General features: G+C 47.9%; 3 protein-coding genes and 2 long non-coding RNA genes across 6 annotated transcripts; 1 reads left to right on the top strand and 4 right to left on the bottom strand.

Moving 5' to 3' along the window:
- Window positions 1-21774: 21774 nt before the first annotated feature.
- Window positions 21775-23865, bottom strand: HOXD1 (homeobox D1). The gene is made up of 2 exons (XM_047723042.1): window positions 23190-23865; window positions 21775-22860 (listed from the first exon to the last, which is right to left on the bottom strand). Exons 1-2 carry the CDS (start codon window positions 23836-23838, stop codon window positions 22526-22528), a joined length of 984 nt encoding a protein of 327 aa, XP_047578998.1. The 5' UTR covers window positions 23839-23865; the 3' UTR covers window positions 21775-22525.
- Window positions 23866-24109: 244 nt separating this feature from the next.
- LOC125096254 (uncharacterized) lies at window positions 24110-36743 on the top strand. Its single transcript, XR_007126116.1, has 4 exons — window positions 24110-24218; window positions 34714-34810; window positions 34971-35154; window positions 35699-36743. It is a non-coding gene; the product is annotated as an uncharacterized LOC125096254 (long non-coding RNA).
- On the bottom strand, window positions 32812-33862 carry LOC125096253 (uncharacterized). The gene is made up of 2 exons (XR_007126115.1): window positions 33368-33862; window positions 32812-33188 (listed from the first exon to the last, which is right to left on the bottom strand). It is a non-coding gene; the product is annotated as an uncharacterized LOC125096253 (long non-coding RNA).
- Window positions 36744-37303: 560 nt separating the features above from the next.
- On the bottom strand, window positions 37304-50093 carry HOXD3 (homeobox D3). 2 transcript variants are annotated; one of them, XM_047722907.1, is made up of 4 exons: window positions 50030-50093; window positions 43424-43531; window positions 42148-42759; window positions 37304-40302 (listed from the first exon to the last, which is right to left on the bottom strand). In XM_047722907.1, the coding sequence occupies exons 3-4, from the start codon at window positions 42680-42682 to the stop codon at window positions 39545-39547; spliced, it is 1293 nt and encodes a 430-aa protein (XP_047578863.1). In that variant the 5' UTR covers window positions 42683-42759; window positions 43424-43531; window positions 50030-50093; the 3' UTR covers window positions 37304-39544. The 2 variants fall into 2 exon arrangements, with proteins under 2 accessions (XP_047578863.1, XP_047578862.1); XM_047722906.1 differs by lacking the exon at window positions 50030-50093 and adding an exon at window positions 46943-47122.
- A 6541-nt stretch (window positions 50094-56634) lies between these two features.
- HOXD4 (homeobox D4) lies at window positions 56635-60735 on the bottom strand. Its single transcript, XM_047722388.1, has 2 exons — window positions 59139-60735; window positions 56635-58562 (listed from the first exon to the last, which is right to left on the bottom strand). The coding sequence occupies exons 1-2, from the start codon at window positions 59572-59574 to the stop codon at window positions 58222-58224; spliced, it is 777 nt and encodes a 258-aa protein (XP_047578344.1). The 5' UTR covers window positions 59575-60735; the 3' UTR covers window positions 56635-58221.
- Between the last annotated feature and the right edge of the window lie 9129 nt (window positions 60736-69864).

The raw sequence follows: 69864 nt of genomic DNA, 5'->3' as shown, positions 1-69864 counted from the left end.
ATTTTTAAAACTGTTCAATGTGCTCTCTCTGTCTCTCTCTCGAATGAATAAAAAAAAAAAAAATCTTTAAAAAAGGGGAGGCGGGGCGCCTGGGTGGCTCAGTGGGTTAAAGCCTCTGCCTTCTGCTCAGGTCATGATCTCAGGCTCCTGGGATCGAGCCCCGCATTGGGTTCTCTGCTCAGCAGGGAGTCTGCTTCCTTCCTCTCTCTCTGCCTGCCTCTCTGCCTACTTGTGATCTCTGTCTGTCAAATAAATAAATCTAAAAATCTTTTAAAAGGGGGGGGCACAAGGGTGGCTCAGGTTATGATCTCTGGGTCCTGGGACAAGACTACGTCTGGCTCCCAGCTCAGTGGGGAGCCTGCTTCACCTTCTCCCTTTGCCTCTCCCCCGCTTGTGCTCTCTCTGTCTCTGTCTTTCTCTCTTTCAAATGAATAATAATTTTTAAAAAACGTTAAAACTGTTAGAGATTTCAATATCACATTAGCAAATACAACACAACTAAGTTATTTCACACGATGTTGGCAACAATGCTAAGATGACTGGTAGACATGAGATATTCCCAAATCTTGGACTTCTCACTCTTTACCAAGGAAAAGATTTCACAAAACTACAAATTTTAACCAGTGTAGTGCTACCCCGAGAGAGATGCAAAACCTAGGACCATATCATGGGAGGTTAAAATTTCCCCCACTACATCCCTACCCCAGAATTTTTGCACAGTGGATTCAAGTTAAAATATATAGCATGGACAGACTTGAAAGCAAAAAGAAGTCAAAACAATTTAATACAAGGCCTGAATTGCATGTACGGGAAGGAGGAGAGGCAGAACCATTGCCATTTAACCTTGTTAAGGTCAGGCTTCTTACCTGAACACTCCTCCCACACAAAAGATGTACAGACCGTCCTTGCCCATCTTGATCACACTAGCAACCAAGGGCTTTCCAAAACGGTACTCCAAGTCATGCTACCCTCATAGACTGTTCTGAAACTTACCTGCTGATGCTTATAATGGATGACAAAATTTGGGGGGGACCACACCAGTGTGAAATAAATTTTGAGTCCTTTTAGGTATGAACAGCCTCATCTTTTTAACTTAATGGCATTATTTATCAGTAGGCTCTGAAAAGTACAGTATACTGTGGGTAGAGACAAAGACTGACCTAATAACCAAATCACCATAAGATTCAACTTCTCCCTAGTACTTCATCCCCAGGGCCTACACGACCCCCACATAGCTTGAAGACCATGGAAGAAACTCAAAAACATCTCACCTGTCCTATTCAATGGGGGAAATCCATGTTTTCAAGTCCCTGGGGAAAATGCATGGATTCCCGGAAATAACTAACATTTCCCAGGTGACTACCAGTTCCACGAATTGAGTAATACTAGGTTTTCGCCAACATTACTTTTACAAGATTCTCTGCAGATGGATATATTACTTGCCATCAAAGATTGTCAAGATTCCAAAGCTTCTTATGATCTATATGGGGCGTGACTATAGGATCCTCTGCCACAGAAACAGACTTGAGTCTGGAGAGCCAACCACCTTTGAAAAGCTGCAGGATTACTTAAAAACAAAGAGTCCTACAGTACCAGCTGGTTCTGGTCTACAGAAAGGTGGTTACATCCATTCTTCTATCTGATTTTGAGGCTGGGTTGCATCCTAATCAAATCCTTCAAGTGCTTTCATAGTCGCATCCTTGTCATCTCTGAATCCTAAATGTTAAGCTAAAAATGGTGACCCAGAGCTCCCAGAAGACACCTTGTCCACCAGTGTGGCTTTTATCATTAGCTTCTGTATTGCTTTTGACTACTTCTTAAGAAGTCCATGTAAATATTCCCAAATACCGCCTCCTCTTTCTCTTGTCCCCTACTTGTTAAAGCTTACAATAGGCACACTATTTAATAGTCAAGTCCTCAGTAACAGAAATTTTGTTAAGAATAAAGAAGTGTTCCTGGGGTGCCTGGGTGGCTCAGTGGGTTAAGCCGCTGCCTTCGGCTCAGGTCATGATCTCAGAGTCCTGGGATCGAGCCCCGCTTCGGGCTCTCTGCTCAGCAGGGAGCCTGCTTCCTCCTCTCTCTCTACCTGCCTCTCTGCCTGCTTGTGATCTCTCTCTGTCAAATAAATAAATAAAATCTTAAAAAAAAAAACAATTAAAAAAAAAAAAGAATAAAGAAGTGTTCCTGAACCTTCCATTACCTAAGTGTGTGATACTGGGAAAATTATTTAACCTCTCTCAGCCTGTTTTATCCATCTGTAAAATGGAGCTAATAATACCACCCTCCCCGGGGATATTGTAAGGATTAAATGAGATATAAAATAACTAGAATGTCATAGGCGCATAAGAGATGTTAGGGTCTTTTTAACAGAAGTCCAAATTTATTTACATAGAAACTTGCAAAGGGATGTTTTTCTTGTGCCAGCAATGTCTTTAGGGTTAAATTAACTCTTCACCATTTCTTAATCAAGCTTATTTACAATCTGGGATATTAAGGATGGATTTAAAGTGTTTTGTATATTAAGGGCTGATTTAAAATATTTATATACATGCAATATTACATTCTGTTGCTACTGTCCAGTTAGCTTTATATTTTTACAAATTTTATATAATTATATTGTCTTTATAATATTTATTTTGTGCATTCTCTAGAGTAGTGTACCATAATTACTTATTTCTATCTTGGGACTTCTGGTTTGTTTGCATATTTCTTCAGTAATATCATCAAATAGGGTTGGAAGGGAAGAAAAACTTTGTGCACAAGAGCTTTTTCTAATTTGTTAGGGTTAATGTTTTAGGATACAGTTCTAGAAATGGTATTACTGGATTGAAGTTTTGATGGTTTTGATTTGCTTTTGTTGATTTTAAGTGCAGGGAAAGAAGCTACTGTGAGGTAGGATTATCAGAGGTCTGAATATGGAGATTTGAAAGGTGGGAAAAGAAATATTTCAGGAAGAAAAAAAATGAAACATAAACAAGTAAGAACCTAATATGGGGGGGCAAGGAAATTAACCTGATTGAAGTAGAAAGTTTTTTTGGCAATAGTGGGAAATCAGGCCTCATGAGTAGATTCTTACTAGAGGGAGCCCTTGACCTTGAGAGTGAGATAAAATAGTTAAAGCTTGCAGTTGACTCCCAGAGCCCAGGACAGCAGCACAACGGAGAGGGAGAGGGTTCCTGAAGAATCACTGGGCAGGACTGAGGCTGAGCTAGACAGGAAGAACACCAGAAAACAGCTAGAATCAAAGCTTCACATGTGATGTCAAAGGAGAGGAATGTGGAAAGCGAATCCAAGTGCTTGAAGAGAAAAATGAATAAAGGGACTTAGAAAGAGGTTAGTGTAAGAGAATGCACAAAATTGTACTTCCCCAAAATTCTCAGATACCTGAGTGACTGGAAATGAGAAGATGATGTCACGAAACTGGCAGCAGTCAGGTAACCGGGAGGGAGAACCAGTTTGCTGGAGGAGTGGACTGGGCAGAGGATATTGATTTTGAGTTGACAGGAGGATATGGAAATGTCGCATAGAAGCAGTTGGAAGCCCTTACATTCTTTAGGACTTTAGTGGCTGAAGTTGGATACTTACAAAACAAGGAGTTTGTGTTGCAGGGTAAGACATTTTACCAGAAGATGGAAAAGGTACTGAGGAGCTTCTGAGATGGTCAGATTAGCCATGACCTTGGACCAAGGCAGCAGGTCATCCTGAGATGTGCCCCTGGCCTCCCAGGACCCCAATGTGAGAATCAAAATTTCATCAGAAACCATGTTCCCTTCTCTAGTTCCCTGATCAAATATGTGGTAAAAACACATTTGTGGTGAAACATCAGAGCAAAAAGGAATGAAATTTAGAATTATTTCATTTAAGGTACTGTAGGCACAAAACCAGCAATGCTATTATAGTGCTCACCCCATTTTATTTGGAGGCCAATAGCATAGCTTTCTTAATTTTTTACTTCACAAGATACCTGTGTGAAAAGACTCCTCTAAAATATATGGCAGAGACCCTGAAACTCAGAAAATCTCTGAAGAGCAGTATGAATACCTTTCAAGAAACTACATGATATTGAAAATTTGACAGGCCTCACACCTGCAAAATCTTACAGATGAGCTCCAAGGTCCGCACCAAACATTCAGAATTCCGGATTCATCTTTCAACTGTAGAAAATTCCACAAGAAGAACCTAATAATCCCCTGGGTCATCCAGAACCACTGAACATATACCCTGTATTCTAAATATAATCCTTTGCATTTTTCCTTAGAGGAATACTAATCACATGTGTGGGCCATATGTTGCAGTTTAATATCTCCCCAATCAGCAAGAAATTTCCTCAGATTTTTCACAGGATCCCTGAGGAACCCGAACTAGACAGCAGGAGAATCCAGTTTGAAGTAATCATCTTAGATTGAATTAAATATAATCATGTATGTAATGGTACCAGGATCTTCTGGAAGAATTTGGGTGTACTAAGTTTTCCTGAACTTGAGTGTTTTATCGATTTTTAATTATCGCTTTTAAATTTCTGAAGAAATTTTTCCATCGAAACAGTTTATAATTCAAGAATCATAAATAAGACTGTTGGTGTAAGGCCATAGTTAATCACCTCAAAAAATGCTCATGCTGTCTGCAAGGTAAGTAGAGAAGGCACCAGAATAGCTCATAGACAGTGGGACTGGCTGTGGCCCAAGAGTCCCCCAACACAATCTGTCTGCCGAGCATTCTCAGCCGAGATTCTCAGGAAGGCTCTGGAAATCACTGGTGGTGAGCCACCCTAAAGCCCTGTATCAGAATCAAACCTGGAGCGTGTTCGATACGTCCGTCTCCCTAGAGTCCTGAGCCATGGGCCTCCAGGGCCTTCTGAGGGTAGATGCCCTGGATTTCCTGCTTTCTGAACTGTCTGTGAAGTCAGAGTGAATGAGGATGGAAGGGGGTGGTAGAGGACAGTGAGAACAATGGTTTTGATTCTTTTGAACTGACAGACATTCACAGAATTACATATTTTTTCTTTTTGGTAACTTCGCTAAATTTGTTCGTTGCAATCGAATAAGATTTTGCAGTCCATTACCCTGTAATGGATGTAGCCTTTGGGTATTTTTGAAAACTAAAATTAGAAGAAAAATGAGCAAGTAAATGTGTTGATTAATGCATCTATAAGGATCTTTATGCTCTCTTTTAAACAAACTAATGAATATGTTAAAGCAAAATTATAACATGAAAATAAATATACTTCGTATTTGTAATGACAAACCTGGTTTTCAGAACAACCACCAATGAATTAGTATCGTCAAACCCATTTCAGAGATGGGAGACAGTAAGACCTGAAGAGATGGACTTGTGTCCCACACGCTCGGTACGTTGGCTAGAGCAGTAGTGGCTGTCTAAAACCCTAGCCTGGGTGCCTGGGGGGCTCAGTCAGTTAAGCATCTGCCTTGGGCTCAGGTCATGATCTCAGGTTCCTGAGATCGAGCCCCAAGTTGTCGGGCTTACTGCTTGGCAGGAAGTCTGCTTCTCCCTCTGCCTGCCTCTCCCCCTGCTTGTGCTTGCTCTCTCTCTCTGTGTCAGATAAATACAGAAAATCCTAAAAATAAATAAATAAAACCAGTGGCCCAGCCAAGGGTTAGGGATAGGACACTTGTCAAAAGTTTCAAAGTTGTACCCGATTTGCTTGAAAGAGGAATCATTTTATCAGTATTTTCCAGGCACGAGCATGTTCCTGAGGTCTGTGGCTCCCTTCAGGGGCTGCACCTTCTGGACTCAAGCTGCCTCCCGGACCCTCTGTTGGGGCAGGCAAAGGTGGATGAGGCTTGCTTCCATGTCTGCCTGCCTCCCCACTCAGGGCCAATTTCAGGCCTCCCTCCAGACCTCACCCCACCCCCATGCTTCTCCTATTCCTGAGGTAATTCATAACTAGAATTGGAGCTGAGGATGGGCATGGTGGCCAGCCTCCAAGGTCCTCCCTTACTTCTTGTCAAATCTTTGTGGAGTCTCCTCCCACACTGGATCAGGGCAGGCCTGTTTGCCTAGTAGAACATTCCACAGTGGGGTGCCTGGGTGGCTCAGTGGGTTAAAGCCTCTGCCTTCGGCTCAGGTCATGATCCCAGGGTCCTGTGGGATCTCTGATCCGTGGAGAGCCTGCTTCCTCCTCTCTCTCTGCCTGCCTCTCTGCCTATTTGTGATCTCTCTCTGTCAAATAAATGAATAAAATATTAAAAAAAAAAAAAAGAACATTCCACAGTGTAGTGTGTCATTTCAGGTGTGTTAGGGTGTTGGGGTTTTACCTTGCTGTCTTGAATTGCTTGTTTTGGAGGGGGCCAGTAGCCATGTCATGAAGACACTCAAGCTGGCCCACAGAGAGGCCCGCATGGAGAGCCCTGACCAGCCAAAACTGAGAGGCAGCCATGGTAGGAGTGAATCCTTCAGGCCCAGCCAAGCCATCAGACAGCTACAGTGCAGCTGACATCTGGCTGTACCCTTGGGAGAACTCCAGAGCCAGAACGACCCAGCTAAACCACTGCAGAATTCCTGACCCACAGAAATGGTAATGTTATGGATGATGACGTCGCTCTAAGCTACTAAGTTTATAAATACAGAAATGCTTTTTACGTATTGTTTTATTTAATCCTTACCATGATCTTATGAGGTAGATACCATTTTGTTCATTCCCCCAAAAGGAAAGTGAAGCACAGAGGAGGTCAAATGGCTTGCCCAAGGTCAAATAGTAAAGAGTGAAGTCCGAACTTGAACCCAGGTCCTCTGATTTCCAAGCCCATGTTTTGGGACTGGAGTGGAAAATCGCTAAGGCTCTTTCCAGCCCAAACAGAGAGGATTCTATGCTGTAAAAAGCTCCTCCTCTCCTCCTTGCTTAATGCCACCTAAAGCACCATTCACCTTTAGTGGCCTTTACTGGGACCATACAGCCATCCTATCTGCACGAGAGATTTGGGAGGGTCCCAAGCCTGCCCTGGCCAAAGTCTCACATCCTCTCTCTTAAAGTTTCCATTTCTGCATTGTCTCTAGGACTCACTAGGGTCCAGTAAAAAAAAAAAAAAAAAAAAAAAAAAAATCCCTGATTAAAACCTAAATATTAGCAAAGAATAGAGCCTGAAGGAAATAGGAGACCTGGCAGATATATTGGCGCTTAGGGAGAATTTGAGAAATATCTGAAACTGCCGCATTTCCAGGCGTTGGAAGGCCTCTGAGAAGCTGAATACCTAGAAGGTGAAGCAAGAGTAGCTCCTACACACACATCCCACTCACGCCCCAGATGTAGAAAGAGAGAAAAGTTCAGCTTCAATTATCCAAAATTTGCAATCAGAAAACCCAGTGATAGGCTTTCTTAAATATAAGCATATGTATAATTTGGTGTCATTTTGAAAAACACAATTTTATCTTAAATGACTCGTAATGGAGGTGAGGCACAGTGAAATCATTTCTGTTTTGAAAACATTATGCTAATTTAAATAAGCCAGACACAAAAAGATAAATATGATATGATTCCACTTATGCAACGTATCAAGAATAGGCAAATTCATAGAGACAGAAATGAGAATGGTGGTTTACCAAGGGCCCGGGGGAGGAGGGACTGGGGAGTTAGTGTTGAATGGGTACAGAGTTTCAGTTTGGAGAAATGAAAAAGTTCTGACGATGGACAGTAGTGATATTTGCCCAACAATGTGAATGCACTTCATGCCTCAGAATTGTACATTTAAAAGTGGGTAAAATGATGAATTTTATTTTTTTTAAGATTTTATCTATTTATTTATTTGACAGACAGAGATCACAAGCAGACGGGGGGGGGGAAGCAGGCTCCCCGATGAGCAGAGAGCCCGATGCAGGGCTCGATCCCAGGACCCTGAGATCATGACCTGAGCTGAAGGCAGAGGCTTTAACACACTGAGCCACCCAGGCGCCCCGATGAATTCTAATTTATATATTTTTTTATCGTATTAAAAAAAATTTTTCCCCTATCTTTTCTATTGCTAGAGCTCCAAGGTCTGTATCTGGTCTTACTAACTCCTTCTCATTTTTTCCTCCAAAATGTCTGCCTGACGTTTTTCCTCTTCTTCCTTGCCTCAAGCTTTCATGATCTCTTGCAAAGCCTATTGAAACAAGCTCTTAAATGGCCTTGCTGATTCCGCCTCTTCCTATCCAATGCTTCTCGGTCATCCCAGAGTTAAAAGTCTCTCAGGGCCTCTTGCCTTTAGAGGAAGTTTCACACATATTAAAAATCAGTTTTCTCTCTTATTCAGTGGAAAACCCAGGCTGGACGCCTGTTTCCAATGATCATTGTTCCACTTATTTTTTGAAATCACATTTTAAGTAAACTCCATGCCACACACACGGGGCTAGAACTCACCACCCTGAGATTAACAGTCGCACACTCTACCAACTGAGCCAGCCAGGCAGCCCTCACTTATCTTGATGGTGAAATTCCGCCTATGTGCAGAAGGGGTACATTAAACTTTCGTGTAGGGTTTCAACTGCTCATGTAACCAGGTTTAGAGAGGACATTGACAGTTGGTGCTTAGAGCTGACCGGACAGTATGAGTAGATGGAGGAGTAGCAAAACATGCTTCAAAAAGAAGATATAGAGACAAATTTCTCTGTTTTTTATCATCTTAAACCCAAGCATGCAAGGCATCACCTTCCAGCAGGATCAGAGTGGGGTCCATGGACAATTCCTTTAAAAAAAAAATCTGTTCGGGGCACCTGGGTGGCTCAGTTGGTTAAAGCCTCTGCCTTCGGCTCAGGTCATGATCTCGGAGTCCTGGGATCGAGCCCTGAATTGGGCTCTCTGCTCAGCAGGGAGCCTGCTTCCTCCTCTCTCTGCCTGCCTCTCTGCCTACTTGTGCTCTCTGTCTGTCAAATAAATAAAAATAAAATATTTTTTTAAAAAATCTGTTCAGGGGCCCCTGGGGGGCTCAGTTGGTTGGACAGCTGCCTTCAGCTCAGGTGGTGATCCTGGAGTCCTGGGATTGAGTCCCACATCAGGCTCCCGGCTCCATGGGGAGTCTGCTTCTCCCTCTGACCTCCCCTCTCATGCTCTCTCGCTCTGTCTCTCTTTCAAATAAATAAATAAATAAATAAATAAAATTTAAAAATCTGTTCAGGGGTGCCTGAGAGGCTCAGTGGGTTAAAGCTTCTGCCTTCGGCTCGGGTCATGGTCCCAGGGTCCTGTGATCGAGTCCCACATCGGGCTTTCTGCTGGGCAGGGAGCCTGCTTCCCCCTCTCTCTGCCTGCCTCTCTGCCTACTTGTGGTCTCTGTCTGTCAAATAAATAAAAATCTTAAAAAAATAAAAATAAAAAAAAAAAATAAAAAAATCTGTTCAGTAATGATGGTGTAGAAAACCAGTGTAACACTAAACAGCTCTGATTAGGGAGTCCCGAATTAGGAAGGTGAATAGTACAGCTCCTTTCCTGGAGGGGACAGACATGGATGCTGTCAATAGCAGTTGTTTTATAATAAAGGTGTGTACAAAATGCAAAGTGGAGTGAAGAAGGGTTCAGAAGCAGAAAGAATTAAAATAAACCAAGCTACGAAACAAAGCAAGAAGCAATTGGTAGTGGAATCTTTGTCATCATTTCATTCCCAACTCCTACTAGGAGCTGAGAAAGTTCTGGAAACCCAAAGAGACGGAAGGAGAAAACCTATTCCATGTCCCTGATGCCAGTCTAGGAAGCAACTCACGGTGCATTTCCCGTGGAAGCTGTGGAAGCCCTTCTCCGGAGATCTTCTGCTGGACTTAGAAGTCTCACGTATCCGCCAGGCTGCCAAGTTTGTTAAAGCAAGCGGGATGCATGCCAGATTGCCACTTCCTTTTGTGCTGTGTAGACACAGTCCGAAGCAGGTGAAGCTCCCCTAAAGCACTTAAAGTTATTTTTGGACTTGTCTGATCTCCCTTACTGGTGAGTTTTTAAGTTCCTTGAGGGCAGTGCGTCCCACAGGGTTCTGAGAGGCAAACATGGGCCCCACGCAAGCTCGCTGAAACAGGGGGCGGAAATGACTGGGTTTGGGTAATCCCAGGAGGACCACGGATCTACACTCAGACAAGGCGCTACCTCCAGACAGGAACACCTCCCTCGGGGTAAGCCGGCACAGGTCCCGGAGCCGGCCTCCCTGCCCTGGGCAGGAGAAACAGCCATTCCTTTACCCCCAGAAAAGGTGGGAAGCTGTTAGAGGAAGAAGGATTAGGCACTAGGCCGGCAGAAACAACCAAACCGAGGCCGGAAGCAAAGTAGATGCTCACAGAATTTTACTAATTCAGCCACGTGGAAGTACCTAGTACATACAGTTAGAGAGAATACATCTCTATTTTAAATTTTCTCACACATACTTTAGAGCTATCAAGCTGCTCTTCCAATAAGCCAACTTTGAAATACAGCCGACGAAAGAACTAGCATTTTCTCATGGTGGTTATCTAACCTTTCACTATCCTCCTAGAGGCTTAACAGGACCTGTTGTTTTTGGTGTATTTCTCTCATAGACCACCATGGAATTTCCTAGCTCTTTCTACAGCATAAATGAATGATAGATATCAAAGGATATTTTGGTGCTCTTCAGAAAAAAATGCAAAAGATATTAAGAATATTCATTCTTGGGGTGCCTGAGAGGATCAGTCAGTTAAGCGGCCAACTCTTGATTTGGGCTCAGGGCATGATTTTGAGGTCCCGGGATGAGGCCCTGCGTTGGACTGTATCCTCAGCAGGTAGTCGGCTTAAGGATTCTCTCCCTCTCCCTCTGTTCACCCCGGCCCCGCATGCTCTCTCTCCCTCTAAAATAAATACATCTTCAAAAAAAAAAGAATACTCATTCTTATAAAAAGTTTCTTGTATCTTTAGAAACTTGCTTTTAATATAAAAAGCAGCATATCTTGACTTTTGCTTTGTAAGTATGGAAAAATGAAAAGTATAGTTTAAGAGAGGTGGGGGATGGGCAAAATGTGTACAGGGGGTGGGAGATACAAATTTCCAGTTTTAGAATGCGTAAGTCATGGGAATAAAAGATGTAACATAGGGAATATAGTCAATGGGATTGTAATAGTGTCCTGTGGTGACAGATGGCATAATGTAGACTTGTCTGTTACTGTTGTACACCTGAAACTAATGTAACATTGTGTCTCAACCATACTCCAATTTAAAAAAATAAGTTCCATAAAAAGTATCATTTTCCATATTTCTTGGTTCTCCATTTTCCTTAAGCTAAAGATATTCTTTTTTTTCTTCTGCTCTTCATGAATTCTGCTTTTATCAGCACAATTCAGAGCTTGTTTCCAACTGGTAGGATTAAAATTGAACATATGTGACACGCAAGCGCTGAATTCCCTGATGAAGAAATGAACGATAGACCTTATCTATCATTTATTCGACTCAATGTGTACACCCATGTATATTATAGACATTTTTATTTAATTATTCAGGAATTGGCACATGAGATGCATTATCTAATTCCTCTGGGGTCTTCCACTGGCAAAAAATAAATGCAAAGACTGTGACTATCAAATGCAATTTTCCCTTTTTCATATTTTTAGGGTAATGACTTTATTATCTCTACATTTAATGATTCATTACTTGAAGATTTTAAGCAATATAGAAAAGTACTACAAGTGAAAAAATCAACAAAAGCCCACCATGTAGAAAAAAGTCATCATGGGGCACCTGGGTGGCTCAGTGGGTTAAAGCCTCTGCCTTCGGCTCAGGTCATGATCCCAGGGTCCTGGGATCGAGCCCCGCATCAGACTCTCTGTTCAGCAGGGAGCCTGCTTCCTCCTCTCTCTCTCTGCCTGCCTCTCTGCCTACTTGTGATCTCTGTCTGTCAAATAAAATAAATAAAATCTTTAAAAAAAAAAAGAAAGAAAAAAGTCATCATTAACATTAGGTGAACATCTATTTTGACATCTCTCTATGTAGACATGCAGATAGGAGGAATGGTAGATGAATACATGGAGAGATAGCTCGGTACACAGAAATAATTGTATAAAACTGGGTACCTACCATGCACGTTATTTTTTAAATTAAAAAATAATTAAGTTTAACAAACAAGAGAAATAGATGAAACTAACAGATAACTATTTCTTCTTCACTGGAAGAGTAGCCTCTAGAAGAGACTTCTGACAATAAGGGGGGGAAATATTTAAAAGTTTGGACTTTTTAGCGACCCAAATGTGTTCTTCAATTTTGTTAAAGTGTCCCTGGAGCACCTGGCTGGCTCGTCGGGGGAACGTTCGACTCCTGATCTTGGGTTTGTGGGTTCGAGCCCCATGTCAGATGTAGAGAGTACTTAAAGACAGAAAACTTAAACAAACAAAACTAGGGCACCTGGGTGGCTCAGTCAGTTGAGCATCTGCCTTGGGCTGAGGTCATCCATGGGCCTGGGGATTGAGTCCCTCATCACACTCCCTGCTCAGCAGGGAATCTGCTTCTCCTCTCCCTCTGCCCCTCCCCACTGCTCGTGCTCTCCCTCCCTCTCTCAAATAAATAAATAAATAAGACTAAAGTGTCCCTGATACTACATAATTTTAATTGAGAAAGCTTTAAGTTAACTCTATTTGTCCTGAGTTCAAAATGGCAATTATGTTTTACAACTACAATTGGAGGGGAACAGAATTGGAAAATCTGAAACTTTTATTTACAAATAATCTGGGGCTAGCTTGCTTTGTCTTTGTGATGCTTATGAAGTTAGGGACAGGTATTAAGTAATACCTTTATTCATCTTTGATCGATTAGACTGAAATTCAGTCCATTGGTATCATAAAATACATCACTTATAATAGTTTTTTATATGAGATCAGTTAAGAAATCCTTAGCACTTCCTTGTAAACTATATAATTTTCAGAATTCAGGGCCATCTCAAAATCACAAACTTCCAAAAGTAAATTTGGACTTTTCTTAGGTAGTATCACCATGGAACAAATTCCAAAGCTTCTTCAGAGACACAAACACAGCTGTTTTTGAAGTTTCCAAAGGAACCATATGCTGCTAGAAAAATAGACTATTCTGGTTACATGTGGGCTTTTATTTGTAGTCAAAAGAGAAGAATAAAGTGGGCTTCTTGACAGGTTCACCTAACGAAGTTTTTTCTTTTAAGATTTTATTTATTTATTTATTTATTTATTTATTTATTTAAGAGAGAGAGAGAGAGAGAGAAAGAGTGCAAGTGGGGAGAGAGACAGAGGGAGAGAGAATACCAAGCAGATTCCTCTTTGAGCCTAATGCCCAGTGCAACGCTCAATTCAGGGCTCGATCTCATGACCCTGAGATCATGATTCTGAGATTCTGACCTGAGCTGAAACCAAGAGTCAGAGACTTAACAGACTGAGCCACCCAGGTGCCCCAACCCAAGGTAGTTTAAATTGTTTTTAAAGTCAATTAAAGATTTTTTTAGAGACAAATAGTATGCTGTCCTTGTCTGAATAAGAAATATTATACTTTTAACTTGTCCTTTGTAGCTCATTATATTTTTTACTGGGAACTTATCTTTTCTACAATTCCTTTATAAGTTAGTAATTTCTTTTCTTGCCCCCTATAGTAAAGCCAAAACACTTCACAAATTTGAAACGTAGCCCAGGTTTCAAATGTAAGAGGAGATATAAACATATATATGTGATAGAGTAATTATTCATACAAGCAATTGAATACTAACACTATTTTGACTATTAGGTCACAGGCATTTAGGAAATATAAAATACTTTCTATTTACATAGGACTGTCTTAGCATTAATTAAACCTCAAAATGTCCCTCTGCAGCAAGCCTTTTTTTTTTTTCCCCAGCTTAAGGGCAGGCTTTCATAAACCTACAATGGAAATAGTTACAGGTTTATGCACAGTTAAGAAAATTCATGATTCCTCACTGCCAGAGTAGGTAGAGGGAGGAATTACTTCTTTCTGCAGCAACAGAGTCAAGAATGTGGTTGATTGTACTTTAACTTTGATGTCAACAGAACATAATAACCAGGATCTCTATTTTTAAGGATGATAAATTCAAGCCGGGGGAAGTGCCACAATGTAGGAAACTCATGTAACTCATCACTGCAATCTAATTTATGACACCGTCAAAATGTCATGCATGTGAATTCACGTGTCCTTTCAGATCGGGAAAAATTGGGCAGATGTGTAGTGGATTTAAGTTTTCTGCATTGCCTGGTCAGTAAATTGGAAGCAATGTCAGTGGTCCAATGCCCCTCTCATCCTTATTTCTTCCAGGTTGGATCTTCTAATGTCTTGGGCTCTTAATTCAGTGCCTGCTTAGCCATTGCTCTCAAAAAGTATTCATTAACTACAATTTTACTTTTATCATGTACCACCTATATTTTGCTAATTTTATCAATAACCCTAGAGCTTTACTTATTCTCTCCAACTTGATTCCCCATGATTCTTGTTTCCTTCTCAATATCACTCCGATTCTAGTGGTTAATAGTCTTTCTGGTACCTAATAGCTTAATAAATATTTGTTTTTTGTCTATATATGAATATTTCTCTCCCTTAGCCTGTGTCTTTCTGCCCTAGCTACCCATTAGAACTCTCATACCGTATTCATAATTTGTGAATGATTATTAAGCATCAGGCGTTGTGCTAAGCAATCTGCATGTATTACTTCTGTTCGTCTGCACAAGTCAATGAAATAAGGATGTTATTATTCCCATTTTTAAGGAAGGAATGTAGAGCTAAGTGACATTGCATTGTCCATTTTAGGATTTGCTCCCAAGTCTGTCTGCCTCCAAGATGCACTCTTGTAACCACTACATTCATTGTCTCCAGACCCTTCTTGAGAAACCCCAACACTAGACCTCATTTGGTTTCAAAAACCCTCTTCCAGTGGCTCTGCTCCCATAAGGTACTCAAGTTCCCATAAGGTACTCAAATGATTATGGTAAGTAATGAATGCAATACAATATATTACAAAGCCTCGAACAACAACCAAAGTGCATTGTACGTTATATTCTATAAAGATATAAGGGACGGGTTCACATAACATTCCCACTCTCCATTGGTTTACAAGTAAAGAAGGGAAGTCTGTAGTTCCTCCATTGCCTCTCAGCCTCCTGTTTGTATTTTACTGTGTGGTCAAGAATAGCTCATGTTCTACTATAAATAATGAAATATAAAGAATACCTAGCAAAAGGAGCCTGGCTGATTCGGTGGGTAGAGCTCGTGACTCTTAATTCTGGGATTGTGAGTTCCAGCCCCCACTGGGCGTAGAGATTACTATTAAAACAAAACAAAACAAAACAAACAAACAAAAAAACTTAGCAAATAAATTGTTACAATGTTCTTCACCTGGTAGAAGAGGTGCTTAATGAGTAGGCCTGAATGTGATGATCTAATAACACTGCATTCAACATGGAGCAACTGGTATAGAATCGCTATTAGGGGGACGCCTGGGTGGCTCAGTTGGTTGGACGACTGCCTTCGGCTCAGGTCGTGATCCCGGAGTCCTGGGATCGAGTCCCGCATCGGGCTCCCGGCTCCGCGGGGAGTCTGCTTCTCTCTCTGACCTTCTCCTCGCTCATGATCTCTCTCACTGTCTCGCTCTCAAATAAATAAATAGAATCTTAAAAAAAAAAAAAGAATCGCTATTAGGTATAAGGCACTCAGTGAGAGATGAAATACACGCCAATGGCGAGAAAACTAACGGAGAACAGGGACAAGGGAGACAGTGGCTGGGAAGGAGAGCAGAGGCCAGATCAGCAGGGTCCCTCCATCACATAGCTGAATGGGAGATGGTTAAGCCTGAGCCAATGGAGAAAGGAAAAAAGGCATGAGACATCCTGAAGAAAAATAAGCAGGGCTTGGAAACTAATGGAAAGCAGGAGCAAGTTGGATATTTGTATCTCTTTTCTGTAAAAGAACAGAGTATTTACTTTGGAATCCCACATATCTTCAAGGAAAAGAAATTCCAAATTATTTCTCTATTCTGAAACCTGTCAACTTAGAAGAATTAAGAACAAAGAGATTGAGAATCAGAACTTGAAGCACTGACACCTATTTAGAAAGTTTCTTATTCGACCCTAATTTATCTGTTCAGAGGGAAGCGGTAACTTTGGGGGAGATTATCACCATTGTTAGCTCTTTTGTTCAAGTCAAGACCAATGAGAAACATCACCTAGTTCATACTTACACACACACACACACACACACACACACACACATTCTTTTTTTTTTTTTTTTATTTTATTTAGGGTGCCTAGGTGACTCAGTTGGTTAAGTGTCTGCTTCTGCTCAGGTCTTGATCCCAGGGTCCTGGGATTGAGCCCTACATCAGGCTCCCTGTTTAGTCGGAGAGGGTCTGGTTCTCCTTTGCCCTCTGCCACTCCCCCTGCTTGTGCTCTCTTTCTCAAATAAATAATTTTATTTAAGATTTTATTTATTTAAGAGAGAGAGAGCCTAAGAGAGAGCACAAGCCAAGGGGAAAGGCAGAGGGAGAAACAGACTCCCTGTTGAGCAGGAACTCCCTCCCTCCACCCCCAGCCATGTGGGGCTTGATTCCAGGACCCTGGGATCATGACCTGAGCAAAAAGCAGACACTTAGTGGACTGAGCCACCCAGGTGCCCCTAAATAAATAATACCTTAAAAAAAAAAGTGAGAGAGAAAGGGGGAGCATGAGGAGCAGAGGCAGAAGGAGAAGCAGACTCCCTGTTGAGCAGGGAGCCTGATGCAGGACTGGACCTCTGGACTCCAGGATCATGACCTGAGTCCAAGGCAGAAGTTTAATAGACTGAGCCACTCAGGTGCCCCTATACACACACAATCTAAGGACAGATAGCTTAAAATGTAAAGACCTCTTGTTGATGCTGATCTTACACAGCTACATTATTATTAAGTAAATTTTGCAGTAATAACCAGCAAAGTAAGGGATTGTGGCAGAATACTAGGTGAAAAGGAAACTTAATGATCATCCAGACCAAACCCCTCTGTTTTATAGAAGAGACTGAGACCAGGGAAGTTATGTTCCCTTTTCATTAGAAATCACAACTGGGGGACATCTGGGTGGCTCAGTGGGTTAAGCATCTGCCTTCTGCTCAGGTAATGATCCCAGGCTCCTGAGATCAAGCCCCACATCGAGTCCCACATCGGGCTCCTTGCTTGGCAGGGAGCCTGCTTCTCTCTCCGCCTCTTCCTGCCACTCTGCCTGCTTGTGCGTTTGTTCTCTCTCTCTCCCTCTCTGACAAATAAATAAATAAATAAAAATCTTTTTTAAAAAATCACAACTGATGCTAAAATCCACGTCTCCTTCCTTAAGGATAATGTTCTCCAACCGCCCCCCCCCCCAGCCCTTTCCTCAGCCTCAGTGATTCCATCCTTCTGGGAAAAGCTTAGAAGTCAGCAGGGTAGCTGTCATCTCTGATTCTAGATTTGTATCCCTGAGAAGGAAATACAACAGAAAAGAACCGCTGGGATGAAATAGAGCCCCATTACCAGAAAGTGAAATAGTTCAGCCAGCCAGTAGCCCAGAAAAGCAGAGTGGGATTGAGAGGCTCAGAGTGTAGACCAGAGCCCCAACCTGCCTTTGTCCACATTATCTAATATCTGATGCCTTTAAGGGGTGCAAACAGTCATTCTGGTTCCAAGATCCTGGGAAAAAGCAGTCACTGCTATCATCTTACAAACAATGACTAGGTATTGGGAATGGAGCACCGGTTTCAGAAGGGGCAGATAGGGTTTTATGATGAACCCAAAGACACTTGGGGTCAGTAAAGCATGAAACTCTTGATCTCCGGTTGTGAGTTTAAGCCCCACATCGGGTGTAGAGACTGTTTAAAACCTTAAAAAAAAAAAGAAAGAAAGAAAGAAAAAAACTTAATCTCCACTCACTTGGGCTCTTCCAGATCCTGGAAGATACTCTAGCAATTTTGTATTCACGATTTTTTCTCTTAAAGACGTCCCTCAAACTGTAGTTTAGTTTCAAAAAACCCCTAAGAATGGGATGCACTAAATAGTCTAGCGCCCTTTGAAATCCCTCGAAGGTGTCAGTGACTTGCTCTATTAGCTACTTACGAGTCCAAATGACTACTCTGTGGCCATTCATTATATTTATTAAATGATATCAGTAGGGGGCACCTGGGTGGCTCAGTTGTTATGTTTCTGCCTTGGCTCAGGTCATGATCCCAGGGTCCTGGGATCGAGCCCCACTTTGGGCTGCCTGCTCAGTAGGAAGCCTGCTTCTCCCTCTCCCACTCCCCCTCTTTGTGTTCCCTTCTCTCTCTATGTCTCTCTCTATCAAATAAATAAATAAAATTTTTTAAAAAATTATATCAGTAAGACTAGCAGAAGTGGAACAGATAATGTTTAGGGCTTTTTTTAAAGATTTTATTTTTTTTAAGACTTTTGTTTATTTACTTGTCAGAAAGAGAGCAGAAGCATGGAGAGCTACAGGAAGAACAGGCAGAGCAGGCAGAAGGAGAAGCAGGCTCCCTGCTGAATAAGGAGCCCAATGTGGGGCTCCATCCCAGGACCCTGGAATCATGACCTGAGCCAAAGGCAGACGCTTAACTAACTGAGCCATGCAGGCATCCCATGCTTAAGTCTTTACAATCTAAGTAATAGACCTTCCTTTCATGCCAATATTTAGGAATTCTTTCCTCTTTGTTCACTATTGAATTTAAACAGTTTCTATTTAATTTATAGTTGCATAACAACTAGAACTTCAGAAGCAGTTATAAGTAAGATGTTAAATAGAACCCTTTTCATATCTGTTGCATGTTCATGCTCTGGAAATATGCTTTAAAGGACAAAAACGTGAAAATCTTTATTTCTATTCAGGTGGAGATTTATCATTATTTGTGAGATATGTTCAGTATGGTTTCACTTTAAAACCACAAATAAGGTTTTAACAATCGGCATTTTTCTTGTCAAGAGGTCTGTGGTCAGACTCAACATTTCTCTGAACTTGATTAGGTCCTGAGGTTTTTCAATTCAATATTCACCAAATATAGAGCATGTGTTTGGCCATAAGAAATAATTAAAAAGTCCAGAGCCAATACAACTCTCCTGAGTCTGTCCGTCTTTTCTGATGACATGGTAATCAGACTCAACCTCTCCTGTCTCGGTCCTCACCATATAGGAGACTGGGGCAGAATGCGTACAATTGGTCTTTTGAGGATTTAGGTGACATTGCTTTAGGTTTTTACATTAGCAACTCTTTTGTTTGCTAGGACTCAAGTAATGGAAATTTAAATATTATTAAATGCTTTATTTCTTTTTCCTCACTCCCAACTATCCTGAATCCAGAAAAATAGACACATGGTCATTCTGTGAAGACAAAGGAACATTGAGCAGTAAATTATACAACAGCCAGAACTGTCCACTGTGTATTCATTCTTGAAACAGACCGCTGGAGGGGAAATTAGCATATTTAGTTTGAATTCTTATAGAATAGACAAGGGTTGTTTTAGCAGTTTCACAGTTTTCATAGTAACCATCATACTTCATGGATGATCTCACTCAAAATAACACAAGGCTCTGAACAATGGGAAGGGGAATGTTCTATAAACAGTCCAGATGGGTTAGGTACCTCCACGGACAAGATGTATTTAATGAAGTCTAAAATCCACTTTTCCTGTACAAACACAGAGTCACTGTCATCCCATGGACTGCATTTACTTTCTTGGGGCTGAACTCTCTTTTTTTCCAATGATAGGCCGAAAATAAAACATGCAGAAGTCATTGAATCATTTCTGTAGCCTCTTCATTGCTGAAAGGGACCTCCAGAGGTCACCTCGTTCATCCCCGTCTCCAGTTAGGACTCTCCCTAATACTGAATATAGCTGTATAGAGATCTACATTAAGAAAGCTTTTAAAGATCCCTGGGGTTGGTCAAAAAATAGCTAATATTGGCCTGATTCATAGAACAACATTATACATATGTCAAAATAGCCACCTTCATCAAGGAAGACATCCATCAGGGTTAAGTGCTCGCAGTAGCTTCAAAAGGAAAAGCTTTATTTTCTCAGAGCAAAGGATGGTAGATTAAGGAAATGACCCAGCGTGTTGGCATTTTGTTTGTTTGTTTGTTTGTTTGTTTAGGTATACACTTAATGCTTATCAAAAAGGAAACATTGTCTTGTCAAAGGCCACTGCAGGGGAAGGAAGCAAGCAGATGACAACTCCTGCAACAAGTCCTTTCAAATAGCTACCAGGATGCAGTGGGGGTGGGTGGGGGAGGGTATTGTTGTTTCAAACCAGATCTGATTAGCTTCAAGTCCATGAAGGGCAGATGGTGAAACGTAAGCATAATATTGACAACCTGAACCGACTACTACACTGTATGTTAACACACTGGAATTTAAATAAAAACCTTAAAGGAAAAAGAGAGTGAAACTGTGAAAAACAAACAAACAAACAAAAAAGAATAATATTGACAGACCTGCATTTTAAGTGATATCTTTCCCCCCTAATTGGCTGAGTTTGTTAGAGCTTATAATTTTATTTCTCCAACTCCATTAAACTGTGAGTGTGAAGGACAGGAATTTAAGTGTAATTTCAGTCTTCTAAGACAATTAATCACATCGTGGATAGTAAGCCTCCACAACTGTTAGACTTCCAAATAATTGGATTTAAAGCACTACACTAGAATCTAAAAGTCTAGTTAAAAGGAGAGCTGAGGTTTATATCTGGATTATTTGAGCCTTGAAACCCTTTGGTTGAACTACAGAGAGATTTTAAAGATGAAGATCTAGCTATTCATAAAGTGAGGGAAATGAACTGCCCCGATAATTGTCCCAAGTATCTACTTGGCTTTGCGTATTAATGTCTCATTTTTTCACATAGTATTTCTGTAAGGTTGTCTAAAAGCCTGGCCAAACACGCGTGTTTCCAGGGTTAGGAGCTGGGGGGCTGGGTAGAAACAAGCTTAGAGGCTTTTTACCACATACCCTCTTGCCATCCTTCAAATTTTGTGCTTTGAAACTTCTTTCAAAGAAGTCACTTGAGGGCGCCTGGGTGGCTCAGTGGGTTAAGCCGCTGCCTTCGGCTCAGGTCATGATCTCAGGGTCCTGGGATCGAGTCCCGCATCGGGTTCTCTGCTCGGCAGAGATCCTGCTTCCCTCTCTCTCTCTCTGCCTGCCTCTCCATCTACTTGTGATCTCTCTCTGTCAAATAAATAAATAAAAAATCTTTAAAAAAAAAAAAAAGAAGTCACTTGAAAGTATTTTGTTTTTAAAAATAGAAAGTTACCTCTGTGCTCTCTTATTAGGCCAGATGTCAGTCTGGGTTACAGGAAGTGGAAAGCTTTGACGACTGGCCTCACCAGCCTCCTCTGTAATTCTTGACTTTGGGAAAAGGAGGTCCACCATTGAGAACTTTTGGATGTGCAGCTGCCTTTCTCAGAGAACACTAACCAACTAACAAAACCTTCAGGTTGCCTTTTCTTGTCGTGAGAGCAAGAGACAAAAGATTAAGGAGATCTCTCTACAGTGTCTTCTTGGCTTTACAACATTACACAGTGGACACCTAACCTTTGAGTTAATGGGAAGTCTACAGTCACCCAAAAACTTGCGGGCTTAAAGTAAGTACAGCAACTCCTTAGTTAACTTGAGTATTTGGCAGAGTAGTTCTTCTTCTCCCTTAAACTGCTCAGATTATTGTCCATGACCTATAGTTGGTGTATACAACCTATAAAATGTGTTATTTTTTTAGAGTTATTAATCTAAACAAATTCCCAGAGCAGAATCAAGAAATTAGAAGAAACCAAATTTAGCTTTTAAGAAAGATCATGAAAATGAAAGGAGTGTAAGGAAAAACAGAGAGTAGCAGATTCTGTAATTTTTATTACAAAAAAAAGTTCACACCCTTTACATGCTGACATTAAATGTCATATAGAAGTTCATTGCAAGCAAACCTGTTTAAAAATATACATACTGTATATATTTACATTCCAGTCTGAGTAACTGGTGTCAAGGTGTAGTTCAGGTTCTAGTGTTCACCCACCCTGTGGATTTGTTCCACTACTAACTAGACAGCCAGCGATTGTATCTTCACTCAGGCACATGAAGAGGTAGAAACTGCTTTTAAAAGAAAAGAAGAAAAAAAAAAGTGGAGTGCAAACGTGAAGATCACCTTTGAAGCAGCTTAGCTAGATCAAGAAGGCCCTAACTAGCTTTGGTCATCTCAAGCTGAATACATGTAGTCTGTCCTTTAAATAAAAATGAGAAAAACTTTGGGTAGACGTTCTTCTGAGCATATCCGGGGTCGGCAGAGATCAGCAACGAAAGCTCTTGTCACTCTGCACCGAAGGATTGCATAGGACTAAGTTAGGCAACACAGCAGCAGGGCTGGGCTGGCACTTGGATACCTTTTCCCTGATAAGACACAAATAATACACAAACGAGTGGCTTAAGCGACTTCAAACTGACATCTGTACACCTAAGCCTGGAACTCAGAAGCCCACTAAGATACTTCCTTTCCTGAGAGAAACCTCTGTTAATTTCGGCCCACGCCCACCTCCATCCCAAACTGAGCATACTAAGTCTAGACAGGGGTGAGGCAGCCTATGACTTCTGCAGGCCAAGGTTTCTCAGCCTCAAGACTAAACCTCATGAGGGCTTTGGGGCCTGAGAAGGGCTCCCTGGCTTCTTGCCAGACTTGGCGGTGCTCGTTCCTGAGAGGGGGAGTTGGAGGGAAGCCACAGGGGTGACGGAGGGCAGAAGCCCTTCCCGTTCTCTTTTCTTCTGTTTCATCCTGCGGTTCTGGAACCAGATTTTGACCTGGGTATCATTCAGCTGCAAGGAGTTGGCTATCTCGATGCGTCGGGCTCGAGTTAAGTACTTATTGAAATGAAACTCCTTCTCCAGTTCTGTCAGTTGCTTGGTGCTGAAATTCGTGCGGATCGCGCTGGAGGGGCTAGCGGCTCCATATTCGGCGATTTTGCCTGCAATGTAAAGACAAGGCATCAGTGGGGCGAGAGGACGCGGGCACACTGGTTAGAATCAAAGTTACAAAGCAGTTCTCCTGGTTCTCTGTAAACCCAGAGCTCCACGGAGAGCTCCCTCCTAAAATTTCCTCAATGCCTGGCCCATTTTCCAAGCGTCTACTTGGGACACGCTCAATGGAGTGCGCCCACTTTAATAATGCCTCGGAACGCATTTCCCCCATAACTCTAAATGGCCGTCAAGAGGGGCAGCTGCCACGCGCTCCCAGCCTAATTCTTCGGAGGGGGGCTCCGACCCCAGTAGCTCGGTCCGAGGCCCAAGCACTTACTTTTCCTAGGGGCGTTCCTCTTCACTTTCATCCACTCGAAGGTGCTGAAGGCGGCGGGGAGGCCGGAGGCCGGTGAGGCCGACTTGGGGTAGGCACCAGGGGCGGGGGACGCGGTCTGGAAGGTCCCAGGGCGGCCGTCGGCTGGCTCCTTCAGACACGCCGGCAAGGGGCCGGGCTCGCCGAAGGCCGCGTAGTCCACCTGGCCGCTGAGCAGAAAGGAGCCCCCTCCCGAGAAGACCGCTGAGGTCGCGTAGTGGACGTGCGTCCCGCCGTCGTCCGCTGGCCGCCCGAGCGCGCACGGGAAGTCATAGGCCGACCCCGGCCCCAGGAAGCCGTAGTCTGCACCCCCTGCCGCGGCAGGTGCGGCGCCCGGCTCGTAGGCACCCTCCAGGGTGCACTGCGCGAAGGAGGGCCCGGCCGGGGGCGGCGCGGGAGGCTGCGCGGGCGTGGCTGGGGGCAAAGGCGCAGACCGGGCGGCGGCCAGAGACAGGCAGCTGACGAAGGCGCCGTCGCCGCTGCCCAAGGGGAAGGCGGGCTGCAGGGCCACGGGCCGGGCGTCGGCGCGGCAGAACTTGGGCGCGAAGCTGAGCACGTCGCCGCCGCCACCCGCCCCGCTGCCGCACGACACGTACTCCAGGTAGGAGCTCATGGTTCCGGCCCACCCGCCTCCGCGCGCAGGCCGGGGCCGGAGTGCGGGGCCGGACAGGACCGCGCGGGCTGCGCCGCTCCACCTCTGCTCCCTACCCGCGCTGCCTTCGCCGAGCCATGGCGAGCGAGCCGGTGGTAAATAGTGGCCTAATATAGCAGCGGGGGTGGCCACGTGGCGCTGGCCGGCCAATGGGCGCCTGCCCCGCACGGCCGGGGTCCCGACTGGCGCGCGGCTCCACGCGCCTGCCCCGCCGCCAACTTTGCCAAACCCGCGGGTGGCCGCCGTCCAGCACCCCCCGGGTCGGGGAGAGAGCCGGCGCGACCCAGGGGCGGCCTGGGGAAGGGCGGGGCGAGAGCTCAGGAGGCCTGCTACCCGGACAGGTACTGGACGGAGCGGGAACAGAAAGGCAGGACGGGCGTCTCCGGTGAGGACAGAGGGGGAGAAGCTTGTTCTTCTGCATCGGTGGGTGGCTGACCCCTCGGATACAGATTGTGGACACTAAGGTGGGGAAAGGGTTAAAAAGGAGTGTGGACTTCAGCCTCCCCCACCCCCAACCCCGGGAAGGTCAATATTCCTCCCCAACCCCCCCTACTCTGAGTCCTATGCGCTTTCGGTTTTCCTGGCACTGGTGTTATTCCTTTCCTAAACCTAGAGTACGGATTTAATTTTCCCTCGTTTTCTTCCTCCTTCCGATTCCCGGGACTAAATTGTATGCCCTGGGTGCTGTGTGCCTGGGGCGGCACGACATCTTCACGGTTAGATTTTCACGTTATTTCGCAGCATCCCTTCAGTTGGCGTTCCTTCCATTTGTGGCGGCGGTGTGATGGGGGTACGCGTTGGGGCGCCAGAGGTTTCTGCCTTGTGGGGAAGTCTACCAGATTTCCCCTTCTAATTAGGATGTCCAAAAAGACTCTGCCCTTGCGGTTGAACGCCGGTGGGAGGCTGGCACCCGCATCCGGGCTGAGCACGTTTTCTCTGAGGGGCTTGGCTCCAGGGCGCAAAGGCTTCCCAGGGACCGGTCAGATCTCAGAGGTTTGGACGGGCTTGTACCTCGAAGCAATTAAAGCTTCTGTTCCATCAGATAAGTGCTGCGTCGTCTCTTGCGAGTGAAATCTGAGGGCTCACAATGTTAATGGGCTCACGTCTTTCCCTTGATAATATGGTTTTGTTTACTGAGCGTAAAGAGACGGGAAATAAAAGTGCAACTGGCACAGGAAATGAACAGGAGAAGGGTTACAAAGACAAGCCTCCCATTGACAAACTTTCCAACTTCCTTGAACATTTCTTATAATGTTTTCCTCTTTGGGGCTGTAGGAAAATAACAAATTAAATATCTAAATGGCATTTACACACGGCAGTCTTGAAAGAGAGTGGCTTCCTAAAACTGTGTGAATAGGGTCTACTCTTGGCTTATTCAAGTGCCCTTGAGAATTTGATCTATTATAGCCTCTTAGTTATGGTGACAGAAGTTTTATTATTGTTTTACTGATCCACTTGTCATGAAAGAGCGATTGAGTCCTTGCCTAAAATTCTGCTCTCAGGAAGCCTGGAAAGTAGGAGCCACCACAGTCCAGGCAGCCAGTCCCTACTGGGATGTGAACTTGTGAATAAACAAAGTCACACCAAACGTGTTGCTGGTGAAGCTGAAGTTGAGCCAAGGTCGGGAGGGGTAGGTAGAGAGTACACACCTAGGAATGAGAACAAAAGCTAAGAGGTCTGGGGTTCCTACACTGCTGGAGTTCTTGGATTTGATTGGGAAACAGAATCCTGTGCTGAAAATCCCCTCAACCTTGATGTTGCTACTTCAGTTCTCTCCTAAAGCCAATCAGATGACAAAGGTCCTAAATAGTCTGAAAAGGGAAAAATAGAGGCTCTTTTTTTTTTTTTTTTTTTTTTTTTAAGCTCCCTGATCAGGAAATGATAGAGCCCTTCAGAGCTAGCTCAGGCTTCATATGAAGTATTTCTTTGCTGTCCCTCACTCTGGGCTCTTAATACAAAAATACTAGCAACTCAAATGCTGCTGAGGTCACATAACACTTCATTCATGCCTGCCTAGACTTTAATAGCCAGTTTTTATCAGCATGATGACCCAGTGTGCACACTCCTATCTCAAAAATATAAGTCTTTCTCTCAAAAAGTACTTGTTTAATCATAGCTCCTAGGCCCAGAGTCTATACTTGCTAAGACCAAGTCAAGAAGGAGGATGGGGCGCCTGGGTGGCTCAGTGGTTTAGGCCTCTGCCTTCAGCTCAGGTCATGATATCAGGGTCCTGGGATCGAGGCCCTCTTTGGGCTCTCTGCTCAGCAGGGAGCCTGCTTCCCCTCTCTGTCTCTGTCTCCCCACTTGTGACCTCTCTCTGTCAAATAAATAAATAAAATCTTTAAAAAAAAAAAAAAAAAAAAAGAGCATGGCCTTGCAAAACTTTCTGGAGAAGACTTCCAGGGGGCTGCAACTCAGGATGTAGGACAGAAAATCTGGCCTGATTGTCTGGCCAGTCTGACCAAAACCTGTCATATTAAGCACCTTTGCTCTAAGGTTTCAGGAAAAACAGGCAGCCTAGGCACCTTGGCATACCTCATTGCAACAGGGACCAGGTTTCTGCTGTTATGCACTGGAGGCAAAAGTTGGGTCCTTGCTGTCACAATTAAGCATTGACTTTGATGCCCCCATAAGTTGTCCACACTATTTCCCTGAAGCAAAATTTTAGAGATTGAACTTTTGCTGGTGGAAGAACATGTCCTAAAAAAGAATGAGATTTTTTTTAATCGCATTGTTTTGTTTCCAAAACTATGAGTGAGTGTGGGTGGGTGGGATGTTCAATATTTGTCCAGACCCAATTGCTGTTCTCTGGTAATTGCTTACAGAGAGCTACATTCTGTCCATCCTCTCTACTCCCTTTAATCTCTCAGGCTTTGGTATATCCTACACCTTGGAGCCCAGAGTTGCCATCTCTACTCCTGGACTGGTTCTTGACTCGTTCAGATTGGAATCTGAAGACTCTGATTATCTCAGACTCAGATTCAATATATGCCAGGAACCTACTGTGTAAGAACGTTTTGTTAGGGAAGATCTGGGCTGAGGGGGAAAAAAAAAAAAAAAGATGTCTCAAGCCAAAGGAACAAGAGATTCATTACTGGCACAAGTCTCAGATATATTATAAACCTACTCCAGAAGAATTCGAATCTATAATTTTCTAAGGAGAGATAGGAAGATATTATTGGAGAAAAAGTATGTAGAAAGATGTGAACCTAGGATACTTTGTGTACCTTTAAGGTTTGTCTCCTAGGTGTTCACAGGGTATGAGAGAAATGTCTTACTAATTTTATTGCTTGTTCAAGTCATGAATTCCCAAGGGTCACTTGCCCTGCTAGGTCCTGGTGCTGTGAGTTCTCAGTGGGAGGTGACAGCAGAGGAGCCTGATTGCCAGGTTGTGTTTGATGTAGGAATGCTTTGAAATCTCTCCCATACTGCTAACACAGGCAGCCACCCCCCCACCCCCACCCCCATGACAGCCTTTGTCTCCCATCTGAACAGCAAGTTTTTTTTCTTGCAGACAGAAGACAGAAGTGTTGGAGGTTGGCACTCTGGTCTTCTGTGTGTTTACAGTTGTTCCTAAGAAGTCTCTTACAACCCCTCTCCACAGGCCTCATCCTCTTACCCTTGGAGATGCCTTGAGCACATGCAAACTCTTGGCTTCACAGCCCCAAAGGATAGAAAGGCCCTGGATTGTTGGGGTGAAAACAGAGGAGAAGTGGGCTTTTCTCTTAAGCAAGATTTGTAGTTCTCTGCAGCAGACTTCAGTCCTCCCATGATGGAAGTAGGGGTGGAAGGGATCCTAAGGACAGGAATTCTAAACCTATCAGAAGATTTAACATGACCCTCCCTGAGGAAAACAGTTTAGAGTGCTGTGCCTTTCCCTGGGAGCTTTGTGAATGAAAGGCTCGTGGGTCAAGCCGTTGCCTGGCACACAGTAAACATCCAAGAAATGTTTGTTGGACAGAAATAAAAATGGACAGGATGATGTGTTTTTACCATGACTAATATTGGCTAAAGGATATCCTTAGATTATTGGCTCCCAAAATCATCACAGAAGCTTCTTTAAAAGTGCAGGTTCCTGAGCCCACCCAAGAGATTTTAATCCAATTTATCTGACTCCAGTAGGAGTTTTAATAAGCCTCTCTGGTGATTCTAGAGCAGGTTCTTTGGAATCATACTTCGAGAATTTCTGCTTCAGGAGCTGGGTTGGGTGGGTATTGTTGGGAGAGAGGGGTGATTCTGTGGGAGAGACCCTTGACCAGCACCATGAGAGCTCATGGCTAGCTGGAACATGAGAATACCTGAACAATGTTCAGAAGCCTGTGGTAGGGGCAGAGAATGTTGAGGCCAAACCTGAATCTAGTTGGGGTGAAGTTTCCTAAAATAACCTTAAGCAGCAGTCAGTAGGAGTTTGCCAAGTTTTGCTGACAAAGTAGTGTTTTGCAGAGACCTGGCTTCTGCTCCTTGCCACTTTCCTAACTTGGCTTTGGGGATGCTAGTAAGGTAGGAAGTGAAAGGGTTTTGTCTATCCCAGTGTCCTCAGGGAAACTTTCAAGTGGTTTTGAGGTAATGAAAGAAGGAAGGTATAGGAATGGGGGTTCTCAAGAGGGAGGAGCCAACTCTTCCTTCCATCTCTCCCAAATTGTCTGGAATGAGCATTTGAGCTCCGGGGATCCAGAGGGGATGAAATGTCTGTTGGCCTAAGCTGTAACTCTCCTTTTGGTTAAAGATGGACGTTTCATGCCATAAAATGTCAGTGCAAGAAGGCTCCTTAGAGATAAGTGACATTGAACCTCTCATTCTAGAAAGAAAATCACTTTATTCAAAGGTTGAGAGACAAAATTGTCCTGCAAAAAATGACAGTCAGGTCTCCTGACCACAGTGGGCTTCCTGTCCACAGTTTACATAGAGGGATGAGTAAAGCAGCCCCTCCTTCACGCCGTGGCAGCCTCAGTGCTGAGCCACAGAACAGTGTTCAAGGAGACACCCTTGTTTCTGGGAGATTGTACAGCCAATGTGGCTGACTGGGAGGCTTGCCACCCCCCACCATCTGTAATTTGTTTCCGAAATTTGTGCTCCAGACTTCTGAGGCCCCACATGAGATACTCCTGCAAGAGAAGGCAGAGAGGATCTGGCTCCCTACCCCCTCCACCAAGCAAGGGTAAAGGATCCCCTCTTCTCCTGCTAAGCTTGATACCTGGGGGAGCAAACAAGAAGTGTCCTTGGGTTAATGTAGCTGGACAGTTCAGATTGAGGACGTGTGTGAACACACACAGGTGCACCCAGGTCAGTTACAGTCATACTAATCTTTTTTTTTTTTTTTTTTTTGCTCCTTTATTTTTTAAATAGGTAATAAATTTAAATTTACCTGGTTCAGGATTCAAAGGGTACACAGTGGTATGCAGTGAGAATCTTTCTCCCACCCTGTCCTCAGCTACCTAGTTCCCCTTCACATAAATACCAGTAATTGGTTTCTTGTATGTCTTTCCAGAGATACTTTATACATCATTGATCTATAAATTCCCCACATTTTTTGCATAAATGATAGCATATTAGATGACTCTTTTGCCTCATGCTTTTCCCCCATTGTATTTTTTTTTTTTAAGATTTTACTTATTGGGGCACCTGGGTGGCTCAGTGGTTAAGCCGCTGCCTTTGGCTCAGGTCATGATCTCAGGGTCCTGGGATCGAGCCCCGCGTCGGGCTCTCTGCTCTGCGGGGAGCCTGCTTCCTCCCCTCTCTCTGCCTGCCTCTCCGCCTGCTTGTGATCTCTCTCTCTCTGTCAAATAAATAAATAAAATCTTAAAAAAAAAAAAAGATTTTACTTATTTAGGGGCACCTGGGTGGCTCAGTCAGTTATATGTCTGCCTTGGGATTGAGCCCTACATTGGGCTCCCCACTCGGTGGGGAGCTTGCTTCTCCCTGTCCCTTTGTCTTCCTCTCCCTCTGCCTGCCACTCCCCCTACTTGTATGCTCTCTTTCTGTGAAGTAAATAAATTTTTTTTAAAAGATTTTATTTATTTGTCAGAGAAAGAGGGAGAGAGCTAGCACAAGCAGGGGAGAGCAGGCAGAAGGAGAAGCAGGCTCCCCATTGCACAAGGGCCCTGATGTGGGACTTGATCCCAGAACCCTGGGATCATGACCTGAGCTGAAGGCAGATGCTCAACTGACTGAGCCACTCAGGTGCCCTCCCCTATTGTATCTTGAAGATCATTTCATATACTTGCATACAGAACTTTCTGGTTTCTTTTTACAATTTCATGCTGTTCTACTCTACATATCTACCATAATTTATTTAACTAATCCCCTATTAATGGGGATAGAAAAGTTCTTGCTTATTTTCAGCCTCTTGCTATTATAAACACATGTTCAAATTTTTGACCTATTAGATAAATTCCCAGACATGAAATAACTTAATCAGAAGTATGTGCACCAGCAATTTTGATACAAAATGCCAAATTGCTCCCCTTAGAAGTGAATCAGTTTACCCTTCTACTAGCAACATAAGAGAATTCCTGTTACCCCATACCCTTGCCACATCAGTGGGATAGTAAAATTTTTTATTTTTTGCCAGTCCAATAAGTAAAACATAGTGCCTCTTACTTACCCTTAGAGCATCTCCAAAAATGCCATTCTTCCTTATCTTGTTTGATCCTTTCATAATTCTATTTTACAAATGGTAATACTGACACAGAAAAGATAAAGTACTTGTTGTCATCACACCCAATGTAAGTGGCCAAGGTCAGATGTTCCAACACCCTTTCCTACACTGCACTGTGTCACAAGGAAGCCTAAAGAGGTTCAAAGAGAGTGGGTGGCTTCAAGCATTCTGTGAAAGACACATGATATAAAAAAGCTTTCCAACATCTGCTAAGAGGCCTCCTCTTTAGTGGTCTGATACCAGGACCACATTTCTGCACGTGTCCCTGGAGAGTACCCTCCGGAAGCAGAGGAGCTCTAATTAGCAATATGATCTGACCTAGTCCTAAGCATTAGCTTGGATTCAATATCTGGGAAGCGGGAGGGTGTTGTTTGTAATTTTCCTGAGACATATTTCTCACGAGCCACCCAGGATCTAAGTATTGATTAGCATGGTGTGGGTAAGAGGATGTTTTCCCTAGGTTTAGCTTTGCATATGACACTCCCTTGGACCTGGTGAAGGTAATACCCAAAGTGGACATGCACACACACACACACACAACACACACACACACACACACACACACACACGATAAACTTCTGAGGTAGATATCTATTGACTGTTATATTGGTGATGAAACTGAAAGCCAGAAAGATGAAGTGAATTGTTTAGGGTCATACAGTGTATCAGTTAGCAAAACAGAAAACACAATGTAGACCTAAAACTGAATTCTTTAGTTTCCTCTGCAAAGTCTTCTCTTCTCCTCCTGTATTCATTTTGGTGAATGACCTGAGTACTCACTCAGGCCCTCTAAACAGAAACTTAGGGATTAACATCTGTAACTTCTCTTTCACTCATCCAGTTATCACCAAGTCCTGTGAATTTGTCCTCCTAAATGTCTTTCCTCTTCATTGTCATTTCCTTAGTTCCTCTCTATGCTGGATTATTGCAACCTCCTTTTTTTCCCTTCTTGTCTCCTATCTCTGCTTTCTCCAGTCAGACAGTTTCCCAAAGAGCAGTCTTTCCAAATTTACAACCTCACATCCCAGCTTAAAACCTTCAGTGGCTTCCCACTGCCTACGGATGAGGTCCAGACTCCTTTCCATGAACTCCGTACAACCTCTTTTTCCAGCCAGATGTTCTACTCCAATGTACTGTTCTTGTTCCAGGGCCAGACTTTGCTCTTTCTTCCCTTCTTGTTTTGCGTGTGCTGGTCTCTCTCTGCCTGGTATGTCCCTCCTTCCTTCCTAAGAAACTCTAAGAACCCAAATTCATTCCCCCTAAGAAGCCCCCCCCCTTTTTTTTTTGACACTACAGTGGTGTTGGTGGCCCCTTCTCTTTATTCCAGGAACATCTTGGCCACACCTGTGTTATACCATCTGTCACACCGTTTCAGCATTCTTTTCCTCCCCTAGTAAATGAAAAGGAGCACACTATTAGTGACTACTTTTTATATCTCAAGCCCGAAACAATACGCACAGGAACTGTTCAGTAGGTCTTGCTGAAAGGCAAGGAGAGAGGGAGACACTCTGAGCCAAGGACAAGACCAGTATTTCAGTTGCTTAATGAGTTCAGAACACTGTGCAAGGCTTAATGCTTCAGGTTATATCTAAAGCAAAACGATAGTAGAACATCTCTCCAAAGCAAGTTAATTTCCACCCAAGAGGATGCTGAAAGAGAAGAGTGGAGGGGGGAACTGGGATTTTCTGTCTTTCAGGGGCTCTTTCCTATAGGCTGAGGCAACACTTAAGGAACTCCAGAAACTTCTCAGCTGATGTCACTCAGAAAAAGAGTAAAAGGGGTGGGGGTAGCCTGGAACTTTCTTAGATTTTACAAGAGAAGTACAAGTACCACTCAAGAAGGGCTATAGGAATGCTTCACCATCCACTTACCCAAGCCCTCCCGAGCTAAACAGCTCTGATGCTAATGACCCCCGCCCCCCGCTCCCGCTGCGCGCCGTTTTCAATCTATCCTTTATTCTGTCCCTTTATGGTATTTCTAAAATGAACCCCAAAAGAGCTGATGTAAGATAGTTCAGTCCTCCTTCACACCAGAAAAGAGAGGAAAGGCATCTCATTGTGGTTGGTATTTTAAGTTTATTTTTATTGTTCTTTTTATATGGCATTCTAGTTCCAAGTTCAACCCTGGTGTTATCCTGCTTCCTCCCACACAAATTACTCCTGCAGGTAGATAAGAGAACGAAACTAGCTCCGTCTCTTCTCTGAAGTCTAGTCCCTTGGGAATCTTTTTGAAATTCTTAGTGTCTGCAAAACCCTTCTGACCCATTGGGATTTTTCTTGTTCCGCCTTGGGAGAGATGGAGTTGCCCGTTTCTAGGCGTAGAGAGGCGTTGAGGGTGACTTGGGAGGGAGGAAGCAGGAGATGTCGGGGGTGGGGGGCGGGGAGCGGGGGGGGGGGGGTTGGATACCGAGTCACGTTGCGTCCGGGACTGGCGCTGCCGGCCTCTTGGAAGGGCCGCGGGCCGCAAGTGGTCCGAGGGCGGGCCGGAAGGCGACAGGAGGGACCCGGTGCGAGGGACCGGCCTCGCACCGCCGAACGTGGGGCGGCAGTTCGCACCCTCCGTGAGCGCTCACCCCGCTTGCCTGCTTGCGGTTTCTTGCGGTTTCTGGTCGGCTCCCAGCTGGCCCGGACTTGCTCTTAAGTAGGAGGAACCGCTGTCGAGCGAAAAGTGCACACCGGGTGATTGATGAATTCTTAATAGGACTAACCTCTCCCGCCACCCCCTCCCCAACCCGCGTCACACACAGAGAAATCCTCCTCCCCAGCCCCCTCCCCAGGCCGCCTCGCTGGCGAGAGGGGACGCGGCCGCCAGCCTGTTGGGTGATTAACTCACCGTTTGTCTCTCCGAAAGCGTGCCAGGTGGATTTCGGCAGCCCGGCCGCGACCCCGCGGCTCCCGCGCTCTGCTGACTGCGCCCTGCCGCGGGCCCGGGGACCGCGGAGCGAGCACGCGCGTCACATGGTGGCGCGGACCGGAGACGGCCTTTGTGCCGCGCGACCGCCCGGCCGCCCGGGGGCGGCGGCGGCTATTGTTCCCCGCAGGGGAGGGAGGTGCTCAGACTCGGGGTCCAAGCCAGCCTCCTCCCCAGAGTGTCCCCACGTCTGAGGACGGGTGGGGGCTTCCTTTGTGTGTTCTGTGCCTGCGACAGGAATGGCGCGGCGTCGCTGCCCCAAGGGGCAGCAGAGAGGCTGAGGGAGGTTGGTGCCAGTTCTGCCACTACCTCAAGCTCCGCTCAGCCGACCCAGTTTCCCGCTTTGCCCTTGCGGAGGAGGCAGAGAGGCGTGTGGTATTTGTAGGGCAGCGCTTGGAACAATAGAGCCATCACAGGGCCTTCTTCCCCTCTCCTCAGAAGTCAGCAACGCTCTTCTTCCCTCCTTCACAAAGGCCCTGGCCCGACAGGTCCTCTTGGCCTGGTTTTAGGCCTGCTTTCCCAATAAAAACATTTCATCTGTTCCACCAGGGTTCTCCATGAACCCTGATTTAAATTAAAGTCTCCTCCTTGGGCTCTTACTAATGTTAAAATCCTATTTTCATTATTTTCCAGATATTACTCGTCCATAAAAATGATCCAGACTAGCTATCAGAACCAGTCCAGATATTTTGCGACCAATAGAGTCCTTTTGGGGCCCCTGGGTGGCTCAGGCAGTTGGGCATCTGCCTTCAGCTCAGGTCATGGGACTGAGCCCCACATTAAGCCCTCTGCTTAGTGGGAAGTCTGCTTCTCTCTTTCAATCCCCCTCTGTGCTCCCTCTCTCAAATTAATAAATAAAATCTTAAAAAAAAAAAAAAAACATTAGGGACCTTTCACCTGCTTCCGCTACTGCAAATGAATGGACATCCATTTACATTTCCTCTTCCTTCATGTGGGGAAACCTTTTGTTCACCGTGCTTCAGTCTAGACCTGGCTTGAAAGCCTTGAATTACCTTTGTACTATTCCAACTTGCCAAGTGGTTATGGGATCTGAGGGAAGTGTTCAGGCATGGGCTGTAGGCCAGGAGTATATAATCCATTTGGAACCAACTTTGAGCCCCAAAGATAAGGGCATTTGTAGCTGGACCAGAGACAAGGGAACAATGAAAACTAAGATTTCACTCTCTGTGATGATCTTCACCTCCAGCACCACCAATGCGGTGAGTACAGAGGATTCAACTACCCCGCCTTTTTTTCTCTCCATCCAGGCTCTCTGCAAGAGAAATCTAAGTGAGCTAGTCCTCATAGCTGCGGAGGGTATGGCTGGCGACTCAGTCTTAGCTCTCTGTGCCCGGAGTGTCTAGGGTAAGTCTGTTCACCCAGGCCATAGACCTGTCCTCTCTGGGAAGTTGCAGTGCCCCGAAGTGGTAAGGCTATAGGCCTGTGGGGACTGAGGCCTGCTGCCCCTCTTTGTATTTTTATTTAATACAAAGTTCTGTTCATCCTACTTTTTTTTTTCTTACAGTTTCTGAAAGAAGGACCAAATTCATGCCAAGAACACCCAGATGAAGAGGACCTTCCTGGATCTGTAACTGGGATTAACCAATTCTTTAAGAGAAAGTTGCAATGAATTCTGAGGATAAAGCCAAAATGGGCTCCTGACTGTTCCTTGAGTACTGACAGCGTAAACAAGCTTCTGGCTCCTTCAGGTCAAGCGAGAAACGCTTTTCATTAGGATGTTGGGTTTCTTCTTTGTTATTCAAACATACACCCACACATATCCTCTTCACCCTCCCTAATGAAAAACCTCAGCAGATGGAGAGCCTAAGCTCCCAAGACTTATGGCTGAGGAGATGCGCTTCACTCAAGGGTGGGTTGGCTGGTGCAGAATGGGGGAGGGAGAAATGAATAGCTAGGGTAGGTAATCACTATCTTTTAATACTCCTTATAGATAGAAATTCGAAAAATCCTGTTCAGCAAGGTTAGCAGCCTCTGGGGCCTAGGAAACCAATTTGGCTGATGTGTCTGTGATAGGGACTAGGCCTGGGGCTGCACCAGGGGGAAAGTACTCACTCTATATTCTCTCTCTCTCTCTCATTTGAAAGCCCGAACAAAGAAATGGTACAAATGGATGGTTAATTTAATGATTCATCAGAGGCGGATTTTTCTCTGTCAGGTCCCTGGATGAGGCTGAGGTCTGAAAGCCAGGAGGCAGAACATTTACTTAATCGCCCTTTCTTACCACCTTTCCAGGGGCCAGGACTACTCTTCAGACGTTTCCTCTGCAACTGCCCCACACCCCTGGCTGGCTCAGTTGGGTCTCTTTACTCCACTCCAGGCTGGAAGTTTCTCCTGGAAGCCAGGGCAAGCTCACCCTCTGCCTAAATCTCTTTCCCCACCCACACCTCCTAGTCAGCAGTGGGCCCTTTGGGTAGCCTCCTCTCCACCCTGCTTTAATTCACGTTTGATTGCCTGGACAGAATAACCGGGGGCTCCCAAACGGCTGCTACCCCCATCCATGGGCCTGGGTTGTTGACTCTGAGCCCTTTCTTCAAGCCTCAGGGGGATCCCCCACAACCTCCCTGACCCCTCCCCTTCCCCCACTTCACCCTTCAGGGGTCTCTGTAGGAAAAAAATAAAAAAGAGCTGATCAAGGCCTGAGCCAAAGAGCCACTTCCTCTCCTGGAGCAGCAAACGAGGTACACCTCCCAGAGACCAAGGCTCAAAGCCGGCCCAGCCTTCCTCAGCGCCAGGCACAGGCCCAGCGGTGCCATTGTGAGGCCTTACCCGACGCCGAGCCCCTGGGGAAGCCTCGCACACAAAGGCACAGGGCTCCCGGAAGCCCTGGCTGCTGTGAGCGCCCGCAACCCCGCGCCGGACAGTGAGGGGCCAGCAGCCTCGAGGCCTTGGTGCGTTCACCGTTGCCCCCGGTGAGCCTGTCTCGGGCCCAAGTCACGGGCTAGGCTGGAGGTTTCCTTCTCCTGCCAACTTGCCCCTTCCCGCTGCAAGTCACACACTCCCCCACTTCCCCGGGGATGGAGAGGCCTGGGCTCAGGGCGCCATTGCCCAGTCCAGGCTCCCCTCCCCCACTCTCTCCTTTCTCTGCTTCTCGGAGATCGGTGAGGGAGGAGGCGGGTGCCTCCGCCAATAGAGCTGCTATTGTGACCTTCCCTCGCGGAGCGGGAACCCAACCGAGAGTGTACCGCCGGCGGGGGAGGAGGCGACTGTGTGTGCAGACCTCGGGGTGCGGAGGGGGTGGGACTGGGAAATAAATAAAGGTTTGCAACCTTGGGCAGTTGGGCCCTTCAGAGGGCGTTTGGTTGTGTTTAGACTCCAGTGCTTCCTAACACTAATTGCAGGCTCAAAAGGAGCAGAATTTATGGCGAAGGCCAAGGCGGCTTGTTTATAATTTATGAAGTTTTAAATGGCTGTGCCGCAGACCCCCCTCTCGCCCTGGCTGTTGGCCGTGCGGGAAGCGCCAACCCAGACTCACCACAGCTCCCGCCCCGGGAGCGACCTAGTGTGCCCATCACATGACACTCAGGCCAATGGCTCGAAAGAATCCGAGCTATTCTCAGAAGCCTCGGGGAACCTTTCTCCAAAGGTGTGAGAAAGCCGATTTGTCCAAAGCGAACTCCCCCACCCCACGAGAGAGGGGCGCCTCCGGGCCCCCAACCCCACACTTCTTTGGAGCCTCGGTGTGAGAGGAAGCTGATGTCAGCCGGCCCAGACACCGTTTAAAGTCTAATCCATGAAACCCTAAGCCACAGATGACACTTGGGGCCTTCGAAGACACCCGCAGACTCAGCAGATACTCCTGCGGTAACACACCGCGCTGGAAAACGCCTGGAGCCATAATGCATTATGTATTTTTATTATTATTTATGGTAGGAAGAGGAGATGAGGGAAAACCGGGCTGAATCTAAACAGCCTGATAATTCATCTATTTAATATTTAGCCAGTTAAGAAAGGTTGTTGTAATCCCTGCAAGGCAGCAAGCTCTTCTTTGACTTCCCTAATAGCTTAAAAAATAATTTCTTACAAGACAATTAGAAATTCTGCCTATGGATGCAAATCTCATAGAAAACAATTTTAAGCCTTGAAAGTGGGTAAAATATCCCTTCAGTTGAAGTCATTTATTCTGTTGATACACTTCTACAACATGGATACTCTAAACCTGCTCAGATAAAGTGAAATTGAGCAAAAGAATAGTCCCCTCCCACCCCCAATCTAACATGCCATTTTAAAAACAGCACAAAGGAACAAGGAAACTAAATATTATTTGAGCCATCATTTAGCGAAACACAAACATCCAAATAGAAACGATTGTTGTTCCACCAGAAGATTAGAAGTTAAATTATTTGCACACAATGGGAATTTCACCTCGTGTCACTGGGGGATGTAGTAGGAGTTGCATTATTTGTCAAACCAAATAGAGATGCGTGGGCCAACGTTGCTGAAATACAAAAGAATGGAACCTTATCTGAAGGCGCTTTCCAAGTGTCTCCTTATAGAGAAGTGGGTGGACGTTGTCCGCCCCTGGCTAAAGCCATGCTAATATTTACAAAATGGATATAAACCTTTGAAGACATTTTTGCCCATTTTGTACAAAGAAACAGGAATAAACAAGGTGTTTATACTTGTTATGTTCCATTAATGAAACTTTTATTACTTTACATCGTGGGGCAACGTTTGTTTACTTTAGAAATGAACCACCAACCATTAAAAAGGAAAAAGTCCTGACAGCATTTCCTAGAGAAAAAGCTTAGGTGCGTGTCTCCAAATGCCCGTTTCTTTTTGTGCACCTTAGCTTTTTCATAGCTCAGATCTTCCTACAACTTCACTTGTGTCTTTTCTTTGATTGTCAGTTTTCTTTTAAAGTTTATTTTGTTATTAGCGCAGAAAAGTGAGCGCTGGCCTCCCCAATTTAAATGCAATCTAAAAAAAGTCGATTTGTGTCTAAAAAGAGGGTGATGGAAACAGCACAGCAGGCAGAGCACAAAGCCTTACCCAAATTACCCCATCCAGGATGTTTCTAGGCTTGCATCCTCAGATCCCTCCCCCCCCCAACCCTCAGGTCAATGCTGCAGTGTAATCAAGTATCCCCAGAACCAGCTCGTGTACCAGATTCCAAATAAATGGAAAAATATATATATATATCAAAGAGTCAGCCTATTGGGGGGCCTTCTACTGGGATTGTGCGAAAGATAAAAGGCAGAGTAATCTACTTCCAAGTGTGCGTGATTAACACAGATACACTTCGGATTGAGAAATTTTTTTATTCTAAATATTTGTTCAAATAGTACCAGACAATTTGAAATCAATAAACTGTGTCGAGTGGTGAGGGCTGCGGCTGTTCAGAAATGAGTAACTGGTGCGGTGCCATGCCGCGGGGCCGCCTGACTCTACCCATGAAGGACAATTTGCGGTCTTAATCCTTTACATCAACTACAAACACCAGCCACGGTTACAACTGTTCAAAAACTACTCTCTCAACTAGTTCAGACCAACGGGACTAAAGAGGTGAAACGTGGCCCCCGCGGCCTGGGAGCGCGTTCCTAAGCTTGGCTGGAGAATTCTACAAATATACACATAAATACATTAAGACGAGGATAAATAATCAGGGAAACGAAATGACTCGCTTCAAATAATAAATACAGATTGTTGAGTCCGTTGAATCCTTACGGGACGGGAAGGAGCATATAAATTAAGATCTCCACGACTAAGCTAGACTCGGGCCAGGCCCGGGGCTGTCCCGGCTCTGGTCCCTCTGCAGAGCGCGCCGCCGATGGATCTCAGACTTACCTTCGGGACACCATCACCAGATTAGAGTCCCTCGGTCCGCAGTATATGGCACTGTCAGGTTTACAGAGGAGAATCCGTGCGGCTGATTTATGGCGAGTCACCCAAAGGAGGGCGCGCCTGGAGGAGAGGCCCAGTCGCCTGCGTCTCGGCCGCTGTTGGCCCGAGACCCGGGAGGCGGCGACCGGCCAGGGCGAGGGAGGGGGGTTACCGAGCTGCCCCGCGGGCCCCGCCCGCCACCCCCGCCACCAAAGCAAAAGAGGTAATCGCGCCGCGAGTTCCGGCCGGCGGCGGCCGCTACAGATGCGTCAGTTTGGGGGCCTCGGGCAGGCGTCCCTGAGACGAGTGGTGGGCCGAGAGATCTGTGTAGGTGGGATGAGGGTCGCACGGTCCATGGTGATGGTTGCCGGGAATCTGCGCGGCGCAGCTGTAGTCCACGCTGGCCGAAGACGGGTGCGAGAGGTGGCCCAGGTTAAAGACTGGCCCGGACGCGGGCGCCATGGAGTCGACGAAGTTGCCACCCACGTACACCGGGCTGCCCTGCAGGTTGGCGCTGGCGAAGCCGCCGCCGTTGCTGGCCATGGGGTGGGGCTCGAACTCGGGCGCCGCGTAGCGCTTCTGCTGTGGCAGGCAGCTGCTGAGCGGCGCCGTGTAGGCGGCCAGGCCGTACATGTTGGGCTGAGATTTGGCGAAGGCGGGCGGCGAGGGCGCGTCGTAGGCCAGGCCGGGCACGGGCGGGAGCTGGCCCGAGTAGGCCACGTGGCCGGCGGCGCTGCCCAGCGGCGGGCTGCGCTCCGGAGACTGACCTGCCGGCGAATGCAGGATGCCCTTGGCCTTCTGGTCCTTCTTATACTTCATGCGCCGGTTCTGGAACCAGATCTTGATCTGGCGCTCCGTGAGGTTCAGCAGGTTGGCCATCTCCACGCGGCGCGGCCGGCACAAGTAGCGGTTGAAGTGGAATTCCTTCTCCAGCTCCACCAGCTGTGCACTGGTGTATGCCGTGCGCACCCGCTTGGACGCCGGGCCCGGCGGGCTCTTATCCTCGCAGCTCTCTCCTGGGCAGGAAGGGAGACAGAGGAGATGCTGAGCGGGAGGGGGGGTTGGGCACCCAGGGCCGGAGCAGGGTGCTTCCCTGGCTCCCTTTTCTTCTTCTATCCCTCCCCCAACCTTAATGCTGGCTGGCTGGAGTGGGGGAGGGGGTCGTCTGAGAGGTGAGACTCCAAGCGGGACCTCACACGCCCCTGTCCTACCTATGAGTTGCACCTGAACCCCCTCCCCCCAATCTGCCTTCTGAGGTCCGATTCACTCTGCCACCTCCTCCCCTCCAGCCTAGTCCATCATCCTGTCCCTAAGGCTAAGGCTGTGGAGGAGTTTAATGAGAGACTAGTAGCAGCTGGTAAGGCCTAGCCCCCACTCCCAGCCCCCATTAAAGAAGGGCCAGACTTCTTTGAACACTCTTCCCAACCTCTGCTGGGGGATTAGGGAGGAAGGCACCCTCCTCCGCCCCCTTGCTCTGGGACTGGCTCCTGGGCAAAGCACTCCAGGAAGCACAGAATGAGGGTGGAGATATGGGCACCTCACTCCAGCTCAGCTGCACTGAAGGGCTCTGCACCCCAACTCAGGGAACTAATAAACCATAAAAATACCACCCCACAGTTTCCGGGGCTCCAAGGCCAGCCTGGGTGCATTTTGAGTATTTCAGGGCTAGGACAGCAGTCTCAACCTGGGTTTCCATTACCCCCCTCCCTCAGCAGCTTGTCCCTCACTCCCTGGTTGTACAAATGGATTTCTCCTGGGAAGGAGGGGCCGGGCTTGTAGCTGGGAAGGAGGGGCGGAAGAAGCTTACAAGCTAGAAGGTACTTTCCCCCTAGGAGCTGCAGCCCCAGAGAGATCCTGGCTAACCAGAGACTTGATAGCAAGCTAGCTACATCCGAGACCTCAAACTAGCCCTAGACCTGGAACCAAATTCATCTACCTGAAGATAAACTGCATCAAAGGACACAAGGCCAGAAAATTTTAGGAGCCAAGCAAAGCTGAGTGAAGAGAGGCAGCAGGCTTTAGAGCTCCTGGGCCTGCCCATCTTCTTCCACATATCCTGAATGGATCCACAGAAGAACTCAACTCTAGGATCTCCCTTTTCAGGAAGAGAACCTCAAGGCTGCTCCCATTTCAGAGCACTTCCTTTTCCCCGGGATATGCCCCTTCCCGTTACGGATTTGCTGGGATGGGGAGAACTGGGCTGGGGTAGACCAACTAGAGATCATGGCTAGGTCTTGGAGGCTCTGGTTGGATTCAAGTGTGCCATTCTATGGCTTTGAGATCTTGGGCAACTCACAGTTTCCTTATCTGTAAAATGTAGCTGTTATCATATACCTACCTCAAAAGGGTTTTTATTGAAAATTAAATTAGATAATGCTTATAAAGCATTTAACCTGGTTGTTAACATGGAACCAGACTAGCACTCCACAGACTTTGGTTTTTGTTAATTAAAGGGAGTGGGATTCCTGTGATATAGGCTACATAAGAACCCATGCTTGGAGAATCATAATACCTGACTTCAAGTTTTGAGGAGCCGTCAGACGGAAGAAGGAGCTAAGTCATGACCAGCAGCCCAAGAAAGCAGATAGAAGGTCAATATAAGAAAAAGGCCACCTAGTCATAACTGTGGGAGTTGTCCAGCAATGGCACCAGCAGCCTGGAATGGAGTGCCCTGTCCCTGTAAGGGCATGGCTCCAATCGGGGACACTAAGAAGAAAGGCCATTTCTGCATGAGTACAAGTGTAGACCTATGGCCTCCAAAGCTGCACTTGCAGCCCCAAGTCTCTTGCTTCCTAGGTGAGCTAGCTTCTTGGGGTCATTCTGGGGGACTTAGCCTAGGAGGAGCCCCTTCAGAGAGCTACCTGCAGTGGCACAGCTGTTCTTCTGCTTGGAGTTCTGTCGGGACTCTTTCATCCAGGGGAAGATCTGCTTGCTGATGGTGGCTGAGGAGCCAGAAGCATTGGGCCCACCCTTGGCCTTCTTGGCAGGCACTCCTCCTCCAGAATTGGTGGGCGAGGATGGGGGCAGGGTTGGTGGTGGAGGAGGGGGTTGTGGTGGTTGTTGCTCTGAGTTCAGGCCAGGAGGCTGGCTACCCCCACCCCCACCCTGGCTGTTCCCAGTGCCAGGCCTCATACAGCTGCCATTGAGTTCAGTTCCTTTGTGGGCTGGGGCTCTCAGAGGTGCGGAACTCTGGATGGAACAGGCTGAGCCCGGGTAATCAGTGTCCAGGGAGCTGGCAGCAGCAGGGGGTGGGTAAGGCTGATGGGGGGTGCCATAGCCATAGGTGTCCTTGCTGTAGCCATAGCCTCCGAAGAGTCCTGGGTTTTCATAGTAAGCAGCCTTCTGCATTGTGCACTCAGGAAGTTCCAGGGCCTGCTGACCCAGCTCAAATAACATTGACCACCACTGTCTCTTTCACTTCCGAGGTCTGCCGAACCCTGAAAGGGCTGGGGTAGCCCCAGGCTCCAGGTGACCTGTGAAGAAGAAAAGTGAAAGGCCCCAGAGGGAGTGTAACTGACAAGATAGTCAATGCAGAAGGACCAGCTAGCCTGTGCTCTCCTCTGCCTACCCACTTCCTAGGGGGAGGATCTGAGATTTTATAAAGTTCAGCTTATTTGAACCTTGCAAAAGTCAGAAGGAATTTCTCATAAACATAAGGAAAGGCCTTTCCTTCTCTTGAGCTCAATTCTATCCAAGAGACGGGGCTTCCTCCCCATCCAGAAACTATTTTCTTTCTTCAAGATCGTCAATTTAGCTTTTGAAATGGCATAGAAAAGCACTTATGGCCTCATACATTTTAAGGCTGAGTCTCCCGCTGGACTTCGAGCTCCTTGCAGGCAAGGACTGTGTCTTATTCATCTATATATTCCTAACACCCAGCCCAGTGCCCTGTCTGTAGTAAGTGCAGTAAACGCTTGTTGAATGAGTGAATGTATGGGTCAATCAGTCAATCATTGGGACACCCGAGGGTGTTGATGAAAAAAGAAAGCTCTATAACACACTCAGAACAGCCAGAACTCTCAAAAAAAAAAAGAAAGAAAGAAAGAAAGAAAGAAAGAAAGAAAGAAAAAAGAAAAGAAAAAAAGGAAGAAGAAGAGGAGGAGGGGGAAGAAGAAGAAGAAAAAGTATCTCCCTCACCTGATTTCAAAATCACAGCATCTTTCATGAAGACCCAGATAGTCCACTTTCTGGTGACAGGGTGAGAATCTGCCCAGTGAACTCTGTGGGTCAGCCCTGTGAAATGGACTAGGAGATAAAAACCAAGAACACTTAGACTCCCAAACTTATTTTGAGGTTAGAAAATGTTTCTTCTCTTTCATCTACATTTTTCTAGTCTTTGCTTTGTCCTCTACTACTTTTAAATGGATACTGGAAAAGGTGAAGAGATTTAGAATTTGAAATGCATGGAGCATGAGAGAACATAGGATGCTTTATAATATAACTATATCATTTTTATCTTGCATCTATTGTGTAAATATAAATTATTATTGACCTCTGCTCTGGATCCTCCACGGCAGCCCAACTCCACCCACTCCACAACCAATGAGAGAACTTCCCATGCCATGATGAATGGACCCAGAATTAGAAGAAGAAGAAAAAAACCTAAGAAAAATTCTATCCCTTTTGTGTCCTCTGATTCTTAATGGGGGTTTCCCTTCTCACCCACTCCACCCCCTTCTCCAGACTCCTAAGGAGTTAAAGTATAACTAATACCATTCAACCACTTTTGTCTGCTTGATAAAGAAAACTCATAGGTCAGCTCCCTGGTCTTCATTCTTGATCTCCTCTTTCAGGCACCTTTCCTTCCTCAAAACCCCAGGCTTCCATCATGGTCATCATGATGGACCACATTGTCTAGACAACTTATGTGGCCTAATGGATTTGACCACTGGGATCAAAACCACTCCTCCATTCACTCACTTCTCCTCCACTTTCACCAAAGAGCCCAATTTTTAAAATTCTTCATATTAGCCTTTGTTTGGTAGTATTGTTGCCCTTTTTGTTTTAAAATATAAGGGAATCTGGTATTTATCTTGTAGAGACACAGGCCCTTTTCAATGGGATAACAGAATACTAGGATGTGTTTTAGGAATTATTTCTTTTATTGTTCTTAAATGTATTCAGTTAAGATATCTACTTAGCAAAGCTGGTCTTAATCTTTCTTTCATTCATTTTCTTGATCATCCTCTGACTATTAAAGTTACTGAATATCAAATGGAAAGTTACATCCCCATCCTGTGACTAGTATTGATGTGTTTGCCCCCAAGCCAAAGAACCGGGTATTCCAGCTTTGTTTCTGGACTTTTCTTGAATCCCGGTTCCAGTCTTAATCCGTGGGCTCTCCGGATGTCAAAATGGTCACATCTGACACTCAGACCACCAGAACTCACTGCTGCTTCTGTCATTTCATTTACAACTGTGGAAGCAAAATACATGCCCCCCCACTCTTCCTCCCAGGTTGACTATGTTTATCTCAATAGGGGGACAAATCACATTAAAGTAGCTTCTTTGGCTACTGACCAGGTCTTTGAAACAGATGGCTTTACATATATATTTGTTCCTATGGCATATTCCTGAAGAAGCTCTGTGTACTGGGCCTCAAAAGTGTAAATACTTGGCAGCTTCATGAATAACCTCAGCGCCTGTTCTCCTGCATCTGTTTTCATTGTCTTAAGGAATTTCAAGGCCCATTCGATGACACCCCAATGTCTATTGCCCCAGAAGCGAGGGGAGCAGCCCTCTCCTCACCAGGAAGGGCTTTGCAGCCTTACCCCACATCCATATTATAATGTCCCAAAGAAACCAACTGTCCTAAAACAGAACCTGAGAATATTGTTACAAAATTGGTTAAAAAAAAAAAAAAAAGGCTTATTTCTTTCCAGAAATCCCTACTCCTTGTGAACTCTGCTTGAACCTAAAAAGCAGGAATGGGTCATAAATCACTTGGACAATGGTCAACTGTTCAGTGGCTCATCTTTTCGATCACCCCCCCTCCTTTTTTTTTAAAGGCTTTCTTTTTTTTCCGCCCTTTGGTACCTCTGCTCATTTTTGCTCCGAGACCCAAATGCCTTGGGTCTAGCCCCTGTAGGGGGAGGGGTGGTCTGCGAAGTCCTCGCTGTCCTTTTCTCTCATTCCTCCTCCCCTCAACCCCTGGGGCTTCGGGCCGGGGCAGCCTCCCCAGAAACCCACGACACAACCCCTGGCCCCTTCTAGGGTAGGGGCACTAAACGGGATCTGGCTCGACCTTTCTCGCGGTCCCGGGAGGTTGCCCAACTCAGCTCGGAGGCCCAACCGCAGGCTGGGAGTGCAGGACCGAAGGGTCCCCAGCCAGAAGGAAGGCGGCCTCAAAGCGACCACCCCAGGCCGCCTGGGCCGCGCTGGACCGCCGCACCCGCCGAGCGTCTGAAGCCGCCGAACCCTGATACTTCCTCACTGCACTTAATTCTGCCCAGGATCAATACCTAATATGATACCGAATAAATAAGAGGCGCTCACAGCGGCCAGGGGACGGGGTTATTAAGCAGCTGGAGCTCTCACGGTGCATATCAATGCACCTGTCATTGTGGTTTGTAACAAAATTTATGACTGCAAGCAAGGCGGCAGTAAACGCTTCAGTAAGGAATGAAAAGAAAAACACTTCCCAAGGCCCGGCACTTTTCAGAAGTGGAAAACAGGCTCCGCGTAGGAGGAAGAGCAGCAAAAGAATTCCCTACTCCGCACTTTGGCGGGCCCCGCGCCCCGCGAGCAGGGGGACTATATAAAGTGGCCATTGCCCGCCTCTCGGAGCAGCTCTGCCCGGCGGCTGGACGCGGGACGGGACGCGCGCTGCCTCGCCGGGGGCGGAAGACCTGCTGCCCGCCGCTGCCTGGGGAAGCCGGGAGGCTCGCTGGATGCGAGGAGGCCCGCCCGGCGCGCGCTCTCCCGCCGAGGCCGTGAACACACCGAAGGGCTTGGGGAGGGAAGGGGCTGCAGTCGCCGGGCTGGGACTTGATCGGTGGTCGTAGTAAATTACGGACTGGTAGAGTCAGGGCAAGTTGAAAGAGAAGGGGGAGGCGATGGTTTGCCGGTTGTTTCTGTTGTCTCAAATGTTTCTAAGGTTCCAGTTGGCCTTGGCTCCTCTCCCTGTTTCTTCCTAAACCAGGGCCTCGGAAGCCCACCGATCTCTTTTGGCGGACCAGACTCTTGCTGGGCATCCCCGTTAATTCGCTGGAACATGGCAACGATTCTTGCTCCCTGTTGGCTTTGCTACTTCGGGATTCCGAAACCACCCCTTTTCGGGGTTGCTCCGTGGGGATATATTTGCTGCAGAGCTGGGATAGCTTTCTGCCCGAGGTCTTCCCGGCTCTCAGCCTGAGCCTCTTCTGCCCTATGGGAAACCCTGAGCGCGCCTTCTAAATCATTCTTATTTAGCCCAGATAACTCAATACGTAATACACCCTGCATTTAAAGCACTGGGTTCACCCCATTAAAGGACCATAAATTTGAAGGCCGATGATCGGTTATCATGTAAGGGGCCGCAGTTCACACTGAGGTGATCCACTTCAAAGCCGCCCTTTGTTTTATGTCTTGATGTATGAATCCTGAGATGGCTACCTTGAGTTGTAGGACAGATGGAAATGTAGTGGAAATTATTTTTTTTTAAATCACACTACTCACCACAATTGTGTGTGTGTGTGTGTGTGTGTGTGTGTGTGTGTGTGTGTGTTCTCAAATTTTGTCGGTAACTCCTTTTAGGTTCTTCAGGTTCCTTTTGATATTCTGTTGAGGCAGATCTGGAACAAAATGCAAAACTCTCAGTGGCAGTTGCTTCTTTCTTACCCAAACATGTTGAGAGGCTTTACCCCTTTTAAGGGTGTCTTAATCAATGTGACTATTGTATATGTTGCCCGCAGTCATTCCAGGCGCCTTTTCCCAGGCAGAAAGGAGATTTGGTTGGCTTCTAGAGAGTGAGTGGACTTTAACACAAAGTCTTTGGCGGGATGAGGGAAGGAAGAGCTCTGACCTGAGGAAAATGCCAGACCCTCAGGCAGGGGATGGGATAAGTGAGTCAAAGGCACAAGGGGAATTAGTTCTCTCCTCCTGCTTCAACCAGGCTCTAAGTACGCCAGGTGCCCTAATCCCCCAGGCCAAGCCCACCCTCCTAGGAGTGAAAGAGAACTTGCAGAATTAGGGCGGGAGGAAGGCTACAGAATAGGGCCCCAGAAAGAAGAGGAGGAATATGTGGATGGGCCTGGGTAGGTCCCAGTCAATGGCTGTCCTACTCAGCCCAGTGGAAAGGGAGCTGGGCGCTATTTCCTGGTTTGTACATTGTATCTTGAATGGTTCCCCTGAATTTATTTTATTACAGTAGGTACCCACTATATTCCTGGCCTGGGCTGCTCACCCACTCCTGGGTAGGGATTAGGCTGCAAACCATCCAAGAAACAAACATCCCTTCCACCTTCACCCAGAAGCAGACCCAAGCTGCCCACCACTGTGGGTGCCTAACGGGTGCCCGTTCAGGTCAGGCCAAAGGAGAGACACAATCCCCCCTCTTGCATCTGCCCTGTGCAATTTGTCGACTCAGTAGTTTGCAAACACTAAACCACGCAGGAGAAAGCCCCACACAAAGCGATCCGGTCCCTTCTAAAGACCAGAGCACGAAGCCATAAGCCTTTGAAGTGACCTTTGGCTCACACGGCAATAACTCACCCCTTAATGAACACCCAACGGAAGCGCCTCAGAGAGATCCCGGCCCGGTAGGGCTCCTAATATTGCACCAGGGCTTGAGCTTCCAAGCCAGTCTCAGGCCCAGGGGGCGGCCCGGAGGGCTGTGCAGCAGGGGCACACTTTACCCAGGTCCTAGAACCTGACTGGTGGGCCCCAAAGCCACTTTATATGATACATTCATGGGAACGGACATCAACTTTTGCCACTTGACTGTTTTATTTTATTTTATTTTATTTTATTTTATTTTAAAAAGAGGGTTCTTTGAAAGTAGGATCTTCCCCTCAGAAGAGAGCTAAATTGGGAGGCCACCAGGGCCAGCCCCGTGCTGCCTATAGCTTTTCTTTTCCCAGCCATGGAGGAACAGGGTAAGTGTGCTCCTGGGTGCTCTGGGATGCCCCGTGCACCCTGTGCTCTGGTGCAGGAGGCTTGGGAAGGGAAAAAGAAAAAGGACCCCAAGGGGGACAAAGTTGGGCCACCCAGAGTCCCCGATGCCTTCTCACGCTTTCCCTGCTCAGCCCACCCACCGTCCAGCCCAGGCCCAACATCAGCCTCCTGCTTGCCCAGAATCACAGGCTGAACCTGGCTGGCTCTGGTCCACCAGCTCAAGTACCCTTTCCACAGCCAGAAACTGGGGGAGCAGGAGGTAGCCCTATCTGTGAGCTGTCAGTGAAGAGCTGGTCTGAGGCAGACTCGGCCCTATACCCCACCCCCCACAAGCATCCCCCCGGAAAAGTCTTTAGGATAGGGAGCCTTGGTGCGGATTATTGAAATTTTCGGGGAAGTTATAAGTGAGTGCTCCATGGGGCCAAATGAAATGCTGCTCGCAGTAATTGGATTCAGCTGACTAAGTTGGCAGGCGCGCCGCTCCAAGGCAGCAGGCAAAGAAAAATGTCCAGCGACTTTAAGTTCTGATGGAGCCAAGAGCAGGCGATTGACAAAACAACTTTCCTCCTCTCCTTTGACGGCGATGCCCTTGGAAGTCAGTCCCTCTCTAGCTGGAGCCTGTCCCCACTTAGGCTAAAGGTTTACTCCTTGCTTTTTGGGACCCTTCCCTACAGAGGCCCAGTCTGGCCTGTCTGTGTGGCATTCTTCTGAGCCCGGAGCTGCTCACTTGGACTCATGGAGCTGCTAACTTGGGCTTTGGACCCGGGAAAAACCCCAGGATGAATTGTTCTGTCCTCCTCCAGCCAGGAGGCACAGGATCCAGTAAACAAAAGGATGCGAGGAATTTAGAAGCCAAAATATGATTTAGCTTTCATCCTAGGTTCTTCGGGGAGAAGAACTCAGGAACCCTGAATCTTTTCTCTGACACTACGGAAGTCAAAACCTAGATTAGTGAGGGGGCATGTGGAGGAGCCTCTCAAACTCTTCTGAATAGTTTGGGGGTTCTCTTGAATTTGGGGGAGAAAGCCTGAGTAGCACTTTAACCTCTAAAGGAAAAAAATATTAAGCCAGCAGCAAGAGATAAAGGCGTGCGTATGTGGAGCTAGCTCCCAGAACAATGCGGGGAGCTGGCTGGTCACAGAGTTTATTTTAAATACATATAAATCAACCTGCCTGTGCCCAGACAGGCAGCCCAAGACACGGAATTAATATGACGCTCCATCTTACTTTGGCAGTGACAGTGTAAAAAAGTTTCTTTTTATTCATTTCATTTTCCAGCCCATTCTCGTAACTGCACATTTACCCCCAAAATACTTCCTCCAGCCCCCGACCCCTTCGCCCACCCTCTCCTCAAACTGCCACCTCCTCCCTCTCCAACCCTACCATCAGCCACCCCCCAAGCCTGGCAAGGTAGTGTGTCCTCCTAACCTTTGGGTAGGCGGGGAGCACCCCCACAAAGCGCATCTCTTTACGATTAATCACCGTCCTCGATGTATATGTAGAAGTGTATCTAGGTCTACGCGGACTGCCTCACCAATTGGCAATAATCAAGATCACAGATTACACAAAATAAATCATATTTAGTATCCCATTCAGGGCAGCAAGCAGCCCGGTGCCCGAAGATTTCCATTTTGTCATGCAATTGCTTACCTGGATCCCAATTTATCATAAACCTGGTGTCCTCGGCCTCAGAGGGGGAGCCAGTGGGGGGCAGAGCTAGCCTTCCCCCTTTGTCTGCAGACAACACTGTCCCAACCCTGGTCTTGCGCGCTCGCAGACGCGGCCATATACCCGAGCACACAGAATTCCCGGTAGAACGGAACCAGGCTGAGGTTCAACTACCAATAAACGCAGGAGGAACGAGTTCGTAGTCCCCGAGCTGGCTTCGCCCGCGCTGCGCGCCCGTCGGTCCACCCGCCCGCCTGTCCGCTCCCAGGCCCAGAGCGGCGGCCACCCGAGCCCCCACCCTCTCCTGGGTTCCTGCCCAGCCCTCCCAGACCCCCCAGAGCTCAGGGTTTGTTTTGCTTTCGGAATGTGGCCCTTTCTGGATTTGGAGAGAGCCCCGGAAACCCCCTCATAGTCGGGAAATACAGACGCTGCCTTCAAATGCGAGCATATTTGTTCACGTGACCCCGAGGGAAGATTGTACTGATTGAGGCTGAAACTTTCACGCCATCTAGCCCCGGAGCGCAGCCAGGCCTGGGGGCTTAGAGGAGGGGCAGGAAGCGTGGGATCTGGGCCCATTCCCCGGAGCAGACACGGGTGGGCATGGAGCGTAAAGAAAGTCCCCATCTCGCTCTGGACCAACCCAGCCCCAGTCTGGCCGACGGCAGTGGGATGGGGGCGCTGGAGTCTCTCCCCCCCACGACCTCTGACCCTGGCCCGGCCTTCCACCGGACTGGCCCACGGACTGGAAATTTTAGAGGCTGCCTCTCAGAGCCGTCTCCGGAGGCGGCTGTGGAGCATCAGAGGCCCAGGGTTCCCTTAGCTCCCCGGCCGGCCAAGCCCGGTACCTCACATCCGCACGCACCCAGGCAAGGCTCTGCCTAGGCGGACGCACTGCTCTCCCCCTCCCGAGACGAGACAATTAGTTGTGGCACAGCGGAGGCTCCGGCCCTAAGGTGGGTGACTCCAGCTCCCAGACCAGGCCATACACCCCGGGGGAACCCCACCCCCCACTCCCACCCCCACCCTCACCACTGCTCGAGGCCTCCGCTCGTTTCGCAGACGCGGCGGCGGAGTCACCACTCCCGAGAGCCAGAAAAGGCGCCTAAGCAGCAGGCCAGACCGGTAGCGGTTTCCCCTCTCCGCGCCTTGCGCACTCCACTCGGGCGCCCGCGTCCTGGAGCCCCCGAGGCGCAGAGCCGCTGTTTGCCGAGACCTGCGCGCCTCCCAACCTGGGCCGGGCCCACGGAATCCGCAGGCCCCGCGACTGACAGGCCACGGCTTCCCGCTTCCTGCGGCGCCTCCCAGAAGGCGAGGAGCCTGCGGTATCAGTCCTGGTCGGGCTGATCGGGGAGTCAAGGGAGCTTCTGTTTAGAAATAGCACATCGGGACCTGTTCCCAGCACTCTCCAAGTGGTCGGGCAGAATTTACCGTCACAACTCTGCGTGTGAGAAAGAGTTAAGCTCCCAGCCAGAGTGAGCGACCAGCCTCTAGGTCCGAGCCTGCCAAGAGCTTCTCCCTGCCCCCGCCGCCCCATGGCCCTCTCCCGGCCCGACCTGCACCCTGGAATCCCGCACCACGCGGGAGTCTCCACCCCATCCCCGAAGTATCGTTGTCATGGCCAGTTCTGCTTCTCAGTGGCAATAGGCACGGAGCAGATGCCCTGTTACCGCTTGCAAAGTCTCCGACAGGCGAAAGCGAGCGTGAATGTGCTTGGCAGCCCCGGAAGAACCGGGGAGAAGGGGATAAAGTCCTCCTCATCCCCCCTTCAGAAGCACAGAAGTCCCCGAGGACAGGTCACAAGCTCGAGCCCCTAGACCTGTCAGGGAGCTCCTCCTTTTGTTCACCTGGCTGGGGCTGGCTTGGAGGCCCACTGGGGAGGCCTCTGGAGGCCGGACTGTAGGTGCCCCCAGCTCACCCCCACCCGGAGGTTCCTGCCCCCCAGCCTCCCGCCAGGGGCCGAGCAACGGGCCGCAGCAAGTGTTAATCTCCTGCCAAAGAGGGGGGCCGATTTGCGGGAATTTGTCTCCAGGAAAGGATCTAAGCCTTCTTCAATCGGAGCATATGTTCATAGAGCAATAAACCGGAAAGATTTACAGTCCTCGCCCGGCCCCCAACAGCCTCGCACCCTTTCAGGAATTACTTACGATGATTTATCACATCAACCCGGGCAATTGTCACACTGATAAAATAGCCCGGGCCGGTGCCCGCCAAGCCCAGGACTTGGGAGACTGCTGGCTGCCCGGCTGCCAGCGGGTCTGGGCAGACTTTTGTGGGTTCCTCTCTGGGCCTACCAGGGTATGTTGAGGTGGGTCGGGGTGGGTGGGGTTGGGGAGGGAGGGGAGCAAATTCTCATTGAGAAAAACGCAAGCAGCTCAGAGAAAGCGCCCGGAATCTGCGTCGGAGTCGCTTGCAAAGCACATAAACATTTGTCATCTTTGAATAATTGAATTAATGTATTATTGTTTGAATGTATAATTCATAGCGGAGGAAACTTTGTCTCTATCCTGACGGGGAAATATACACAAACCAAAAAAGAAATCAAAACATACACACAATCCCCAAACAACTACCAAACACAGCCAACTCCAGCTAGCGGAAACCATCCTCAAAGCCAACGGGAGCGAAGGAGGCGAATAAAGAGGCTCTCCTCCCCGGCACCGCACCGGCCCTGAGCTGCGAGCTGGAGAAGAATGTCCGCTGCTGTCCCAACCGAGAGCCCCGGGCAAGCTGGGGGTGGAGTGGGTGGGGTGGGAGCCTAGGGGCTAGTGGGACCTCAGGGCTCCTTGGAGGGTGGGAGAAAAAAGGCTAAAATGGGAGGCGACAGGACAGACAGCCTTTGCACCACGACTTGGCCTCTCCCGCATATCCCTGCCCCAGGCTTCCTTTCGCACCCGGGGTCTCCTACTCCAGCGGCGGGGACTTCTAACCCGTGCCTTTATTTTAGATCTTCGCCCAAATTAAAAATACAAAAATAAAGGGGAAGAAGGGGAAACTCTTTGCGGGGGTGACAGAAGCAGCAGAGCTTGGGTGGGAAAGGAGGGGAGTGGGAGAAGCAACTCGGAAATCATTATCTGTTGGTTAAAACCTGCCTGGGGTAAAATTTCAACTCGATTTTATAGCCTTCTATTATGACGCAAAGAAAAATTTACGACCCTCGCTTGAAAAGAGGGCCGGGGCCTTTTCTCACCGGTTTAAGAATAGGCAGCAGATGCCGTGACAGCGACCATTGTTCCCGGTAGACACAGGCGACCGGGCAACCTCGGCCCGCGTGCGCCAGGCGCGTCCCCCAGCCGGGCGGGTTTTTAACAACTCCTGTTGTTTCGGAGCAGCTCGCGCACACCCTCGCCCCTCGCCCCCTCGCCCCTCGCCCCTCGCACACCCCCACATGCTCACACACACCCTCTCGCGCGCTCGCAGACACACACTCGGCCGCTCTCAGTAATTTTTCATAAGTGCAAAGCTTTGCTGAACCAAAGGTCACCATCCAAGCCACTAACAACTTCTCGCCGGCGAGCGGTTCCAAATCAGGAAGCAAAGGGAACTATTTGTCAGCGGTCCTGACAGCTAAGTTCATTAAGGATTTAAATCTGAAGAAATAAAAGTCGCCAAAATATTTACCTGCTGGCCGCGCTCCCGCGCCCGCCACTGGGGGCCCGAGGGTGGAGGGCTTGGGGGCGCCGCGCGGCCCCCCTCGGCGGGTGATATTCTTGGGATCCCTGCACTTTCCAAGTCGGAGAGAGCCCTTTGCGTGGCAGATTAATGACGACTCCGTGTTTCTTAAGGGACGTGCTGAATTAATTATTTCGCCAATCACGTGGTCGGGACTTGTAGAAATCTATTCTTATCATCTTCCTCGCACTTTGAAAATTCTCCGGGTTATGAAAGGCCCTCCCCTGGCTGCCGGCGAGCCCCGGCCGCCCAGCCAGGCGCGGGGGGCAGGGAGGGCTCCCCAACATGGCGGGCGGGCGGGAAGCGCCGTCTGCCGAGGGTCCCGATTTACTGTACTGTACTCAAGCGGGCTCGGCTATGGACTCGCTTCCTCCTCGTCCCTGCCCGTGATTCAATACACACCACGGTATTGATGTATTGGTGGGCACAGGAGGAGCCATTAACCAGAAGACGGGCAGAGGACAATCATAAAATGTGTCTGAATATTTAAACTTCTGTCTGCACACTTATAAATACACATGTCCACGCGTCTGAGGCGAGCCCTTCCATATATTAAGGACACATGTCTGATTTTATGCATTCTGCTCATTTCCTGTCGCGAGCAAGCCCCCCCTCCCCAGCTATTTTGGGACTCCTGTCTTGGCCCACTCTTCAAGGCCAGGCAAAGACCAGAGAAAGCCCTCGCGTGAAAAAAAAAAATAGCCCACGCCACTTTTTATAGTGGGGAGTGTTTATTGTCGTCTCAAGGGCGGAGGGGGCTCCAGGGGAAGGAGGGGCAGGTGCTGGAGCCCCAGTGGGGCTGAACAGCACAGGAAAAGTAGGAGTCCAAGACTGGAGGCCAGAGGGGTCTGGTCCCAGTAGCCACTGGCCAGTCCCAGCTTGGCTCAGAACCCAGCACTCTTCCAGAGTTGGGGGTGGGGGGGGCGGTTGTGCAGGGAAGTCTCTCTCTCACCACAAAACAAAGAGAGACTGAAGGGGTCTAGGGCTAACCCGGGCCACACAGCGAGCCAACCTGGAGCCTCTTTTTAGCCTAGGAAGTTACTTATTTTCCTTTCAAAAAAAAAAATAATAATAATAATAATAATAATAATGCCAGGCAGCCTGAATCCAAGCTTAGGCTTCTCAATGCTCACAAAATATGGTGGCCAAATGGGAGTGTGTACTTGTGGGGGAAAGGTCAATGACAGATTTGCTAACCCTAACACAGTTTAACCTTCACATGTCAGGCACAATGAAGAAAATAATAAAATAAATTGTTAATATCGAATGTTAGCTTTTAGAAGACTTAATGAAGAAGGCTTCTGTGGAGGCACCAAACAGGATGGAAGTTTCGCTACACCTTTTATTATTTCAAATATAGAGCAATGAATTACATCAAAACTACAGGCAACAATTAGTATAAATAATACTTTAATCAGTGGCAGCAGAACAGTGGTCAATTCTATTAAAAAAGCATCTTGTGTGAACAGACACCATGGGGCTGACTGACAACGTCATCTCCCAACAAAAGGCTGCAATGGACAAAGTGAGATGGGAGTCTGAGGAGCAATGTCCTCAGTAAAGACTTCACTCCTCCCCAGTCACGACCCCAACACAGTTTAAAAAAAAACAACAACACCAAAACAAACACTTCTGGCTCATATTTGGGGGAACAAACTGGAAACAAATAAAAGCAAATGGGCACTGCGCCTTTCCACATCTAGGTTTCTCCAGAGTATGTTCCCAGATGGAAACTCATCTCCTTCCCTGCCCTGGGTGGTGATGGTTGCGGGGGAGGCACTGCTTCTTCCCTGCCCTACTCCTGTGGGCCCAAATGGACGCTGGGGTCCAATTGGGACCACAGGGTTGAGGGCTGCCCCCTGGGCCATCCAGGCTCCATTAACATTTCAAAAGACAATCCCTGGAAACTGAGGAGAACTGAGACTTATAAACAAAGAAGTTGTTTCTCTGACTAAGTTACTTTTCAAAGTAGTGGGGCTATGTTTGAGAAGAAGCTTGGGTTTTCTTCATCAAAACATGCCTCTTGGCTTTCCTGTGAGGTATGAGTGAGGGCAGCTATGCAGTTTTGGCATTTGGTCTAAAGCTGGAGTGAATAACCTGAACTTCTGGGAAGGGGGAAATCTATATAATAATCTTTATAATATATATGTAGTTTGGTGTTGTGAAAATATATTCTTTTTCCCCCCTCCCAAGGAGAAGGTTCAATATATTCACAGATTTGGGCTTTAGGAAAGAATCTTAGCAACTTTCCAACTTGCCTAACCATAGCGGCTCTTTTCAAATGCTACATCCAAAGACTGCTCTCCGTGTTAGAGGGGGAAAAAAAAGAAGAGAAGGGTAGTTAGAGTCCAAAAGGTTAAGGGTTTAGAGGTCAGTCCTCCCGGCTGAAATACAGCTAATCGAATAGAAAATTTGTCCTCTGGATGAACCTGATTCTGTAATTTAGCCGAACTTCAGTAAAATACCTTTTCAGCTTCTCAACGTGAGGGCGTCAGAAAAAAGACGTCTTGACTATGTATGAACTCTTTGCTTTTTGTCATAGAAACAATGATGCGAATAATGCAGGAATATCCATCTTTAATATCCCGACGTGGCGATATTCAAGTATTGCCATGTGCAAGTCTGAGAGCCAGGCTCACCCCAAGGAGGAACAAAGAGCTGTCCCCAGGGTCTAATACAAAAGACCAAGGCTTGGAAGATACTTTAGAGAAGTGGAATTTCAGCCTAGGGACTCAGTGAATACCTGCTCTCAGCTCTCAGGAGACACCAAAGAACATGCGTGCAGAAAAAGTCTTTTTTTTCTACCTCCACCTAAATATATTTTTAAAAAATTATCTCCGAACCTTCTGAAGTATTTTGAAGCACTGAAAAAAAAAATAGCTCCAGGTTTGAATCTCTCTTTCAAGCTCATCCTTCTTCCCCCACCCCCTTTTGCCACTTTTCCGTAGCTACAACCAAGGGGTTTCTTTTTGGAGCCTGAGGCTTTGGGGTTTAAACTTCCAAAGTCTTGTTTCATTTGAGTATATGAACTCTGGCCATTACCTTTGACTCTTTCACCCTTATCCTTAAGGGTCAGCATTTTAGAGAAATGAGCTTTGAACCCTTCTCAGGCAAGGCATAAGAAAAATGACTGAAGAACATCACTCCTGTTGTTTGAGAGTGATTGTTCTTAAACCACTATTCTTTAAGGCAAGGAAGAGGGCCTGAAACTTTTATACTTTGACAATTTCTGCTTCTAATTAATGTGTTGAGGAAAAACTTCCTTACATTTGTTTAAAAAATAAAAACTTCAGAAAAAAAAATCCTAAGACCAACTTTTGTGGACTTCTAGATTCAATTAGTTTTTCTCTCTCTTTTTTAAAGCAAGATTTCCCCTACTTTCCCACTTCCTCCCCACTACATACCCCCTCTCCCATATAGGCTGTACACCAATTCCTATTTTAAAAAACTGCTATATGGGTTATTTAGAATCCAGCATTTGGAATCCAGTTGGAACAGAAAATTCAGTCATTATCTAATGACCCAGAACATAGAGGTTTTGTTTTCTTTCCCCAGAAGGAAAATGTTGGACCATTTGTTTCTTTCTTTCCCCTTTTCTTTAATCACCCAGAACTAGTTGTAAGCACAGTGCTGAAAAAAGCACATGTGGAAATATATTTTCAAGAACTCAACTTTGAGTGGACCCTTTCCTTCCCTCTAAAAGGGTTAAGGGCCCCCTACACACATTTCCGGGGAGTGGGGAGGGGTGGAGTTCAAAATAACGCTTACAGCCAGAAGTTAGTCCACACATCTCTGATTCTTCTCCCTGAAACTCAGCCCCTTTCACCTTCTTAAGATTTTTGGCATTAAGATGTCAGTTATTTCTGTACCCCATCCATCCCCCAACAAATAAATATTTAAGCAAATATAATCTAAACATAAAATAACCCGTTTCCACTTTCTTCTTAGACTCATTTCTTTGGGCATGGGGCCACTGGGAGCAAAATACTTTTTTTTCACACTGGAAATTATACAGATAACCAACCCAGAAAGTTCAGAAATCCTGGCCAACCTCTCCTGTTTCCACTGAAAGCACCTAGCGCAGGGGGCGGGGGGCAAGCTCCTGCCTCAACTCCCCCACATTATTAAACCACAAAGATCCCTGGAGGGGTGGGGTGGGGGAGAATGTTCAACTTCACAATGGGATAAAGTATCTCACCTTCATTTGCAAATTCAAAATCCAACAGCAGAGATTTTCATAAGTTTAATAACTCGCCAAGGTTTATGTTCTCAGTAGCTCCTGCCATATGATAATGTCCTTAGAGAGAGAATCCCGCCCCCTCCCACCCCGATTCTGCTCCAGGGAGGGGGCTGCCCTCGGGCAGGACGCTAACCTAGTCCGAGGGCGGCCTGCGAGTCCCAGGTCCACCCCACAGTACCTTAGAGCCCAGGGAGGTGACAGCAAGCCCGGCCTGCCCCCGCAGCTTCGGCTCAGCCGGGAGCGCAGGGAGGAATGGGCCCAGGTTCTATAAGGTCGTCAGATCCGTGTGGTGATCCTTGGCCAGTGGCTGCAAATGCTGGCCGGGAGCAGCTGAGGAGGAGCAGGAGGAGGAAGAAGAGGACGAGGAGGACGAGGACCTGCCTTTGGTGTTGGGCAGCTTGTGGTCTTTTTTCCACTTCATCCTCCGGTTCTGGAACCAGATCTTGATCTGGCGCTCGGACAGACACAAGGTGTGAGCAATTTCAATCCGACGGCGCCGCGTCAGATACCTGTTAAAATGAAATTCCTTTTCCAGTTCTAGGACTTGCTGCCTGGTGTAGGCTGTCCGGGACCGCTTGGGCTCCCCGCCAGTGTAGTTGGGGTTCACTGCGAGACAAAACAGACAGCATGGTCAGGTCAGCGCCCAGCCACTCGTTAGGCCCCTTGCCACTGCCGCTCACTTCCTGGCGCGCCCCGAGGCCCCGCGGCCCTCCCCGCACACTCCCCAGCCCGCTCCCTTCCTCCCTCCCGCCCTCCCGTCCTCCCTGCCCCGTGCGCGCACACACACACACACACACACGCTCACTCCCACCCACCCTCCCACCCACCAACCCCCCAGGCTCCCCGGGAGGGGATCCCCAAATGTGCTCCCATCTCCCTGGCCCCAGCCGCGAGCTCCAGAATTCCCAAGCATTTGGCGATCCCCCTCTCCTCTACCAGGTTCCCTCGCTCTGAAAATGGAGTCCTCCCCCACCCCACCCCCATCTCCACCCCCTTTTTCGCCCACAGCCATGCAGCCAGCCACATGGTCCCGGCCTGCTCCCTCAGCTATAAAAATTTATGGAGAGAATAATTGCAGGGCCCATTGAAGCCCCACACGCCCCCACCCACTCGCACCCCCTCCCAGGGGCCCAGGCCTCCAGGCCTGGGTGGGGACTGAGAGGTCGCTGGGCCTTGCCTTACCCGAATTCACGTGCACCTTCTTCATCCACGGATAGACCACGGCAGGCTGCTTGAGGGCCGTGCCGGGGGGCGGCTGCTTGGGGCCGCCCGGCTGGCTGCAGGCCCGGGCGCTGGGCAGGGGCGCGGGCGGGGGCGCGGGGGGAGCGGGGCACGGCTCTCCTGGGGCTCCGTAGTGGCCGCCGGGGCCACTGGCTTCTTGCCCGTGACCCCGTGGGGGCAGCGCGGAGCCGGGCCCAGGACCGCCGCCGCCGAAGGTCTGCTCACCGAAGTCGGGCCGTGGGTAGAGCCCCGGGGGCTGGAAGTCTGCACCCTGCACGCCACCGCCGTAGTAGTCGGCGCCCTGCTCGCCTAGGTAGCCGCCTTGCAAATACTCCTCGCACGGAGGGAACTTGGGGTCCACATACTTGGAGTTCACCATATACGAACTCATGGCCATTAATTTCAGAAGGTAGAAAATACTAATTTTTCTCGTGTTGTCTTTTTTTCTCCTTCCATAGGGCCCTCCTACTTGCTGTCAACTGAATAAAGTTGGCGGCCATGTGACCAGGCCAGCCAATAGCGAGGCAGCGAGTTTATCACCGGGTTGGTGAGCATCTCATAATTTTCACAAATTTAACTAAATAACATACGTGTAATCAAGTGACTCGCCATGGCACATTCGAAGGCCCCCACCAGATGTTACTGTAGTTCTAGAGTCCCCAGCACCCTCGTTCCTGGCAGGTAATCCCAGCTTTTGTCTGCCACTGACTTTGTTAACCTGGAGTGCCCTCTCCACTGCCCCCACCCGCCTGAAAACAGCCCCCCAAAATGGGTACAGTTCAAGGAGGGGGATGAAAGCCCAATTTGTCAGGCTGCAGAATACCACCAGGCCGGTGGGTGAGGCAGCCCCAGACTTAGGCAGAGTACCCCAGGCAGGCAGGGCTCCCGCCCGCGGGAACGGGGACTCTGCCATACAAAGGCCGAGTCCTGGCTTTGTCTTCATCAGGGTCACCCAAAAGTTACAACAAGCTGGCTGGCCTGAATCGAATCAGGCAATGAGTAACTGCCAAGCTTTCTGTGAGTGCCTAGGCTGGAGCGTTTCTGGCCAAAGCCCCTCTTGCAGGTATGGCAAGACTGCCACCCACAGCCCCCCCAGCTGCTGCAGCTGAGGGGTGGGCTTGGAAGCCGCGGATGGCACCCTCACCTCACCCAGATGGTCTCCAAAGGACCCTGCACTCCTTCTTCCCAACTGGCTTTTTCCCACATGGCAGTCCCTGACCAGGGAGCCCCCTCACTGGGCACCCTCTGACCTCACCTCACACTCCCTCAGGGCAGAGCTGGGGCTGGGGCTACCTGGCCTTCCACCTTGCTCCCCAGTCCCCCAAAACGTATCCCTTTGGCCCTGCATTCATGCAACCAATTAAAGGATTACACAGGAGCCTCGGAGGGGCTTCTCCAGGCAAAGACTCCATTATGTCACCAGGCTCAGCCCATCCTCCTGGAGTCTAAGGTAATAAAACAGAAAGAAAACTGACCCGCGCCCGCTGCCTCTGGCCTCTGTTTCCGACTATGGCCATTTCGGAGAAACATGAAGTTTTTGCATCGACCATATATTCCCCTAGAATCGAATCTGTGACTATGTGGATACCACACAAATTCGGTTCTACAGGGTATATATAGACAACGTTACTAGCTCAGGGTTCCGGCCAGAGTGGGTACCCCGACTGCTGCCAACCCCGGCCTCTTCCTCAGAGTCATCACGGGCCCGACACGGCCACTCGCACTTTCAGAGAGGGTTCAGGTAGCTTGAAGAACTTGGTGAAAATTTGCAGCAACGAGTTCTCCATCCTCCGTACCAGGGCCAGAGGGACCGAGCAGCCAAGGAGACGGGAGAGTCATCTTAAGAAAGAAGGAAAGGAAAGGAAAGGAAAGGAAAGGAAAGGAAAGAAAAGAAGAAATAATCCATCCCAAAAATGGCGGCTTTATTACCCGCCCCCCTCCAGATCCAAATTACACCCCCTCCCCTTATCGAGTGGTATTTTCCTGAAAGGAGCAAATGCCCTCAGTGGCAGAAGAAAAGATGCAAGAGGAGAATATCCTCCACCCATTCTTTTTCCCAGCGCGGAGGCAAGCCAGGTTGGCTGACAAAGCTAGTTCTCACAGAAGTCTCACGTTTACCTTCCTGGGCCCTGTGCCGGGCGGGCCTCTTGGTCCTGAGGCGGCTGCTGCTGCTGCGGCTGCTGCTGCTGCGGACCCCGCGGCAGGCACTGCTTGCAGGCACCGAGCTGCCCTGGGCTAGGGTCGGCGTGCTAATGGTGAAGGGCAGGGCGAGGGGTCATTCGAAATCATTTACAAACATATCACAAAGTTTCATTATTTTTGCTTTGCCGACAGCAGCACACAAGAGTACAAAAGTTCATGAATTGCACCCGCCCCAGAGCCTCAGCGCCGTCTAGGGCTCACCCCTCCGTTTGGGGCACGAAGAACACAGACACACTCAGGGCCCTGCTGGATTTCAGGGGCAGAAGGATGCCTGGGCTCAAGAGGGGGTTTTTGGATCTCTGACCGGAGGCCAGAATGTTAAAAATTTTTTTTGATTGTTTTGATTTTCTCCCTTATGATTCAAAAATGAGTTTCAGCCTCAGCCTGAATCTTGTGCGGTAGAGCAGGGAAACTCCCCTCTGCGCCTCCCCCCCCCCCCCACAGCCTGGCAAAATTGGCTCCCTGCTTCTAGTCTGCACTTTGGACACCCCCCCCCACACACACACACCATCCTTTGGTTCCAGGGCTTTAGCTATTTTATAGGGACTTCCTGGGTGCCAAATCTAAGGAGAGTCTGAGGCTGCCCCACATCAAATGCCCTTGTTGGGGGAGATCCCCCCCAACCTCCCCTAATGCCAAGCACTCCCACACACCCACCTGCCTGGGGACACTGGGCCTAGGCTTTATCCAGACAAATTGGGGGATCCTGCTGGGCTGGGTGGGGACCGGGTGGGGGTACACATTTTCATATTTGTTAGACGCTGTGACCTGCATTTCACCTTATTGCTCCACTTGCTCAGACAGGTCAAAGCCAACGAGTTATTGATGAACAAAAGCGTTAAATATTCACCTCCCGCTCAACTGCCCATACAAATGCTTTTGATCTCTCAGGCTTTTTGTGCAGCTACAGGGTGCCGAATGTGGGTTTGCAAGCGAGGAGCACTGGCAGAGATAAGCACCCAGAGCAGGGGCAGCCGCAGGAAGGGGGCAAAACCAGGGTGTCCAGGGGACACCAGATTTTCCAGCCTGGAGCCCAGAGCTGGTTTTATTTGGGCCAGCCTGAGCACTAGAGGGGAAGACTCTCCACTTCTGGGGAGAAACACAGCCTCCAGGAAGTCAACTAGGCTGCCCACCCTGGAGAGCAAAGAAACCTGGCCCAGAGCCAAGCCCTGGCTTCTTCCACCCTGGAGAAAAGGTGTCTCAGCAGAGAGGAAGGGTGCCTGGCTTCCACTGCCCTCCTACATTCCATCTCCCATTGAAATAAAATAATCTCCATTTTGCAGTGAGGGAGGAGGTCACTGTTTTCTTCCTTCATTCTCCTGCCACTACCATCACCTTAATGAGATAGTCTTCCCCGAGATTTCACAGGCCTCCTCAGAAATCTACCTGTCTTTGGGGCACAGGCAACTCAGAAAGATCCAAACTTATGAGCTCAGGACTCCAAGCATCTCTGCCCCCCGCTGCAGCCCTCACCACCACCACCACCAACACGACGTTTGCCTGCAACACCAGCGGCTCTGCCGCGAAAATTCTGGAACTGCAGGCTGAGAGGACCAGAGGTGAACCAGAAGGGTCGCATCCCTCCCTCCTCGCTCAGCCCGTGTCCCCAGCGCAGACCCCAAACCTCTGGGCTGGGGCCTAGGGTGGGGTGGGGGGGGGGCGGAGCGAGGAGGGATTTCCACGTAAAGCTCAGAATTCGCAGCCCTTCACGAAAGCGGACCAACTCCCCACACCCGCAGCCGTAGATGGTGACGTTTTTCTTTCTTCTTTTTTTATTAAAAAACGAGAGAAGAGAAGTTGGGCCGGCTGGGCAGCGGAAGGGAACCGCGATGCTTTGCCGTTTGGCAGGCTGGTTCGAGCAGAAAGCGATGCTCGCCGAAACTTGTAAATAGGGCGGGCTGCTAATTAGCTGCAAGCTCTTCACAGAAGCGGAGGCAGCAGCGGGGCTGCACCTGTGCGAGCTGGGGAGGCCTGGGGAGGCCCAAGGAGACCAGGGTGAGAGCCTGCGGTGTGTTCTCTTGGTTGGGTGACTGTGAACTAGGCCCCAGAAAAATCTATCCGGGAGCACAACTTGGAGCCTCCACACCCGAAGAGAGCTTCCCTCGCACCGCCAGGCCAGGGCGACCAGGGCCCTTCTCCCACCCGCCCAGTCCTGTGGGCCGGCCCTTCCGCCAACACCTCCCCAGTTCTCAATACCGCCTCTTCGCAATTCGGAAGAAACGGGAAGGTACTTACAGCGGCAGTCTCGCATGGTCTCGAACCTGTTGCAATGAAAACGGGGGTCACTTAAATTCCACAGGATAATAAAGCAGAGACAGAAGATACACAGAAAAATGACAAGGCCCAGACACCCCACCAATACCCAGACCTCCCCGCTTCGGGTGCCGCCCCCAGGAATTGCGCCAAGTTCTCCGCGGAGCGGGAGACCGCAGTCCTCAAGGGCAGACCCAGGGAGTAGGAGGGTATTGGCGCCCATCACCTCCCCCGTTCCATGCACCCTTGGGCAAAACCTTACTGGTTGCTTGGCCCGACTCAGGCAGCCTGTAACAGGGTTTCCCCAGTGGGAAAACGGGAAGCGAGGAGAAAATGGGCCTTTGTGTGTTCCCTTCTGCACAATCAGCCGGGTGGGCGCAAGTTCACCGGGGAGGGGACAGCCGCTGCATCTGTCCCTTGCCCCAGGTCCAGGTCTGGCTCGCTCTGGCGCAATTCAAGTTTCGGGTGGGTTTCAAATTCCCCAGCCCCAACTAGCGCCCCCCAAACCTGGCTTCTCCCCTTTCCAAAGAAGGACCAGGCATGACTAGGACTTGCCTTCCCACTTCTGCTCCAATTCAAAACAAAGAGCAATTTCCAAGGGAAATGAGGACCTAAATGATAACCAAAGGAGGAGGAAAATCGATGGGTTGGAAGGTAAAGAGCAATGCTTTAGATTGTCCTGCAGCTCCATGGATGTGGCAGCATTTTGTCAGCATTGCTACTGGAGAGCCCACAAAGCAATCTTACAAAGCGGTGCTCCTCACAGGGGCTGGTGTCCAGCTTTAAGTTTTCATCTATTCTAGGATGGCAGCCTTCCCTGAGAAATCTCAGAAGCAAAGCCCTCTCCATCCTCATCCTTTCTCTCCCTCCCCTTCTCTCCCCCACTCTCTCACTCTCTCCACCTAGACTACCACTGTTTAATTCCACGTCTGAGACAGATGCTCCATTGGGAGGTGGAGAGAGACAGTAAGTCCCCTTTTGTGAGGTACGAGCTCTCAGTTCCTAACTTTCTATGTGCAGAAGGGAGGGGAGGATCCCAAGATTCCCATTCCATTTGTTAATTTCGGTTTAGGCTAAAATGAAAATTCACTTCTCTGGGACTTCTGCTCACCCCAGGCAGGAACGACAAGGCAGAGAAATCCCCCACCCCTGGAGCTATCCTGGAAAAAGTAATAAGGGACTTACTGGTTTTCTCTCCTAGTGGGCAGGGGAACTGGGAGTAGCACTGTCTCCTTCTGAGCCTGGCGCTAGCTGGAGCCTCTCACTTCCCTATCGCTGCTCCAAGAACCAAGCATCTGCACTTGTATGCTCTTAACCTAATTTATGGTGGGAATTATATTTTGGCTTGTCAACTCTCAAGCCATAAAACAAAGTTTATTGGAATCACGTGCTCGTAAATAGCCACTCAGGTCTCATCTCTGCACAACCATAAATAACCTTCGGCTTTAAACTTTTATTCACTAAATAAAGGTTCACTGCAACTGTTCTCTCACATTTAAATAGTTCCAAATATTCAGGATGCAAGGGGGGTCATATTCATATCAATACCCTGGGCTTTTCAAATAGCATCTTTTCAGACAAGTCTGTTTAAGTTGGAAGGTAGTGCTATTTCGAAAAGACTGGTTGGTGGGCATGTCTTATGATTCTTTGGCTGCATTTACTGTGAGTACCTTCAACTGCTTTCTTTCAATCATTTTGTAGCTCTAGATATGGTAAATAAATAAAGAGGAAAATCAAAGGCTACTTCTGACTCCCTTAAACCAGGAATTGTTTGAGATTTTGTTCAAACTTCAACAGAATATAGGGTGGCTAGAGAGAGGCTGGGTGGGCTTGGGGTGGGGGGTAGCAGTTGGAGTTAACACTTGGCTCTGTATTGTTGTGGATGGGCTCAGTGAGAAAGGTGAAGGTAGCTACATGCCTAGAGGTTTCTATAATTTGCTTAGCTCTGAAAGAGGAGCCTTTGCAAGTGACCAAACTGCTTAAAACAGCAAGACTTGGGGTTTGGTAAAGTGAGAAACTGGAGAATAGCCGCATCGGGATCTTTGGCAACTGAAGCTCTAAAAGAAGGTTATAAAACAATAAAACAGCCCTGGTGTGAAGGGGACAGGGTGTGAGGAAGCAAATGAGGTTCTAAAGGAACCCAAGCCCAGGAAGTCAGATGTCCCTGCTCCCACTTGGCTAGGGGCTCATGGTCCCCGCGCTCAAACCTGAGTGAAATGCTACAGCCCCACACTGCCACTCCCACTCCCACTAGAGGGTTAGCCTAAGAGACAAGGAGGGAGTGCGCTCTCCTGCTGAGAAAGCCCAGAAACGGAGCTTGGGCCCAAGCGAGCTCAGTTGGGGAGAATGGGACATTCTATGCTGGGCAAGGGGGGGTGTAAGCTATGTCCCCAGCTCCCACCAAGTGGGGTAAATCAAAAGAGAATTGACCCCCAGCACCCTTCCATAGCCCTCCAGAGTTTCTACCAATCAGTGTGAAGACATGTATGATTTTGACGATTCTGATGAAAAGAATGGGGGTTATGTGTAGGTTTGTAGAGCACACACACACATATATGATTTCTAAATCAAATTCAGTTGCAAGAGTTCTCATCAGCAAGTTCCACCAAGCCTATGAAAGAGATCTCTCTCTACAAAGATCTCTTTGCATTCTAACTTCCACCCATTCTCTGTGTATTTCTAAGCCCTGTGTATTTCTAAACTTCCCATCAGCTGAAGGTGGGGAGCTGTTGGCTCACACTCTATGGCATTTATTTCTTCTCCCCTCCCCCATTAGCCTCTTAGGAGGACCTTTTTCTTTTACAATTGGTAGCATTCGTTTTTAAAACACGAGTAAAGGTCAACCCTTTAAAAAATGATTTCTGATTCTGTTAGGACTAGGTGAGCAGCTTCAAAATTAGTCCCAGCTAATCCACCATTAAAAAAATAGTAATAATTAGAATTTGAGAGATTGAGAAAAGATTTCTTTATTTTTCCTTAACTTAATAAAACAGAATTAATCAAAGGATGTGTGACTTTCTAGGCAATTGTGTGAGCTTTTCATGGGGAGGTGGTTGTTTGAAACAATGCCGAGTGCCTGATCTGGGCTCAGTGGATATATTTTGAATGAGTGGCAATGAAGGACGATGACTGGGCTTGCTTGCAGGCTTCACTGTGGCTCACACAAGAAGAATAAAATGACACAGCCTATTCTGCATTTCGAGATAATAACAGGAAAGTAACTAGTATGCAGAGGAAAAAGGAAAGGAAGACTCTGAGGCAGACATCTTCAATTAATTTCTAATCTTAGGGCAGTCAGGCAACATGATTAAGGAGAGAGTGTCCACCTTCCTACAGTCTTCCCTTGCCTCCAAGCCCCCAGTGTCCTGGGCTTCTGTGAATGAATGAGCGAGTGGGGATAAGAAAGAAAAAATTTGGTCTAATAAGAAAGCTGAGTATCAGGGAGAACAGCATACTAACTTGGGCCAATTTGTTGGAGTTTTCTCAAAGAGTTTCAATGGTGGTGGTGGTAGTAACAGAAGAAGAGGTGTAGAAGCAGAGGTTGAAGCCTTCTTTAAAAACCTGTAATGATTTTGGGGAAAAGCAGGACTCTGAGACTATCCCATCTCATTTGCCTGGAAAGGGCCAGTCCTGGGAATTCCTGCCCAGAAAGCTCCCATGAGGAGGGCTCTACCAACCTAGAAGCCAGAGCAGCTTCCCAGGAAGAAAGATAAAGTGAAGGGGCATCTGCAGGTTTCAGCTACACTCCACATGTAATGAGGTTTGCTCTCTGTCCACTGGAAGGGCCACAGCTATGTGGCCCCAGGGAAGAATAGTCTGACATTGACTTTTAAGAGGCCTCTTGCCCAGAGGTAGTACTGAGCTTTCCTCTGAAACTAAGTGTCTGCATAACAAGAACAGGTAGGGATGGGACTTTGAATGAACTCCCAGGTGGGGGACAGATGGTAGAAGAAGACTACCTAGGCCTGGCACAAGGGAACACAGGATGGGGGTAGAGTCAGGGAGGGGCTGAGCAGAGAGTCCCAAGTAGGGGAGAAATACGATCCCATGTTCCTGGCACTATACTCTATCAATGAAAAAGGAACACTTTTCCCACTACCTTGAACCTTATCTCCTACAATGGAGTCTGTGCTTAGGAGCTCTGGCTTGGTGTCCTCTGGGAAGAAAAGATGACCCCAGAGCAAAATTCCAGTAGTGAGAGATGGGATCCAAATGAACGGGCCCTGAGACAGGGCCTTTGATGATGGAGTCTGGGACTAGAAAAGACTCCAGTGGTCTCAAGAAGGGTAGGGTCTGGGATGGCCACCTTAGTACTTTGAGAAACAAGAGTGGAGGTTAGATGGCACAGGAGTTGGGGATGGCTGGGGACTACAGCGGTCCCCTATGCCATAGGCCAAACTTCATTTGGCGTGGCTGAAAGCTAAAGAGACTATATGTATTTCGAGAGAAAATCTGCCCCAGGTGAACTCCCGGTTAAGCCAAGAGAAGTCGCTTGGTGAAGGGCTGCGGAGGCCTTGTTAGGAAAAGTCTATAAGCACAAGTCATGGAAACCAGGACTAGGGGTTGGAACCTGGTTGCAAGGGGTCTGCACAAGTCTGTGGGTTGTAGCATGAAATACTATTTATATAGCTCTTTTAAAAAGAAAGAATCTCAAAAATCTGGAAAGGCTGATGGAAATTGAGGGGATAAGTCCTCTCCAAGATACACCTTGATAGCACTGTGGCGCAAGTTGGGCTTGCCCAACTTAGCCCTGGAGCCTAGATCTTGGAACACAAGCAAATTAAGAGGGAGTAGGACACTTCTGGCATCCTCTGCTCTTGCCCATTGGCCTTTTGCTTTTTTACCCTGCTCCAGATGTCAAGAGGCTAAAAAGGGGATACTTGCTTTGGTGCATGGGACTGACAAGTGGTGGTGGAGGTGGCTTTCTCAAGAAAGGCCTGAAGCCTTTGGTAGGAGTCACGCCCATGAATGGGCCTGCATGGGTGCAAGGCCTCCTTGGTCTGCCGGTCTACCCACTGAGGGCCTAGGGGCACTTTCCTTCCAGAGGTGTCCCTGAAGCCCACCCATAGGCAGATGCCACACACCTAAGACCCAAGGGGGCAGGGCCTACAAGGCCCATTACAGCAAGAGGAAGCATCCCCGAACTAAGTTCTTCTGGGTATGTCACTGCCTGTGTGACCAAGCCTAAGGTCTGTCTTCTCCTCTGTAGAGTTCAAGAATTGGGTGAGTGAACCAGGTCTCTTTCAGCTCTAAAAGTCTAGGCCTGATGTTGAGCAAAAAAGGGAGAAGTAGAAGCAACGTGTACTGAGTGCTTGTTATGTGCCAAAACACAGTTTCAAGTACTTAACCAGTGAGTTAACATACATAAGGTAGTTAGAATAGTGCAAGGCACATAGTATTGCTATGTAAGTAAAAAAAAAAAAAATTAAAAAATCTTCATAACAGCCCTTGAAGGTACTCTTATTCCTACTTTTGATATGAGGAAATAGGCCCCTGGGAATTGTCCCTACTTGCCTAAGGTTACATAGCAGGTAAGTGGTAAAGATTTGAACCAAGGCGGTCTGGACTGAGAACATACTCACCTATTTAAAATCTCCAAGTTAGCAAGAAATCAATGTCCCCTTCCCTAAATGGGAGCAATTAATTAATCAGCCTATGGGGTAGTGACATTAAAAAACACAATTAGGGAGGGAGCTCCAGGAACCATGGTGGGGGTTGCTGCTGCACAGTAAAGGGAGCTTGGCCCCTGGAGGCCAAAGAGCATTGAAAAAGCAGGAGAGACACTTGACCAGTAGTTCGTAACTATAAGCATGCTTCTTAATTGCTTTTGGGAGAGTGTTTACAAAATGCAGGTCCCAGATATTCTGACTTAATAAGTCTGGCCTGAGCCAGGAACCTGAGTTATAAACAATTTGAACTCAGGTCTTTATTAAGAATCATTGCTCTGAAGTATGGAAAAGAGAGAAGAAGACTGCATTGCCAACAGACAATGGGAGATCAGTGGAGTTGGATCAGGGCTGACTGTTGAAGTTGGGTGTCACAGTGGTGCAAGAAACGACCCGTCGAGTCCACTAAAGTTCTGAAATGGGCGCAGGGGTGAAGGTGTGTGTGGGTGGTGTGGGAAAGAGCTGAGCTGAGCATCTGCAGTGTTCTCAGGCTGCAAAGTCAATGAGATTCGCCCCCTCAGAGCCTCAAGGAGACCCAGAGGGAATCCCTTGGAACCCAGGCCCTG

Source organism: Lutra lutra, chromosome 3 (genome assembly GCF_902655055.1).
Source record: "Lutra lutra chromosome 3, mLutLut1.2, whole genome shotgun sequence".
NCBI lineage: Eukaryota > Metazoa > Chordata > Mammalia > Carnivora > Mustelidae > Lutra > Lutra lutra.
This window is presented reverse-complemented; position numbering and strand designations above follow the sequence as displayed.

Coding starts and splice junctions, on each gene's coding strand:
- HOXD4 (XM_047722388.1), bottom strand. CDS start 59,574: ATGGCCATGAGTTCGTATATGGTGAACTCCAAGTATGTGGACCCCAAG. Junction 58,563..59,138: donor GAAGGTGCACGTGAATTCGG/GTAAGGCAAGGC, acceptor TTTGTCTCGCAG/TGAACCCCAACTACACTGGC.
- HOXD1 (XM_047723042.1), bottom strand. CDS start 23,838: ATGAGCTCCTACCTGGAGTACGTGTCGTGCGGCAGCGGGGCGGGTGGC. Junction 22,861..23,189: donor GAGGAACGCCCCTAGGAAAA/GTAAGTGCTTGG, acceptor TTTACATTGCAG/GCAAAATCGCCGAATATGGA.
- HOXD3 (XM_047722907.1), bottom strand. CDS start 42,682: ATGTTATTTGAGCTGGGTCAGCAGGCCCTGGAACTTCCTGAGTGCACA. Junction 40,303..42,147: donor GAACAGCTGTGCCACTGCAG/GTAGCTCTCTGA, acceptor CTTCCTGCCCAG/GAGAGAGCTGCGAGGATAAG.